This window comes from Anoplopoma fimbria, chromosome 20, assembly GCF_027596085.1.
Source record: "Anoplopoma fimbria isolate UVic2021 breed Golden Eagle Sablefish chromosome 20, Afim_UVic_2022, whole genome shotgun sequence".
Taxonomy (NCBI): domain Eukaryota; kingdom Metazoa; phylum Chordata; class Actinopteri; order Perciformes; family Anoplopomatidae; genus Anoplopoma; species Anoplopoma fimbria.
Genome location: NC_072468.1, coordinates 10,913,560 through 10,985,648, shown reverse-complemented (window position 1 = coordinate 10,985,648; position 72,089 = coordinate 10,913,560). Strand labels below are relative to the sequence as shown.

The 72,089-nt window shown below is 42.6% G+C and overlaps 2 protein-coding genes across 3 annotated transcripts; one reads left to right on the top strand and one right to left on the bottom strand.

Moving 5' to 3' along the window:
• The first annotated feature begins 11,895 nt into the window (after positions 1–11,895).
• On the top strand, positions 11,896–47,673 carry ldlrad4b (low density lipoprotein receptor class A domain containing 4b). The gene is given in 6 exon segments (XM_054621289.1): positions 11,896–12,272; positions 41,628–41,782; positions 42,939–42,989; positions 45,338–45,670; positions 45,673–45,745; positions 45,748–47,673. Coding segments are annotated over 6 exon segments (900 nt in total). The 5' UTR covers positions 11,896–12,178; the 3' UTR covers positions 45,942–47,673.
• A 16,324-nt stretch (positions 47,674–63,997) lies between these two features.
• Positions 63,998–67,948, bottom strand: LOC129109772 (uncharacterized protein C18orf19 homolog A-like). 2 transcript variants are annotated; one of them, XM_054621903.1, is made up of 5 exons: positions 67,797–67,948; positions 67,079–67,113; positions 65,711–66,183; positions 65,435–65,546; positions 63,998–65,159 (listed from the first exon to the last, which is right to left on the bottom strand). In XM_054621903.1, the coding sequence occupies exons 3-5, from the start codon at positions 66,124–66,126 to the stop codon at positions 64,878–64,880; spliced, it is 810 nt and encodes a 269-aa protein (XP_054477878.1). In that variant the 5' UTR covers positions 66,127–66,183; positions 67,079–67,113; positions 67,797–67,948; the 3' UTR covers positions 63,998–64,877. The 2 variants fall into 2 exon arrangements, with proteins under 2 accessions (XP_054477878.1, XP_054477879.1); XM_054621904.1 differs by lacking the exon at positions 67,079–67,113.
• Between the last annotated feature and the right edge of the window lie 4,141 nt (positions 67,949–72,089).

Sequence of the window (72,089 nt, the reverse complement as noted above, 5' to 3'; positions counted from 1 at the left end):
CAATCTTAATATTTAGTGTAACTGTTAAAGTTGGGTAATGCGAAGTTTATATCTTTAAATATCTTTGCTGACCTTATGAGTTTGCTAGCTAACCTTAGCTAGTTACGCTAACATCATTAGCACAACAACAGCGGGAAAAAATGCTAAAAGCTTAATGTAATCATTTCAGCTAACATTAGCAAACTCTTAAGGTTAGTACAAGTTTTTTGCTGCTCGACGTTGGGTTACCCAACTTTATAAGTTACAGTTCTATGGAAATATCAAGGTTGTATTGGTTCCCTTGGTGTTATTTGTGTAGCTTATTTAAACGAATTAACGCATGCCTCTGTACGCGGATGATCGTATCTGGCGGACACAACTTTAGTGGTCACTTCCTTCTCCAAGCTCAAATATTTAGGTGTTTATTTTCTCTCTTTCTCACCACTCAAGGGTTTAGCCATAAAAATAAAATATGGTTAAACCCACCAACATTCAGGATATGTGCATTAGGATATATTTTTTGCTGTAAATCAGATGGTACAGAGTCTTTAGGTTATGTCCCATTGCATGGCAGCATCTGTCAGTGTTTCTCACATATGGAGATACGGATCAAAATAATCAGCTTCTGCTTCTAATTCCACCCCGTCAGACGTTTTTATCCACCACGAATGAGACACCGCTGCTGACTGGATGCAGCGTTCATGTTATCGTGCAGCCTTGCCTTTGGTTTTAGCACCTCAGCGGTGAACACTGCAGTTACAAGCTGTTGTGGGGCGATCTGTTGACTCCCCTATAGTCCTGCCTACTACTGCTGTAAAAAGGAAGTTGGGGTGTGGGGGGACCTAGCAGTGCAAGCTGTGAGCAGGGACGCTGGCTGGCCTTGTGCAAGCTGTTAACTCCCCAGTCCCACTACAGAGCTATAGCACTGCACCGAGGCAGACTGTGGGGAACGCTGGCTGGGCTGGTGCAAGCTGTTTTATGGGCCGCAATGTTTACGAGCAGCATGGCGGGAGTGAGTCAACCCTGGGGGGCTAACAAAGCTATGTGGTGGTACAATAACATAACATATATGCATTCAAAATCCAACAGGTTCAGGCAGGGGTCCAGCGGGAAGCAGCTGTGTTAGTGTAGGCAGCGTTAGCTCGCCCGGTCGCGCTAACCTGCGTGTCGCTGAGTTCTGCCAGGGTGGTAGCAGGTCTGGGGCGCTGCAACATGTTCCCGCCGCCGTTCCATCTGTCGGCGCTAGCTCCGAAGCACAGCATCTCTCACCTGATGTAATGTTTTCATTACATCTCCCTCAATATAGGACCTATAGCATTTTGTGTGTGACATGGCCAGGCGGGCAGAGAGAAGGAGTGTTTGGATTGCTTAAACTTGTTCAAAGGAGGCGTCCATCTGTTATGAACCGGCTGCCCTCATGGTCGGTAACTTATGCTGCCACATTCTCAGATGTTGAAAGAGATATGTTAGACTGACTACACCTCAGCTAAGATGGCTGCTCGAGATCTCAACCTAAACTTCCAGTGCTTAGATTAAAAGTAGCAATTATTTGACAAATTCCAAATTAACTTGACTGTTGTGGAGGAATTTGGCTTCAATCCATTCCACCTAACAGAAAGAAAAAGCAAAAAACAGAAATGTGACCAATGATCCTAATTAGTCCCTGCAATCAAAGTTAAATTAGTCATTATAAAACATCCAAATAACTTTGGATCAGGCAGTGTTTCAACAGATTTAAATGCATGAAATCTAATAGCAGAACACATCTAATTATTTCGCTTTTCGGGGTGTCATCGAAGCGTTTGGTACGCTGGAAAAACAAACGCCAACGTATCGCCCACGAAGCAATTGTGTTAAAAAGAGAAGCTGAAAATAATGATCCCTTTTTAATTAGCGAAAGGTGATAAGTAAGTGAAATTGGACAGCATAACTCTACACTGTATGTGTATAGGTAATGGGAGAATAAGAGGCACAGGGTAGAGGGGAAGAGGATGACAGACATTGACTGATAAACATGTGAGTTATGTTAAACATGACAGACAACAGATTATTAATGTGACTATTGATTGTGAAAGCAGAAAACAGTGGGCCAGTCAGATGACATGGTTGTTGGGTAACAATGTACGGTTCAGTTTCGTTATTTTAACTGATCACTGTCTGTGTTTGAAGCCGTTATAAGGTGCAGTGGGTGAGATCTAGGGACATCCAGTGGTGGGGTTTCAGATTGCAACCAACTGTTAACAGTACGTACATGAAAAAACAGACCGTTTTGTGGCTGAAGTTTCAGGTGACCACCTAAGAAAATACACTTATTGAGAAGTAGCTTTACCTTCAGCCAAAATACACCCAATGCTTCCTTTATCAGATCACAAATGAGACAATAATTAGATATCTTAGTCCCAGCGGCCAGCCCACTGTTCGGATAATTTTCTGTTAACAGTGTAGCATGAATTCATGGTGGAATTAGCAAGTTGACGTTAGTTAGTTGGCTAGCCAGCTGCTAAATGAGTCAAAAATGTCACAACTTCTGCTGCCAATCTAGCAATAACGCTGTATTTAGAAATCACCGGACAATGGGTAGGCGGAGCCCTCGGATTGTCAGAGCAGTGTGAGGCTGATGGGAGTGTTGTTAGCTTTGCAGGATATTTCATAAACCAGTCAAGTATTGGACAGCGAAAGTCATACTTTTTTACGGCTGATCGTGCTAAATTTAAAGTTTTGGGGATTGCTACAAATCATCCTCAGGGGAAGATGAGTGTCTGACCTAAACGTGATATCAATCCAATCAATTAGGTGTCAAAGTATGAAACTCAAAACCACAAATTCCAACCTCAGGGTGGCGCTGAAAGCACAGAAAGCTCAGGGGATTACCAAAAATGACATTACCATCTCTAGAGCCGCACCGCCAGCAGGGTTAAAAATACAAGATTTTTTTATGTATGTATTGAAATCAGTAAAATATTAAGGTGTATCTATTTAAGCTGGCCCTACTTTTAATATATTCCATCATTACTATATGTGACTGCAGGCCCTTAACGCTGACTTTAAAACAGCACCAAAAGGGGATGCAGATTTCCCTTTCCTTCCACCGTGTTCTCCTTGCATCTTTGTTTCAGATGCAGATTGAATTCAACACGGTTGTGTTGTGAGGCCACGGTTTACATAACGTGTGGAGATCACTGTCTGAACAGTAAACCTGGGGATAGCAGAGCGGCGTATCGAGGCTGCTGTGAAATGCCCGCAGTGAGGATACCCATCACGTTGAGTAAACGCAAACGCATGTACTGTAATAATAACAATCATTTGCATTTTGAAGAAAAGTGCTGAATATTCTGAGCAGGTTGACCGTCTGTACGTTCACATATTAACATGTATATATTTTGATATCACATTAGCATACTGCACAAACGTAATTGTTTATTACTACATTCATACTATTCATACATTTTCATGGCTGTAAGGTGTGTTTGGAGATCAGGAGAGAGGGAATGAATGCATATATGCATATGTTTTCTGGTAACATATGTATACATCTTTTTATTTCATGTTTGAGGAATAGGTTTGTCTCAGTGTGTGTGTGTGTGTGTGTGTGTGTTTGTGTGTGCGTTTCAGTGTGCGTGTTTGTGCGTTTCAGCGTGCGTGTTTTGTGACTCTTAACAGCGGGAGGCTATAACCTGCACCATCCACCCTCTGTAATCACTGCTGTTTATGGCTGCATAAAACAACACACACACACTCGCTCTCCCTCATTTTATCTCTTCTTCGCTCACTTTTACACAAACATACACACACATACACACACACACACACACACACACACATATACATTATAGCTGTGTGTCTGACTGGCTGTGTGATTATTGCCGTCTGGTCCAGGACTCTTATCAATTTTGTGACGGAAGTGGCTGACACACACACACACACACACACACACACACCCCCCTGACACACCTTTCGCCCCTCCTCCCCCGTCTCTCTCTCTCTCTCTCTCTCTCTCTCTCTCGTCCTCTCTCAGCCGCAGCCGCGTCCTTCCTCTTTTTCTTGCGGCGGCGGAGCGGCAGCGTCGCGTCTGTCGCCGTGTGCCAGTTCTGGGGAGATTGGCATTAAAGCCAGACATGAGCTCATCGGCCCAGCTGGGCAGACAGCCCATTACAATGCTCAGCAGGGCCCTACCGCAGGGGTGAAAAGAGCTCAATACCTGCTGATTATCTGCTCTTTCTCTCTGTCTGCGTCTCTGGGTCCCTCTCTCCCTCTCTCACTGACTCACTGGCTTTTTGCTTTCACTCCTTTCTCCTTCTTCTCCTCTCTCCTTTTTCTCTCCTCTTTTCTTGTCCTCCTGTCTCCTCTTCATTAATTCATTCACTCCGTCAAGTATCCTCCACCTCGGGCTCCGTCTATCTCTTTCTTGATCTGTCTCATTCGATCTATCTCCCTCTCGTTTAAACCCAAACTTGGACACACACACCCACAAACTTGCTGTCTGTCTGTCGTCTCCCTTTCTCTTTCTCCCCCTCTTGTCTCTCACAACTTTTCCAGCAAGCACCGTGGTGTCATTGCAGTGGTGCCTGCGGCAGTAAGAGAGGTAGGGAGGGATGGTTTTATATATTTTTTTAAATGACAGGGGGTTGGAAGCGACCTGTGTGTGTGTGTGTGTGTGTGTGTGTGTGTGTGTGTGTGTGTGTGTGTGTGTGTGTGTGTGTGTGTGTGTGTGTGTGTGTGTGTGTGTGTGTGTGTGTGTGTGTGTGTGTGCGTGTGTGTCTAGAAATGACAGGGGTGGGAAACCAGACAGCTGGTGCACCTGTGCGGACAGGATATGACACGGCGCCGCAGCCAGACAAGGGCAGGAAGCAGCAAATATGATGTGGCGTGCCAGACGTTTTTTTTTTTTGTTTTTATTGAATGCAACTCTCCCTACTCTGCAATCTGACTGTCTGGAGTGGCCTTTCTGTTACTTAGTGCTCCTCTGAAGACGCCCGAGCTACAGTCGATGCATAGGCAAACACTCCCCCCAAACCACCCTCCACACCTTCTCTCTCTCCCTCTCCAAGCTCTGTCAGCTGGCAAGATGCATTGCGGTTAATTCACGAATCCCATTCAGCCTCGGTATTAAGGCTGAGTCATATCCATCATTTGTTCTGACATTTGGAATGGCATTCAGTAATACCGAGTCCGCACAGAAGTCACAGGGTGTTTTTTTCTTTTTTCGAGTTATTAGTCTGACTGAAAATGTTATGTCAGAGTCAAAATGGATCACAGTCATGCTCGAGTTCTTTCATCGCAAAAGTCCCATGATAGAGGCTGCTGCCTGCGGGAGGATTTTTATTTCTTTTTGGATAAACAGGCATTAGGAGATGCAGGATAGAAACTGTTTTACTGCAGTTTTTACACTATAGCTTTGAGTGTGTTGTTTGGATTTTAAATCAGTGCAGGTTAACTCTTGTTGTGCTTGGTGTTTTATGAAACATCTGGATGAAGGGATTTGCTCAAGTTCAATGGGTTATCTCAATGGCTGCCATGAACATTGAAGGTCCACCATCAGCACTGATGCACAGCAAATTATTTGTAGAGCACTAGTGATTGATCCATACAGAAAAGGAACAGAACTCTCTCTTTCCCACTATGAACCGAAGTCAACTTTTCAGAAAATGTGGTTGAACTAGTAACCAAGCACACTGGTAGAAGTAGGCAGACAAACTGCAATACAGATTTGAACGGCGATGAATGGATTAAAACTTTTGTGATGATGCATTGCACGTACATGTGACGTGCGTTTAACTACGCCCTTTTTCTAATTTGCCCCCATTCAGTTACTAGAGTGTCAGGGAGGGGTAACACTGAGGAGGGGTGACAAGGCCCCGGCTGGTAGTTGGTGTTCCGCTTCATCCCAGAGAATGTGCAGGGTGGGGTTGAGTTGGTGGAGGGTGGGGTTGAACTGAAGTTCAGTTCATTCGGTTCATCCAGACCAAACAGTAGGAAAATAAACATTGTTGCCTTTATTTTTTGGTCTAGTTCAGGTTCACACCCGGACTTCATACAGACGAACAAGGACGTGTAAACATGAAACTATACGGACTGACAGCTAACATTCATTGGAACTTGCATCCTCGTCATACTCATCATCATATAAACCCATGTAAAGATGTTCCAATGTGTCCTTCATGATTCTGATAGCTGAACTTACATATCTTACTAAGTACAGCTCTGATACCAGTTTGTTAAAAATTTTAAAAAGTTAAACAGGTCATAATCCACTCTCTCATATCTCTTTTATGTTGCTGTGAAAATATCTCCTTGAAACAACAGTTTTTATAACATTTTAAAAAATGACATTTTACATGATCACATTTGAACACATCATAACGTTAGAATTTACCTTATCCCAATACTCTTTTTTTCTGTGCAGAGATAGAATGCATCATAGTGTATTCAATCTCCCTTAAGTTTAGATGTTAGCTCCGTTATTTAGCCAAGCAGGTCTGTGCCGACCAACGGCTGCTCACAGCTAACACTAAGTAGCCCTCCCATTGATTTCAACATGGCTTTGTTGTTCACAATGTAGAATTTTCAGGGAGAAAAAAGGGTGTACAAGAGTGTTAAACTCAAGCAGCATGCTCCGGTTCTGCAGAGTGAAGACCAATTCGTAAGTGTCTTAAACATGCATTCTCTCGAATGGCCATCAGGAGGCAACTTCTCTGGTTGCAAAAAGAAGTCAGATTGTATGGAAGTCTATGAAAAAATGACCAACTCTCACGAATGGGTGACGTCGCGATGAATTTATCCACTTCTTATATACAGTCTATGGTTTACCCACAAGTATTTGCACATGCACAGTAACAATAGAGGATAGGTGATAGAGGATCCTATCGGTGGATAGACCGGTGTACTCGTCAATACCCGGTCCAGTATTTAAGGCTGCATCTGAGACATTTTCGATACACGTATTGATAGAGAAACAACTCTAGACCCACCTGGGAATAGCAAAGTCCTGTGACTGACAGCAGGTCATGCAGCACATCACACATAACACAGTGGTTAGTCTGCTTTGCTTTCATGCCACAGACCGAACTGCATCAGAGTCCGATCGGACCTGGACCGAGACCCTCCCTTTTCAGGTTGACTCAGTCTGGTTGTTCCGATGGCACCGGAGCTCTAGCTTTCACACCAGCCCAAACGATAGCACTAAATGGGCAAACGCATCAGTGCTCATTTGAACCACACCAAAAAGTTTGGCTGTAAAAGCACCCTCCATGGACTGCACTTTCTGCATGTTAAAGGGGCCGTGATATCATGACTTTTATTTAGTTAAGTCAACATTTCCCATAATGCAACCTTAACCCCTTCTAAATGCTACAGTATGTAATGTAGGGTTTCTGTTGAAATTCTATAGTCTCAAACCCATCCCGATGACATCATCAGGGCTAATTTTTCACATTTAGGAAAGCCCCTTCAATAACAAGAAATCATACAACTGTTTTCCCAATCTGACTTGGGCTCCTTTTGACAAGTATTCTGAACTCCATGTCTAAAATCAGTGGAGTGGCCCTTTAAACTGTTGCTTCAAAGTCAGAGGCACACTATTAGGTAAACTAGTGTTTCGCAATCTTTTTTCTGGGGTACCACCAATAAAAAAAAAGACAAACTATTGCGACCCAATTCACAATAAGTCTTATCTTTAAATCATGAGTAGAGCACATTTGTGCGTAAATGAACATTCCTGACCATTTTTTAACTTCCATTTCCACATCAACATTATCTTGACTAGGTGAACCAGCCATTTAGAGGAGATATACGTTTGATAAAGCACAACTTTATTTTATGCGTGTGCTATTGAAAACATTAGTAAATACATTATTAATGAGACCAAATAAAAGCATTAAGTGGAGTTAACAGACTCTTATTTTTTCCTCTCATCAGTTAAACAAACAGAACGTAAACCATCCTTTTATATAAGATTCAATGTTATAAGTAGGCTGCAATTATCAGAACAATACGAACATTCACGCTCCCTCGTGTGGCTCAAAAGTGTACTGCACATATATGTTAAATAAAAGACTTCGGAAGAAATTCTGCTAATTTATTTGGCGACCTGAATAAAATCTATAGTGACCCTGATGTGGGTCCCGACCCAGTGTTTGGGAACGACTGGCCTAAAATATAATTTAATGCTGTTTTATCAAAATTTCCGGGACAAAAGAATGCAAAAGTTTGAGGACAGAGTCCACAAAAGTATGAGGACAGAGTCCTCAGAAGTATGAGGACAGAGTCCACAGAAGTATGAGGACATAGTCCACATACTTTTGGTCATTTAATATGTGTACTCTCCATGCAAAAAAACTGCTCTATATAGCATTCTTGTTTTCCTTTCCACACTATGATTCACATGGACTTTGTGCCCAGCATGAATGCAGAGTGCTCTCTCAGCCGTGTGGTCTCTGGGCAAGAACAAGAGCACATCTCTATACCAGCTGCAGGATGTGACTCTCTCTTTTTCCCAGACTTAGTGTTCCCTCGTGGTTTTTCTGATGAAGACAAGTCGTAATTGATTCGAAGCTTCAACCTGTGCCCGGGGAGACGGCTTTGGTTTCAGAAGTAATAGAGTGACTGAGACACCAGAGAAGTGGAGCAGTTTTTTTCAGCCCACGTTTTTGGGGACAATGCACCGAACCGAGCTCTTCCGAGTTGAGCCACGAGATGGCGCTGTGACGTAGCGTCCCTCTTAGCAGCACCACAGTTCAGAGGGGAGAAGTTGCTTGGGAGATGAGGGGAGGGATGGGTCCATCTAACCCCTGAGGCCTTCTACTGTGCTGCTTGTTTTTTTACAGTATCAGCCTGATCAGGTCCCTCATGCGTTCATGGTCTCATCACAAACAACTACATTTTCAAGCATCTGCTTGTCAGTCATCTGTCTACTGTATATGTTGAAAATTCAGGCAGGAGACTTCTTCTTAAATGTTATCTTCAAATATCCGGTACATCTGATTGGTGCACATCTCATGGCTTGGAATGTGGAGTAGTGATGTCATCAGCAGTGTACTGACACATGGTGGCGTTTCTTTTCTTGCTTGCATATATATATATATATATATATATAAGTATATTTTTAGATCTTTTGGCTAACATGAAGATGTCATGCACTCACAAAACAACAGGAAACCCATGTGTAAGCAGGTAAGCCCAATGTTCCTAATATAGACTCATGCACACGTGTCGGCCATGATTAACCTGTCAACCTAAAGTTAGTATTCCTCAAATACAGGATGAGATAGACGTTTCCCGAGAGAGACACAGAGAGGCTATGAGTGCTAGTGTGTGTGTGAGTGTATGTGTGCAGACTGCAGTCAGGGGGAGGGGGATGGTAGGGAGAGCTGGTAGACAAGAGTGCATTTGGTATTCAGCCGTGCCGAGTATTTATCTGTCTGCTGGCTGTCTAGTCTGGTCTGGCCTGTTAGCAGTGTCACCCTGCGTTCTCCCCCGGGGGACTAAATTGACGCTCCAGACAGACGTGTGTGTGTGTGTGTGTATGTGTGTATGTGTGTGTCTGAGTGCTGTGTTGGCGGCCCGGTGGGCTGTTTTTTTTGTGAGTGGATCGAGGTGGGCTGCAGGAGGCGAAAATCGATGTGGGCTTTCCTGTGTGTGCGAGAGCTTGTCTGGAGGTGCCTGTCTCGAGTGTGTCTCGTACGTGTGTGTGTGTGTGTGTGTGTGTGTGTGTGTGTGTGTGTGTGTGTGTGTGTGTGTGTGTGTGTGTGTGTGTGTGTGTGTGTGTGTGTTTTTGTGTGTGAGAGGACATGAGAATGACCTCACATCAAGGCGGGAAAAAAAACTCTCCTCATGGCCCCCACCAAGGATTGATATCGTCGCTTTGGTGGCACCTCGATTTGTTGCTTCAATAAAAAACGATGACAGCTGCCGTGCGTGTTTGTAAATCGCTGTAAGGGTCCCGTGCCTATTTTTTTCCCCTCCACCTTTCCAAAAGCGTCGCTCGTGGAGGAGAGCGTGGAAGCCGTCAAGAAAAAAATATCTTTGCTTGATTGGAACTTGGCTTGTGATGCGGCACCTAACGCGCAACATCTGTTGGAGGTCTTTGCTTTTCTCAACGACTTATTTTAATTTCGCAGAGGTGCATTTTATGGCATTTGGTTACTGGTGTTTTCAGCATACAGATGGTAACCCCCCAAAAAGCAGGCATCCTGTACATTACGAGATCGTCTCCCATGGATCGGGAACATTTCTCTTACTTTCATGATTTGCTGCAGAAGTGGACCGCGGTGAGAGAGCAGGCCTCTGATCTGAAGAGTCCTCCTTGCGTTATTGTCTCCTCACCCTGTGCACAGATAAAGCAATAATCAAATTGTACCTGCTTTTATGGAGGGAACACCTGAAGGCCCCCTTCAATGACTTCTTCGACTTCTTAGTTTGGGAACCGGCTGGTCAAGAGTGTCATTCAGAGGCTCTCTCTGATTCCAACCGCCTAGTTTATTTATAGACTGCCGACAGTCCTGGACTATAGAGTGTGTCTGTGTGTGTGCATTGGACTCTGTTGGTTAGATTCAGAGGGGATGTGTTGGGCTGGTGGGGTGGGGGTAATGGGATGCTTCTCCTGCTGCACATGTGCCCCTGAACCACAAGACTGGCGCGGGGGGTCACCTCAAGGTTAGCCCCCTTCAAAGAGCCGTCTCCATTGGCTGCGGCCCGCCGTAACAAGGGAGTGAAACTCGAAACGCTCTCTCCCCAACCCTCCCCCGAATAACACACCAGACCGACCAGTCCTGCCCCTCATCTCTCTCCCTCCCTCTGCTCTGCTCTCCCACAGCCATTGTCAACAACGACCCGGCCGTCTGCTAGCTTTCTGAGTCAGGTCAGCCGGTGAGGTTGTGGGGGGGGGTTAGCCCCCCACCCACCCCTACAACCCAGACACACACAGACACAGACATATAACCCCTGCCCCATCCCTACTCTGTTGCTGCCTTCAAGTGCTCTTGGTACAGCTCTATATCCTTGCTGTGTGTATGTGTGTCAATGCACACACAGGTCCCTATAGTGAGAAATAACTTTGCAATAACAGTAGTTTTATTCTGGTGAACTAATACACTTTAGAAATCAAACGCCATAAGTTATTTTGCAGGGCTAGTCAGTATTTCATTTTCAGTACTTTTTGGTGCTTAAAGCAAAGACTTCGAACCAACTAAAAAGAGAGTAGTCTGCCAAACAGGTGCAGCACTCTCAGCCGTATCAATTGTAATATTTATGAATAGTCGGGCAGCACGATAGCCAATTAATGCATTCTGCAGCTAATGTATGCAACGGCCTTCATGAATATTAACCAGGCCCCTCTGACACCAGACAGCACCACACAGAGCATGACTGCAACAGTGGCCCCTTCGTAAACAAAAATAGTATTTTCTAATTGAAAGACAGTAACTTCCCGAGATCCGAAATATGTAAAAAAGAAAAGTAAAATAAATAATATTCACGGATATAAGGACATGATTGGTCTAATCTATTCCTGTTTTTGGTACAAACAAAAAAAGGTTTTTGAAATGTTGGATGTCTACTTTGGATCATACAACCAGTCTTTTAATAATATCAACACAAAATGTGGTTGAGTCAGATAATCATAGAGCTTAAACATGCCCAGACACATATGTGTAAACGTGAGTCCAGACTTTCCCTGCTTGTATTTTACATGTAAGTGTAAGTGTATGTTGCATGTTATTATATTTTGGGCTGGTTGAAGTTAGAGTCGTGGTATTTCTGTCCGCTCCTGAAGGCAGCACGTCTCTTTCCCCTTGTCTGGCCCGCCTCTGGAGCCCTCCGATTGGCCAGAGCGGCAGTCAGTCAGTTTGTGGGCGAGGCGTGAGCCCGCTGTGTGTGCGCTCTGCTCCAGTAGAGGAAGGACAGCTGCTCTCAGCGGCGGAGGAAGGAACGGAAAAAACTATACAATGCGTTAGCCACGGGCAATGGCTCGTCCCCAAAACCTCCTTCCAGTTCACTCTGCGAGCCGCTCCTAGACAAACATGGCGTGAGAAAAAAAAACCGTGGGGAAAATAAGTGCGAAACTGTCGGGAGTTACTCGTCGCGGCGGACTCTGCTGCCGCTGCCTGGAAGTTTTCTGTTGTTTTCCAGTCGTGGGGCCCCGACGGTGGCGGCGGCGGCGTCGGCGGCTCTCACCCCGGAGCGGTGTCCCGGTCCGCCCAGCCCCATGCAAAACCTAACGGCCCCTGGCGGCCCCGGCAACTCCAATGTCACCTGCTCCTGCAACTGCACCGCTTCCCAACCACAGGGAATGGAGATATGTAAGTAAAATAAATAAATACAAATGTGGCTTTGCTTTTGACCGTTACAAAAACCTGCCCGGGAGACTTTAGCGCTTAATCCGTGTTATGTGCACTCCCCGGTGTAGCGGCAGGAGGGACCGCAGATCAGACCGTGGCAGTCATGCAAGACGGTCGACCAGGTCCGCTGCTAACTCGCTGTCGGCCGGATAGTCTCTAGTCTATAGGGACGTACAGTATCTTTACAGTCTGTTATCAACGCACGGGGATTTAAAACTACTTACTGGTGTCTTTAATCTCTTTTCTTGTCCTTTCTTGCACTCAGAGTGTGTCTGTTCCACACAATAATAAGTTTACAGTGGTTATCAAACTTTAAGGTATGCTATAGTATCCGTTCACGTGACGTAGTCGTGCTGTAGTACTCAACAGTTAGCTTGCAGTGAAAAATCATATTCATGTAGCATTAGCATCCTACAAACTTACAGTTAGGCTATCTATGGAAACGTGATGCAGCTTTTCTCTAGTTCCTGTTAACGAGAACTCTTCTACTGTGAGTGGTTTTTTTTCTTTGTCTGTTTCTTCTTGCTTTACTTTTTCTAGACGCTTTTGCTTTTTCTTTAAATATTAATTCTCGGAGCCGAATAGGCCTGCCGGGGCTGTGCATATGCTCCGAGGGATCACCACAGAGGGTTAAATAGTTTGCCTGTCAGCACAGACAGGAAACGCTCGAATGGTATGTTATGTCTGTCTGCCTCCTGAGCAAAGCCCGGAGAGAAACTATCATTATCAGCTCGGCCCCCTCAACACTGCTGCCTTGCCAGATCCACTGCAGATGTTCCTCTTTATGGCTGAAGACACAGAGACATACGCACAGGGGGAGCAGCAGCAGACACATGCAGACAGACAAGTAGAAATGCAGAGGACAGACAGACAGACAGACAGACAGACAGTGTGTCTGTGTGTGCACATCCAGTCTGACAGATCTGCAGACAGACGGAAGACAAATAAACAAGAGACACATAGCAGACACGCAGACAGGCGGGTATAGACCAGGACAAAAGCCAGACAAGTACGACAGAGATATAAACAGAGGACAGACACATCTGAAAGCCAGACGTATTGACGGACGGACACGCAGACGAGCTTGCAGACAGACGGACAGAGTTACAGTGATGTGTAGTTTCCATTGGGGGCCGAGGGCCAGGTCCGGGCAGAGTGAGGTTGAACGCAGGATATTAGATGTAGATTTGGCAGCCGAGCATGGTTTCTGCTGACGCCACATTGTAACCAAGAAGTGTGTGTGTGTCTGTGTCTGTGTGTCTGGCAGGCAGGCAGGCAGGCAGACGAAACCAGTGTTCTACCATTTTTTTGTGTGTTTTCTGTGGCATCATCGTATTTCCAGCAAGGAAAAAAACACATAGTCAGGCATGAACGGGTGCATCCACAGCCACACTGGTACAGCAGAGAGAGAGCCTAATTAAATAATCCAGCAGAGAGCTGCATGAGACTTCAGACAAGCAGAGCTGCAGGGAAAAAAAACAAAGTCAAATGATTCTGTATTTAAGTGCATAATAAACGGCGTGCTGTATTTAAGATCATGCATGCGTCTGTTTGGTGCAAAATAACAATGCTGGCCCTGTATTTTCAACATATTTCTCTCGTCATCCGAACGCCTCACCAGTTGGAGGGAGCTCAATTCACAAGTGGTTCGAAATAGCCGCGTCCCACTGTAGCGGCCGTCTGGTTTTTGAAAAGGGCTCTTGTTTGTCGGCTGTGTTGTCATGCAGACTCGGCAAAGGCTGAATAATGTAGCTCATGCTTTGATGATTTCTGTGGCTGAAGAAAAGAGCTACAGTCTGCCTTTTTTTCCTTCCTCTTTTTAAGCAGAGCGGGCGGTCTCACTGGTGTGTTTCCTCTTCATTCAGACGAGGAGGGGAAATTGAAAGGGGGCACAAAAAACACAGAGGGAATCACAGTGCAGACAGTGTGTCACGGCCGGGAATCAAACCTCTGCGCCCACACGCACACACGTGTAGAATTTTAAATGCGGAGATACATGTAACAAGTGTTGATTTCTCACCGTGGCCGCGCTTGGATTCATTGTGGTTATCTGGTATCGTAGGTGTGGTGTTATAAAGTCCTGAGATATTGTGAAGTCCTGAGGTGAAACAGCGCCTTTTCATGAAGACATGCTGTATTTCTACATATTATTTAGCTTAAACCTCCAGGTAGCCATCACAGAAAGTCATTTTTTTCCTCTATTGACATTTTTAACCCAAAGTGATGTTTTGTTGCTCATATATTATTATAGGAAGTGTAGGGGTATAAAGGAAGTATAGGGGTTTATGCATGGAGGCATAGTCCCTGCAGGGTGACACCATAGGCAGGTCCTCTGCAAACACCCTTCACTCTTAAGTCATTTAATCTTGTATTGACTCTTCCTCCTATCAGTCCCGTCTTTTCTTAAACAAATGGGGAAATACCAAGCCAACTGCTTGAGATCACTTGTTCCTAATGCAAACACCCTTTCTTTTTCATTTCAATCAAGAGACGTTATCTTGGTAGCAGTGGTCTGATTCGTATTATGGACAGCAGAAGATTATGAAACAAAGTGAAAGAGCAGTCCTGTTTACTAATGTTTAAGCAGATAGTTGATTTACATTATACATTTGACTTTTTTGGGGTGGTGGGGGATGGTAAAGTTTGCATGTGATTGCTTGTTTTTAGAAATGTAATGTTTTAGAACATTGGCATTTTGGACCAAAAAAAAAGTTCCTGTATCAAATGGGGTAGTCGAAATTCCAGAAATATAGTAGTCGATGCCAAAACCAGTAAAATTCATCGATTTCCCTTACTAAATTCAGTACTACAGTAAGAAACGAAAACGAAACAATAAATTCCATGTACGTCAAGGCACCACTTCCACCATTATTAACGTTTACAGACTTTTTTTTGCCACATTATTTTTAATCACGATGTTCTGCGTTTCTCACCAAAAACAAAATTTTACTTTATCACATTTACTTTTGCCAAATACAAATTTTTACTGAACGGAGCTTGAATGCATCAAGTGTACCTTGATGCAAACTCCCTACGTTAGCTGTTATCTCTGTTATTCAGCCGAGAAGGACTGTGCTGCCCACCGGCTGCTAACAGCTAACGGTGGCTAGCTCTGCTTATGCCTATTTAGCATTGTAGGCCACAATGTACCATTATCAGGGATATTTTTACGCCTTTTGACGCCTTGAGTGTCGCCTTGAGTGTGAACTTGGTAGCAAAGTTTGGTTTCTTGTCACATCCCCATTGAGTATTGACACATTTATATTTCTCTTAGTAAGGCGTCAGAAAATTGTCTTGGTATCAGGACCAAAACTCAGATATCACATTGGCAAGAGTATCAACCCATTTATTGTGAAGGAAAGGTTTTCAAATGTGTCTCCCGAGAAAACACAAGAAAACCCCGTTCTATGGAATAATCTTACAATGTCTTGTTATCATCCTCCTGCTTCTTTTGATGCACACATAGCGGTATGCATGCCCTCGCCTCTTGGGATAGGCCTGGGTGCATGTGTCAGAGACTTGAGCGGCTGTCTGCGTCTCTGTGTATGTAACAGTTAGCCTGCAGCAGGGGCCAGCCAGCGACAGCCAGCCAGCCAGACGGATGTAAACGGCCTGATCTGTAATCCTGTGTGTGAGCGGTGTTAGTGTGTAGGTGGCGGCTGGGGTCATCTGTCAACTTCCCTCAGGCCAAACACGCACACCGGCTAGTTGTTGACTCTCCCTTCGAAAAAAAAAAAAAAAAGCACGCACAAGAAAAATATACGCATGTACACATAGGCGCACGCGTTTACACCCAGATACATGCAGACAGACACACGCAGACAGCCTCTCGCCGGCTCAGCCAATATTTACCCTGCAGTCTCCCGCCAGACAGCCAATCCAATCTCTCACTAAGCTCTTTGTTGTTTGTTTGGGGTTTGTTTTTTGCCTCTTTCTCCATGTTTGGCTTGTTTTAAGTGGTGTTGTTCAGTTTGAAATTAGTTTTTATTTCGTTTTATTATTAATGAATTTCAATAATTAGCCCTGGTATTAAAAAAAAAAAAAAAAAAAGACCTTTGGGCAGGGAGTGGCAAAAACAACCAAACGCCATTTAAAATGAAAAAAAATCTTATTTTTTCCCCCTCCCTGACAGATTTTTCGCGATCACTGCTCCTGTAATTAATTTCATGGGGAATTTTCTACACTTGGTTAGTGTCTCTCAGTGGAGCCTTATTTAGTCTGCCACCTCTCCTGAGCTGAGGGGGTTACAGCAGTGAACAGCGGCGCTCCACTTGCGTAGGGTTAAGAAAGAGCTCCTTGTTTAATGTAAGTCAGAGGGCAGAGGCTGTTTTTTTACACCATGGGGGTTGACCGGCAGACGCACTCTGCTGGCTCAGGTAACTTTAGCACATATTCTGGTAGAGAGCACACTGCAAACATATCCATATTGTAAAGTTATCTGGAGAGGGTATTGGTTTTTCTCAATTACAACAACACAGCAGACTAATACAACTCAGGGTGGCGCAATATTGCTCGCCATTAAGTACGTCATTATTTTTTAACCCTTTTAAATCCAATACTCCCCTTGTAATTTATCTTAAGCGTATCTGCTTATTCCAGATCTTTTTTGAAGCAATATGAAGTCTACAATGAGCGAAATAGGACTGCTAATGAACGTGTTTTCGGTTGAAAATGTCAGCAAATATCAAATATCTTCTAGTGTTTTTAAAATGTGGGATCAACGGTCCAAACCCCAAAGATAATCAGTTTTGTATTAGACAAGAACAACAACAACAAAAGCGTGGTACACTGGCCAGCCCTTCGGTTCCCCTTCGTGATGACACTGTTTGCTCTGTCAGCACCGTTTACTTACTTTGCTCTGTTAGCGCTTTTGGCACCGTTAGCTTCTAGCCGCCGGCCCAGCTGTCAATAATTGGAAAGCCGTATGTAGTCTGTGAGTATGTTTTTGAATTTCAAATTATGGGCCTTCAATGAATTATCAAATTGTTTGCCAGATAATTTTCCATTGATTTACTAGATTATAATCAATCATAATCAACTACAGTCCCAGCTGTGTTAGTTTGCGGCGGTCATCACTTTGTGTTCTGTTAGCATTTGCCACGTTTGTTTGGCTTGTAGGTTACTCACAGTGCACTTTTTGTAGGAGCAACGCAGAATGTAAACATAAAATTTGTTTGTTTGTTGGCTTGAAAACTGGCTTTTGTTGTTGCAGAAAGGCAGTGTGGTTGATGTGTGACTTCCCGTGTTTGTTTGGGCTCTTTGTCCCTGTGTTACTGAGCCCTCACACCAGTTGTCCAGGATGTTTAGCTATATATCATGTCATGTTAGCACAGCAGGGAAAGGATTTTTCATGGCTTCTTTTGGTAACTTTTTTTTTTTTGCATTAAATCAGCTTGACCACCGTTCAAATTCTCATCTTGTGGCCCCTGCAAACCCCCTGTTTCTGGAATCAAACTGACAACCTCTCGAAGCCACAAGCATTGTGGGAAAACATAGCCCTGGAGCAGCTCAGCTCATTCCAGCTGAGCCGGGTCAAGTTCAGGCGGCCACTTCCGAAGTCCAAAGCAACGAGAAAAAAGGGTCAAATTCCCCCCCCACCCACATCCCAGCAGCACCTTCGCTGCTCCAGCAGCATTCAAGAACTCGTCACTGGCTGCCAGGGCTCCCTTTGTGTCTAGATTCTGCACCCCCACACACACACACACACACACACACACACACACACACACACACACACACACACACACACACACACACCCTCCCCTGGTTCCCAAAATGCCCTTGGGACCAGGGCAGATTTGTAGTCCTAGTGTGTCTGGAGACAGGCCATCCGTCAAGTGTGTGTGTGTTAGTATGTGTGTGTGTGATGGCGAAGGTGGGGGGTGGTTAGTAGTCTGCTGTCTCGGTCAACATCTATTTACACACAGTCTGACTGCTCGAGATGCTAAAGAGTCCCGGTGAATGAATCAGCCCCCGCTGTCTGCTGTGCGTCTCATGACTCCAGGTCCGCGGACATGGACGGAGGACATATTACAGTCAATCAAGGCACTGTGCTCCAGACAGTACACAAGCACACTTGTCTTTTTTTTTTCTTGCCATGTCGCAGATTTGTTTTCCCCAGCATTGAGGACAAATCAAACCGCTTGGCATGTTTATTACCCTTTTGTGAGCCAGAGTCTCTCTCAGTGAGCGCCTCGTCTCTCTCTCCTCACATGAAACAAAGCAGCGATTATCGCTTTGAAATTACAAACGCAGGAAGAAAAAAAAGAGGAAAAGAAGAATCAAGCAGAAATGCCGTGCCGCCCGCTGTTTGTCATATTTTGGGGTAATCCGTTTGTTTATGTGTGCAGGAACACCCAGACTGTGGAATAATGACATGTCTCTTCAAGTGGTTTGCAGGATTTTCTTTGGATTTTGAAGAGGCTTACTAGTGAAGTTTCCAAAGGGGCGTCACAAGTGTGGTGTGTGCGTGTGTGTGTGTGTGTGTGTGTGTGGGGGGGGGGGGGTTCTGTACTTCTTAGGACTGCATTTAAAAGCTGCACTGCAAGAAAATGACATGTGGTCATAACCATTTTCATACCGTGTACAAGGGAAATCGTTTGCATGACTTTCAAATTGTCTCCTGCACAAGCAGAAGCTTCAATTTGCAGTTTGCAAGAGTATAGTTGTGTACTTATTGCTGAGAAAAAAATTAGCTGAGAGCAGCAGGCGTTGGTCTTATTTCTCTCTTTTTATTTAAGTTGTAAATGCATTATTTGTTTTATACACTTGAAGGAAATGATGCAGATACCAGCAGTTTATTCTTAGGAATGAATACATCACAGAGGGCTTCTATGTATCAACAGCAACTTGGACTTTTTTGACATGGGATTAGTTTACCTTGTTAGGGCATGAAAGTAAGTGTTAGATAGATGTTTGTTATTTTTCAAACCATAATGCATAGGCACGTGCTACTATTTAAAAGGGGAACTGGGGGAGTACTACTGTGAAGAAAAGGTGCATTAAAGCTAATGTGGCTCCAGAGGGAGCTGTGTGAAGCCTGATAAATAGGCTCCAGTCATCACTGAATCAGCAGCGGGTGGGGCTGAAGACTACGAGCTTAAGAAAAGAAAAATCCGAGTGTGGAGTTGGAAAGAAGTGAGCTTACTAGACCTCTGCAGTTCTGCTTGTGAGTCGGAGCTCGAGGCTACATTAGCCGCCACTAGCTTAACACACCCAAATCTCCCATCGGGACTTGCATTGTGGGTAGGACAAGGGAGAAGAATGGGTGGAATGGAAAATCATTATGTCTGGTTCTGCTCTGTTATAAAAAAATTAAAAAAAACTCAATAGAGAGTTTGCTAAGTCAGTGGAGTACCCTTTTAAAGATGTAATATGGATTTTGAGCCCTTTCTGACCCTCTAGTAATAAGTGCAAATGCATCCAAAAAAGCAACAACATTCTCAGATTCAGTGTCAATATTTTTCTTGGTCCAAAATTGGCACCCGCCTTTTGCCAAATGCAAAAAAAACGTCTACGTTGGTGAATAAAACAAACATGGTGCTTCGCCATTGGCGGGTTGCCTTAATAAGTCTACTTCACTACAAACTCTCATCACTATGAGTTGATTGTTATCTAACTAGTTGGAAACAGCTGCCGTCAGAAGCAGTCAGAGTCAGCATGTGATTTTAAGTTTGAAGTTGTTCTGACAGTTAACAGTAGAGAAAAGATATAATCATGATAGTTTTCTTTAAAGCAGCAGATCAGCCTCAACTGAATTCCCCTAGTTATTGTTCTTCTCACACATCCATACGTTGTGCTCTCCCGCTGCAAGAAGACACCGATCATGTGTGAACGAGCTGCTCTCGTTATGACAAGTGGTTCTTGTTGCTGTTTTTAATTTGCCTGAATATAACCGTAGTGATTGACAAGCGCTTGCGTGTTGCCTAGCACCATGTCGAAGCCTCTCTCTGCAAATAATACAAAAATAAAACACCTCAGTTTGACTGGAATCTGAGCTACAAAAAGAAGGAAAGCATTGCGGTGTGCCTCAACTCATTAATAATCTGTGGGTTTAATTCTTAATCCCATTTTGATGCATTTTTCGTGTGTGTGTGTGTGTGTGTGTGTATGTGTATATATATATATATATATATATATATATATACATTTTTTAATGGTCCTTAATTTTAAATGACTACTCCCACGAATATACCCTCCACAGTTTTTTGCACACCACTCTCCCTCCTGTCCTGTACCGTGTCAGCTTCACTGTAAGAACCGGACCCCCTCGTCAGCCCGACGCTCTCCTGTCAAAGGGGGGTAGATCCACAGTCCCCGCCAGCTGGGCCGCTGGCTGAGCCCTAACTAGGCCTTGCTCTGGGTCTGACCTTATCGCAGGAAATTACAAGGATTACACCAGAGGCTGAGAAGGAGAGAGAGATGTGTTTTGTGTTTTAAATTTAAAAAACAATAAGACAGAACAGATGGATTTTGCTCTGTAGTCGCATAATATGCAGTTGGATGAAATGTGGCTTCCCATCAGTTGTGTATATATATTGGGGCTAGGTAATAGAGTTCTGCAGGAATGACATATTTTTGTTAGCATCGCACTGGTTCCCTCGACAAAGAACGATTAGATTTATCGATTTGGTAATATTGCAGAAAATAAGCTATCTGGCAAACAAAAGTTTATGATACTTGCACGTTTTGTTCAGCAAGATAATCTTCACAAATGAACACAACTTTTATGATTTTGAAGCATTAATGCAATTGACAGAAGTAAAAAGTTAACGTTAGGCTATAAACGAATACAAGAACACCACAGGACTGATATACTGATGACCATAGGCTGTATGTGGAAAGTGGACGTAGTCGCCGTGACTTCACCCATTGGTTTGTGGACTTTCCGTTATGAAAACCCTTGCGTTTGGCATTTTTGCCATCGCCAGTGAACAGAAGTGCACTTTTTTTAAATGCAGAGGAGTGATATAGGGATGCCGTAAAGGCTCTATTGGCGACCTGTCAATCACAGTAAGCCCGCCATAAAGCATACCCTGCTTTATGGTCTATTTGACTCTAAATGGACCATCATTTACTAAATGAACATCATGCTGTATTGAAGAAGTAGAGAAGTAGAGTCATTTTCTCATAGACTTCTATACAACGAGAATAATCGTCCTCTGATGGCCATTAGAAAGAATGCAGGTTCAAGCCAAATCAGAACCAGAGGTAGCCGCCTGGTGATGACATCTTGTAGTTTCATTTAACCACTTGTTAGCATTTGCCTTTTTACAGAGACTTAAAAGAGACATTTTAAATCGACCTTTAAAGCTTCAAAATTCACAAGAGGAGTGCTTATTGACGTATTTGTATGTAACCAGGAATCTACCCAAAAACCCGATCAAAACAGCCATTGACTTCAAGACCAAGGAACAGGAAGTGCAAAAATGTTGACTCACTTCTGGAGTTTAGGACTCATTCCTGCAGCACTCTATGGAACAATACATGATTCTTTTTTACATTTTAACCCAGTTTAACCTCCCAGCCTGGAGTCAAGTGGTAAAGGATGTGTGTGGGCGTCAGAGAGAGAAGCCTCTGGTCGCCCAGATCCTTCTCCTCCTCGTCCTCCTACCTCCCGCACTGCTGCTCGGCCTTCATTGCCGATTCAGAGGGCTGTCTGATTTTTTCACACACACACACACACACACACACACACATAAACACACACAGACACACACTTCGCTCCCCTCCCCCTCATCCTCCTCCTCCTCACCCCTCGGCAGCCACCAGCTGACCCCAATCAGGCACAGGGCCGGCTGTATTGTCTGGCTGGGGAGAGGACACACACACACACACGCTCATAGACTCAGACAGGGGGTCAGAGGGAGATATAGGCTGTCTAGTCTGGTCTGGGCTGGCTCTTTGACTCCCAACCCCCCAACCATAACACAGCACCTCTCCTCTCCTCTCCTCCTCGTCTCCCTCTCCTCTCCTCCTCGTCTCCCTCTCCTCTCCTCTTCTCCTTCCCTGGCTTCATTCAGACCCGTTGGAAGTCCCAGATGTATCTGACGCTTTTTATGCAAAGTGTTTTGAAATGGCTTTGTCTTACTAACTAAGTTATCAAGCGTCAATATCTAGATACTTTTGCGTTCTTGTCTGCCTGGTCAACTTGGGGACACATGGGACACAGCTTTGTTTTTGTCAAGGAAAGAGCATATTCCAACTTTTGTTAAGTTGTATACCCATAAAACTGCAAGGGCTCCACCATATGTTTTTTTTTTAGGGTTCATACTGAAACACTTATTAGTAATAAAGGAGACCTTATATTTGGAAGTTGTATTTAAGACAATTTTAGACAAACTTAAGACAAACTTCTGGTAACATAATTATTTCAGCGCATTTTTAATTAAATGCTGAAAGAAATAACTTTTCAACCTTATCTTTACAAAAAATAGCCATAGCTCTTCCCATGCTGACACCTTCTTTGCACGTATTGCTGACCATAATACTCCCATACTGCACTTTTTCTCTAGTTCGGGAGAGACAATATTTCCGTCTCACTCCCTCTTCCTCTTCTTGCAGTTCTTGTGCTCCTGGAACTGAAGTTAACAGCAACTTCAGCAATATTTGGTGTTTGCAATCTCGCTTGAGGAAGCAGCTCCATTCCTGTGCAAATGTTTTCTTCGTCTTTGCCCATCAGAGGCACACCCTCCTTCAGTGTCGACAGTCTGTAATAATGTGTAACCATTCAGATGCTGTGGGTGGGACATTAAGCGCGACTAAAAACTTCCAACCAGGCGGCAAACCTCTGGTTCTGACCCGTGAAGCCAATGCAAAAGTTTCTTCAAACTTGCATTCTATCCAATGGCCAGCAGGGGGCGACTCCTCTGGTTGAAAAAAAAAAATGTATGATTGTATAGAAGTCTATGCGTCTATACAATCTCTATGCGAAAATGACTCTACTTCTCTCTTGATTTATTCCCTCAGTAAACATTGTAAACATGAGTTTATGGTCTCAATCTCTAGTTTCAAGTCTTCTTCAATACAGCATGATGTTCATTTCATAAATGATGTCCCATTAAGAGTCAAATAGACCATAAAGAAGGGTATGCTTTAAGGCGGGATTACTGTGATTGATAGGTTGCTGCAACTACCAGAGCTGTATATGGCGTCTCTACGTCACTCCTCCGAATTCCAAATATGATAACTTCTGTTCATTGGTTGCAAAAAGCAAAGATGATGCCGGCCAAATCGCCAAACTCAAGGTTACAAATGCAGTCCACAAAGCAATGGGTGACGTCAAGGTAACTAAGTCCGCTTCTTATATACCGACTATGCTTCCAACAGAGAGGCGGCTGCATCGTAGCCAAAGTAGCGCATTTCTTCAAATGAAATAGTTTTATTGTTAATCGCAAACGAGATTAACAAACCGTTACTGAGCCTTTTTCATTGACACTATACATTCAACCCACAGCATTAACAGATTTATATAAACTAACTATGAACGGAAATATATTGGTTCTGTTCAGAGTCTGGTTGTCATGGAAATAATAGATTAATAGGGTAAGAGAAAGCTGAAGAGACCAATGTATCATGTAGGCTAACTGAAAGCATTTGACCCTGAGTTGAAGTGGCCATTTGTGTTCAAATTCACCACTTTTTGGAGTTCACACACTGATCCACACACTCAGCCTTTCTCACTAAACGAAAGAGGTATTTTTAGTTTTGAATTAGACGCATGGAGAATGGAGAGGAAGACGAGGATGGCATTACTCTCTGCCTATCTCCCGTCCCTGATCTTCACGCCTGGCTTTTCCACTGGAAGCTGGGCAGCTCCCGGTTAGCGTTGCTAACGGCGATCAGGGCTCCTTGCTGCGCAGACATCCAGCATGTGAATTATTAATATAGGTCACAGTCGCATCCGGCTCGGCCCGGGCCTGAGTGCTGTCCCGACGCCATCGCAACACGCGCCCCCCCCTCCTCGCTCACCCAGGGCCCTTCCCCATCTGTCGGCCGGATTAGCCCGAGCGGATCACCCTTCACCGAGGTCTGCGACAGGTGAGGCTTCCTAGCGAAGTGGGCCTCCACGCCAAGAAATTGTCCTGTGAGCGATGACTTTTATCTGTGAATTCCAAATTCTTAAAATGTAAGTAGCGCCCTCTGATGTCATGAATTTGCCAACAAAATTCTGTTCGTCTGCGATGATAATAATGATTCTTTCCATAAACACTTAGTCCCCCGCCAGTTATGCGGCACCCTGGGCTGCTCATTTACAGCAATTATATTTTCATGAGACAGGAATCTTAATGGGAATAGTTTATGGATCTTCATAAGAAACTGGCTTCCCATGATGAATTGCATCCTTATATATGTCTGTGTGTGTTCGTGAGTAGGCGGGCGGGACCGGTCGGGAGTCCCATTTCAAAAGCCAAATTGCTTTCCCTCGGTTAATATGTGACTGTTGCTGCATTGAATGTCTACCATCCTGGCTCAATGTCTAGGAGCCGGAGCACAGAGCCTGTGTGTGTGAGTGTGTGTGTGTCACAGCCCTAAACAGAGACAGACATGCCCTCTCAGCTGTTTTTTGTCTGCAGAAACACACACACACACACACACACACACACACACACACACACACACACACACACACACACACACACACACACACACACACACACACACACACACACACACACACAGAGAGAGAGACTGCAGCTCCATGCAGCATTGAATGGCTGTGAATCGGCCTCAACCGAATATGATCTACTTCAACTTTTAAAATAAAATCAAAAAAGATCCCAATCCCAGAGTTATTATATCATATTTTAAAAACACCTCCCTTTAAAAACGCTAAAATTGAACCTCGCCACGATCTTGGCCTGACTCCTAAAGGTTAAGCTGCCACCACCAGAGCAATACGCACTGTAACGACCACTAAAGAGATAGAAAGTGTGCGTGTGTGTCCGTGCGTGGGTGTCGCTAAGTCGTAGATGCCTCCGGTTACGCTCGGCCTTTACGTCGCCCCAAAAACAGTTCTCCCTCGTGGAATCGGAGGCTTCTTTTTATTCCGCGATATTCGCCGCAAGCTGAACTCCCTGAGTGGCGCTTTCTACAGAGAGATGGAGAAGAGACGGAGGGAAAAAAAGGAAGGAAGGAAGAAGGCGGCGTGGGTGGATGGGTGGGGGAGTGCGAGAGAGAAGGCAACAAAGATATGACAACGGGGAAGAAGAGAAAAGACTGTTGTTCAGCTGCGACTCTAGAAAGTGAATTTAGAAGAAAGAAATCATGAAACACATAAGAGATGCGCTTCATTTGATATCATCTGCCCGAGCTCAGCTGGATCAACCCATTCTCTCATCAGCAGAGCAAAAACATAAAAACATATCCACATGCACAAGATTTTTTTGAAAGAAAAAGACAACAGAACAAATCCCAACATATGAAAAGGGTCGGTTCACCCAAAGTACAACCAGAAGTTCTATAAATTAGGCCTGGGCAAAATAATGATATTAAATCAATATGGTGATATGAGCCTATGTAGTGTCTTTACTTCTGCGTTGTGAATGTATTTTTAAGACACACTTCAAATACGTCTTTACAATTGTTTTTATTGTCTGTCCAGCAACAGCTAAACCGATAACAGGGCTTTTCAGAGTTTGTCTTCCACACTGACCTTCAGCATATACCTGCAATTGTGGAAACAAAACAATGTCTGGATGAAGTGGCTGCTTGCTCATCGCCTTCCCAAGGGAGTCCAAGGCAAAGAGGAAGCCCCTCAATGAACATATATACATTAATTATCACTAAAACTAAATAAAGTAATTAACATAAATAAGATTAAATAAAGTAAATACAATACACTTTACATAGATTAAACAATCTAACGTACGTGTTGGACATTAAGAAAATAATACAACAAGACATACATAAACTCACATACCTGCAATTGTGGAAACAAAACAATGTCTGGATGAAGTGGCTGCTTGCTCATCGCCTGTACAATATACATAGCGTTACTTAGCTTTCAGCTAACAAACACAATGTTCGCTAAGCATGCTAACAGTACCTATACGAGCAACACCGCTACGCAGCAGACACACCTCTTCATCACATGCAGGTTTACACAAATACAATATTTGGCAACACAACAAACTAACATGAAATCATTAAAACAACATTATATAACATGTACACTAACTTCTGATGTTATTTACAACTTAAAACTAATAAAAGTCAGAAGAGCGATAAAAGTGCGTACCTTCCCAAGGGAGTCCAAGGCCCCACCCATGGAAGCGCGGGTAATGTCATTGTCAAAATAAAACTCCCACTCCACTTCCGCCAGTACTCGCCGACCCCCCCTTCAAAATAAGAGTGTCTACTTTAGTAGCTGCGGGAATTTACTGTTATTCAATACATATAGCGCAACAACAAAATACTACTACTACACCTACACTGTGATTATTTCTCAAAAATGCCATTGTGTAAATATTTCATGAAAGCGCCAACGGTCAAGCCTTATAAAATAGTTGCAACATCGATATTGAGTGACAAAAAATATGGTGGTATTTGATTGTCTAAGTGTCACACTACAAATGTTTTTTTACTGAGTCATTCGGGCTTTTGCATTAATTTGCTTAGGGTTAAGATTGAATAATGTTTTACTGAATCAGAATCGGGTTTTAGATAAGTGCAAAAATATAATATGAAAAGTAATATTCCTGCAAAAAGCTAGATACATTTTAAGGCAATAACATCCTACGTTCCCTAGTTTCAGCTTCTGCAATGTGAGGATTTTTTGCTATTCTGTCTTTTTTAAAAGTAAAGTGACTGTCAAGCAATTTCAACCATTTGTCTTAAGCAAATAGTGATGGGTGATGCTTCACCATATTCTGTCATTTTATAGACCATACGATTAATCATAGAGAGGAGAAACCTGGCCCTCCAACAAACAATATTAAGCAAAAGCAAACGTTTTCACTTTCATAGTTTTTGTAATAATTTCTCAAGAATCTACTGTAGGCAACAATATAGATAACAGTCCCTGTGTGATATACATGACCTTGTAACAATACACTGCCTGTGTAATCAATGATTTGTGTCTCCAGCACAAATAGGTAGCAGTCTAGACACAGCGTGCTGATGGAACGTTTCTCAGAGGCGACAATAACAACAGTATTTCCATTCATCCATAAATGGCTCCGTTTATTCAGCGTGGATAACTCGTCCATTGCTTTTCAAGTCTCTTAGTGCAACACAGAGCAGACATTTGTATGTATGAGTTAGAGCTGAAACGATTAATCAATTAGTTAACGGGCAGAACATTAATCTGCATGTTGAGTGATCATCGTAGTCACGGCAAACATCTCCTCAAATGTGAGGATTTGATGCGTCCATCAGTTTTTGTTTTTTTATCACAGTAAACAATGTACAATACCGTACCCGAATCAGAATAGTTTGATTGAAAATCGGATCCGGCTGTTCAATACGTTCCTTTTTGCTCCCAATAGACTGACAGATCTGGCAAATCAGAAAACCCATCGCCATCGACCACGTTAAGATGCGGCCCCCTCCACAGTTTCATAATGAACTGTAAATATCTTTTACACTTGTCATCCTTCGTGGGGTTCGGCGGGCTCATATCGTCCATGGCGGTGCGCCGCGGCCGGATCTAGGTCGTTTTATAAGGGTCGAGGTGAAGGTGATTCTATCTAATGGAAGAAGTAATATATTCCCTGATATCTGAAAAAATCTCAATACGCCTAATTGTTGACCTCTTCACTAAAGGTTAGCAAGAGAGAACATCTTTTTTTTTTGTTTGGTCATTTTGACAAACCACCCCTTTAAATTCCTGACATTACTGCTTTAACGTGGGTAAAGGGGAAGCAGTTAGTTGCGGAGGAATGGAGATGCTGTATCGCTGCAGCATCCCGGGTTGGTCGTCTGCCCAGAGGACTGGATTTTTGTTCTTCTTCTTTTCCTTTTTTTGTGTAATGCACGAGTTGCTCTCCGCATTTAACTCCCCTCTGTTTGAACCCCTTCAATCTCCCTCCTCCATCCCCGCAGCCCCAGGTCTATTTATACCTCCTTCCCTCCCGGATCAAGCTTAAAACATCCTGGTCATCACCCAAACACCACCCCCCCTTTTCTTCTTCTTCTTCTTCTTCTTCTTCTTCTTCTTCTTCTGCAGATTATTTTCCTTTTTTGTAGTTTCCTCTGTATTGTCGGCAGCTGTTGCTCAGCACCGCACCGAGGTTCAGCCCGCGGTCACGGCCAAGTGTTCCAGCAAGGGGGGGAGAGAACTTTTTTGATAGGACTTTTTTTTCTCCTGTATTTCCCTTTATCTTGCATTTTCTCCTCATATATATGCTCAACTTGCTGTCTTTTTTTTAACCCCTTTTGCACTGATGTTGCTCTCGCTTCCCTTTATCACTGTCTCACTTTCACTGTCTTCTTATCCTCTCTCTTCCTTCCTCTCTTTTCTGTCTCTGTCTCTCTTTCCTGTCTAATCCTGCCTCCAAGGCATGGGGGGGGGTTGCTCTGTTGGCTGGGCACATTGAGACGGCGTGTGGAAGACATGTTTACACCCCTTCATGTGTGAGAAATTGGAGGGAGTGGGAGAGAAGGGAAACGTGGGAGGGAAGGTGGGAGACAGAGAGGAGGCTGGGAAGAGACAGAAGAGAGGAGAGACACGATGAAAGAAAAAGGAAGGATGGATTAAGGAGGAGACAGATAAACACAGAGTGAGGGAGAGTGTGACAAAAAGAGTAGGAGAGACAGACATAATGAGAGAGGAAGAGGAAAAAACGGCGGTTTAAATAGAGAGAGAGGGAGAGATGTCTCTCGGTGGGGAGACGGCGAGTTCGACAGTGAGTCATAGCAGAATAAAACGCCACGCAAGCATATGTTGCCGTTGAGGAGACATCTTTTTTCCAAAATGGAAACCAGTTATGATTTGCGGGAAGAGGTTGAAAAAAAGAAGAAGCTGAGCAGATTAAATTGAGTTATTACAAACAGACGGGGTGTAATTACAAACCAGAGGAGGAGGCCATTTGTCTTTTGAAGACACAGAGCTCTCTGTTTCCTCATTATGTGTTTTTAGATGTTTTAGTCCACTTGAAGCTTTTTTCAGTGTACTTCAGGATTTGTCTCTTGGTCAGGTGTGAAAAAGGGCTGCAATTACTGTTGCTATTACGGCCACTATTTAGTCATATTTTTACACATCTTTAATTTAGGGTTCAGCCTTTAAAATGTCAAAGAATAGTGAAAGTTGTTCAGTTCAATCAGTTCAATCCTGATCCATATGACCTACATAAGTAAACAAGACCGTCAGAGAGAGTGCTTAATTACACGGAATCATGCAAGTTTTCCAGAAAACTCCTGCGGGGCCTCTAGCAGAGACCAGTCCACCGTGGACAGACACAGATCCGGCTTCGCTGTTGCCTTCTAACCTGCAGTCAGAACTCTGAAGGGAGGAGGAGAGCTTCGCACCAGTCTCCTCTTGCTCCATCCAGGAGCAGAGCTCCGCCTTACTGCTCTACCGGTCCCCGCTGGGAGCCAACACCAACCCAACGCTGCCGGAGACCAAGGCCGTTTCACTGGGAGGCACAGGAGAACCAAAAACCAGGACTGCAAGCAGCAGACTCTCCCTGCTGTATTCAAGATGTCAGCTTTTCTGATGGGACTCTGGCACTCGGGAACACTACCGCCGCTTTTGTCCACAGGGACCGGCAAAATCACCCCGAAACAAAAGTTCCGCATTGTAACTTTAACGCTACTGCATCCAACGAGATATTAGCCAAAAGTCAGCTACAACTAACTAGTATTCTAATTATTATTATCATCATCATTCTCCGGAATGAGCCCAGTATGTCTGTGTAACCCCAGTAGACCCAGCAGCTCCAGTTGGATGCGTCCCATCATGTCCCCCTGAGCTACCAGTGCTCCCACCCACGGTATCCCCCCTGCTGTCTCTGGTTTTGGCTGATAGAGTTTTGCAGCACATACTCGGCATACGTTCTGTCTGGGAGGCGTCCGCTGCACCTCCCGATGCAAAAAAAACAAACCTGCTTTAGAGTTGCACTGGTAAAATCACCTCTCCTGTGGGGGTGAGGTGTGTGGTGATTGAGTAGGCGGGATGGGGGGGTTCTATTTAATGTGCCAGGAAGCATGCACAGACAGACAGACAGACAGACAGACAGACAGACAGACAGAGAGACAGAGAGAGAGAGACAAAAGCCCACTCGTTTCTTCTTCCTCCTCCTCTCTCATCTCTTGTTTTGTTCTTTTTTGTTCTGTCTGCCGTTCCGCTGTTTTGTTGTTCCGTCTCAGAGATGAGACACAAGACGCCGCTCTTTGTTGTTTGTTCGCCTTTTAACATCTGTCTGCCTTTACCTCGTTCTCCCCTCACCCTCTATCGCTCCCTCCGCTGACTTCTCTCCCCCCTCGACTGTTCCCTGCTCTAATCTTTGCATCCCGTCTCCTCTCTGTGTCCAATATCTCTTGTGTTTCTTCAACCTGAGCCATATTCTCTTCATCCTACAGTTGTTGTTTTTTTTATATTTGCCAAGCTGGCAGCTATGTGCTACTTCTTTCCACCCCCCTCCCCTCCTCACCCACCTTCTTCTGTTCAGCATGAATTTTTACCTTTTCCTGCCTTGAGCAGCCTGTGATGTTGCACAGAAATGAAAACTGCATAATCATTTTCATAACCCCCCAACCCCCCCCTGATAAGTTAACAGAAGCTCCATGTGTCGGGGGGTTAGATGGTTTGCGTACACGTGATTACATGTTAGAGTATCTCTTGTTCTATCTGTTCAATCTGGGAGCTTGCAGTTTTTTTTCTTAAAGTGGCCCTATTATGCTTTTCCACTTTTTCCCTCTTCTTTAGTGTTATATATGTTTTTTTTTTACATGTAAAAGGTTTGTAGAGTGTAAAACCTGAAGTCCACACCTAAAAGGAGTTACCCTCACCCTCAGAATCACTGCTCCTGAGCTGCCTGAAACGGCTTGATTAAATTCTCTCCTTCACTTCCGTAACTTTATGAGGTCACAATGTAACGGAAGTCACGTAAAACTCTCCGGCTAGTTTGGCCCTCACTCAAACATAAAGAAAAAAGTTCATGTCTACCATGGTGTAGTCGTTAAGACAACAGTCTATCACCTAGGAGACCCGGGTTCAAACCCCGGTGTGAGCTATTGTTCCTTTATCATTCTCCGGAGGAAGAGTTTTTTGAAATGTGAAACGTTTACCAATCACAACAGAGCGGGCTAGCTGACCAATCAGGGCAGACTTTGCTTTCTGGAGGGAGGAGCAAGCTCTACAATGGAGCGTTTCAGAGAGAGGGCGAGAAGAGGTGCTGCAGGACAGCCAGGATGAGAAAACAAGGCAGATTATGACCATTAACGCATGTAAACATGTATTTTATAAATAAAAAAATAATAGGGCCTGTTTAAGTTGTTTTTTAAGTTCTTCAATTTCAGGAAACCTTTAAACATCATATGTTAAATGTTTAGTTTTTTTGGTGGTGGTCTGTTGCACGATTTTTGTGAGTAGCATCAATTTATTGTTAGTTTGGTCTTTTTGTGGTAAGTTGACAATAAGACATCACCAGAGTTATCCTTAAAGGGCAGTTTGCTCTGGTCAGAACCGGGGACTACTATGTTACAATGACTCATATGGCCTCGAGTTTGGTTTTGTGTTACAACAGAAGTATTTGCAAGTGAGTTGAATTTGTGAAGCATGAGGAAAGCGCTCTCTGATTGGTCGGAAAGTTCATGTGGGAAAACTCCCAATAAGTAAAAAGGAAAAAAAAAAAGGAAAAGAAGAGCAGACTCCCGTTTTGATCAATAAACAGCATTAATCGCACCGATTTCCAATTTCACAACAGTTGGGCAAATATGCGCAGGTTGATCTCGGCCCTGGTCATCATCACTTAAAACACCGTTTGCATTTATCACATAAAAGCAAGAGATACAGTTATTAAAATGTTTTGACACGCAGCCTGTTGCCGGATCTGGTTTAATCCCCCAAAAAGGGAGCGCAATGCTACCTCCAGCTTGGTCGGTTGGAGTTTATATCACGTTCTCGCCACAAACAAAAACTGTTAAATTGTACCAGAACCTGAGGTCACCTCTTCTATGAGTGCATCCTATTGTCTAGCATCCTCCCACTACTGCTGTCACAACAGCCCACTGCCATGTGTGCTTCTCTCATGATGATGATAATGATGCGCACGTTATGCGGCGAGCCTCGTTGTTTTTCCAGTAACGGTCAACACTCTGCTCCCAGGTTAAAGCACATCGCCGCACACCCCTCATAACCTGCTCCAGGTTATTATGGTCTGTCGGACAGCGCTGTCTGGTAACACTGACCCCTGTTTTCTCCCCCTGCAGTGCCCTTTGCTGTCATCTTGTTGTTTTCCATCATCATTTATTGTTTTTTGCTTGTTTCTTCAGAAGTACTCGTAGGGCTTTGGGTCCAGGTAGCTGTTGTTTTAATGTTCAGACTGATGGCCTTTCACTCTCTGTCTTTCAATCATTTGCTGCCAGGGTGTGTAGAAATAGTGGAACAGGCTGCCCGATGTCCTTTAAAATACATAGTTGTAATTAACATGATCATCAACAAGCAACTGAATAATCAGAATTATTAGCAATGAAGGATGTGCATTCCTTTTAAGCAGAATAACACACACACACACACACACACACACACACACACACACACACACACACACACACACACACACACACACACACACACACACACACACACACACACACACAGCCATACAGGCAACCCTGTTGGAGCTTTAAGCAACATGCTACTGCAAACTGAGCTCATACAGAATGTACCATAACCCCCACACTCCTACACACCTATTCACACTGACCCTGGCTGACCCCGGTCAACACCACACACACACTCACTTTAACCCTGACATCACTGACCCTCCAGTCTGGTTCAATCACTCAGAGAGAGTGTATTCAGTCTGGGCTTTATGGCGCAGAGGGGTGGGGGTTAGTGGGGGGGGGGTCAGGGGTGTCTAGACGCTATCCTGTCTGTCTGGCTCTGATAATGTACACACACACACACACACACACACACACACACACACACACACACACACACACACACACACACACACACACCTGAGAGACTGCAGGCCAGCTCTGACTGCAGAGCAGTGTGTCCGTATGTGTGTGTCAAGTGACATGTTGAACCAGCATGCCCGTCCACCATCTCAACCACCAGATGAATCCTTTAAACGCTGCTCCCTCTCTCTCCCTGCTTTTCATGAATATTACATCATTGGAATATTGATAATATTAGACTACATTGTAATATTTATGATGTGTTATCACAGAGCGCGGCGTTATCCGTGTCTTTGTTCATGTTATATTCATGCGGATGGAGATGATACGGCCACATTAGTCCTTTTTTTTTTCAGGAGCAGTAGTTGGGATTTATCTGCCGAGCTCAGCAATCAGGTTTCATCATCACGGCCTACCTCGGCAATAATCAACCTTAATCTACGACGAGGGAAAATGACGGGGAAAAAACATTTAGCTGTAAATACATATGCATGTCATGTCATAAGTGAGAATGTATAATGCACAGGATGGACACCACAAAGAGTATATCGGCGACAAGCGTGACTACTACCTCACCCAAGTTTCTGTTTTTAGTTCATCGTCTTAACATTTGAATCCCAATGCTGTCAACACTTAACACCGTTTTTGGTGCCAGTGCCAGTGTGTAGAATTCAGGGGGATCTATTAGCAGAAATCACCTAAAAACTAAGTATGGTTGTGTTTTTGTTAGCTCAGAATGAGCCCTTCATATCTACAAAGGGAACTGGTTCTCTTCATGTCTGCCATGTTTCAAACCAAACACTGGCTTCTAGAGAAGGCCTCTCAGGTATTTTAAGTTACCCGAAGGCCACCGTAAATCTCTGACCTGCTTGTGAAGTCGCGGTAGCGTGAAACGCAGAGTAAATAAATGTAACCTTTTAAATTCTCTAGGAAGATGAGGGCAATGTTCAGCAATTTTACACATCATCTCTCTCAGTGGTCATTCAAAGTCTGGTTTCTCAAATTCTGTTGATGTATTTCGGTACGAATTTGTTACGATTGTTCTCAGTAAGGTCACTCCGGAATTCTGGGAATGTGATAACGCATCACAATAACAAATACAAAAAAGTAAGCTGTCAAATACCATAATTATCTATTCATGCTCTAACATCAAACGTGTTTGTGTGCAGTTTTTGCTGCTTTTTGCGACTCCTGATATAAAAACGAATACAAGGGAAATAGTGGCGCCACGTCTCCCGTCCCGATGCATGAGCTAGAAGTAGCCATCATGTACGATTCCTGCTTTAAAAAATCCCATTTAGCCTTTGTGGTGAAGCAGAGACCGGCTGCCTCATCCCCGCCTATGCTGTGTGAGCAAGAGAAAAGGGGGATGGATGGATGGATGGATGAGAGAGAGAGAGAGCTGTAATTGTTTGTTCTCTTGTTGCCCATGAGTCCCCCATAGCATGTCTGGCACCTTTCTCTCTCTGTCTCTGTGCGTCTCCCTCCTCACTGTCTCCATGTCTCTGCTGACCCCGAGATACCTGTCTAATGGGCTGAGTATCCACACACACACACACACACACACACACACACACACACACACACACACACACACACACACACACACACACACAGGCCCCCTCTCCTCTCAGGGTTAAGCAGCACTAAACTAGTTCATTTATTTCCATGGAGAGACTGAATGACTGTAGTAGAGGAGGGGAGGCTGTAACTAGGCTGATATCTACTACATGCTGTGTCACACACACACGCTGCGGTTGAGAGAGACTGTTGCTGCCAGGCTGATACCAGCCGTCTAGACGTTACAGTGCAAGTCTCCCGGGGGAGGTAGAGGGGTGTGTGTATGTGTGTGCCTCATTTTCTCTCTCCCCTCCCATGTCTCCTCACTCTTTCTGTCCCTTCATTACTGAACTCACTCTCTCCTTCCCTCGAAGTGTGCCAGTCTTTTTTTAAGCATTCTTCCTTTCCCTCCTCATTTCCTTCCATCTTTCTTTCTCTGTGCCACCGTGCATGTTTTTTTGTGCGCGCGTGTGCCAGCCAGGTCGCTGCAACGGCGCCCTCGGCAGCTACCGGGTCCTTGTTGATCGCGGCGCTGTGCCCAAGGGTTACCATAGCAACGGCAGTGGCAGCAGACAGAGCTGTGTGTGGGCCCAGTGTGGTGGGCAGCAGGCTGTGAACTCAGCAGGCCTCTAGCTGGGCTGGAGCTCTCTGGGCAGCAGGAGTAGGACGAGTCAGTCGGAGCGAAGAAAGCCTCTTTATATTATATCTCTATTATTATTTTTTTTACTTCTATTGTCATACGGGGTTTACAGATACACACAATATAAGTAAACCAATGGATTGAGTGCCCAGGACTTTGGGATTACTACGCAGCACTTCCTCTATCAGTGCGGGGAGGAAGTGCTGCATTTCTCAGTAAAGTGCAGTTTTGATTGCCAGCTGCGGGAATGGTAATATTTATGTTTTCATGAATGAGGGCAGCGGGAAACAGGAAATGACTGCAGAGGAAAAAAAGTCATTTGGAGGGTTTGTTGAGCTCAGCTTGGCTAGGTAAAATAAAAATGAAATAAAATAAAAACACCTCACTCGCTGCCTCATCATTTTGCCAGACATTTAGTGTTTTAGGGGAACAAATCCCAGTCATTTCGCCGTCATCAGCAGTGGCAAGTTCAGGCTACTTTCTCACCGACTGGCGTCCGTTACAGCAATTCCATAATAAGCTGCTGCGTGCTGCTCGGCTACAACAATATGGATTCATAAAAGCCAGAGCTCAGTCTCTCTCTAGTCTGAGAGAGAAAAGGCATTTCCTCTGCTGGTGGGAGTAGATCTTCCACTCTGAATTAGCAAGCAGCTAGCAAGCCCCCCCCCCCCGCACGCTCAGGCTCTGCTGTCAGCACACATCCACTTCCAAACCGTGGAGTACATTCTCGTGGCTTTCGAACAAAAAAAAGGCTGCTCCTTTGTGCAAACTAAAACCAGCCAGGTTTTGTTTTTTTTCTCACGGAACCGTCCAAGGTCATCGGAGCTCAGACATTAAGTTTATCGAGCGATAACAATGTCGGAGGCCCCAGCTGAGTGTAAGCAGTCTCTATAGATAGCCATTAGCCTGATTTTCATTTCAGGGCCAAACAGGGTAAGCCTCTACGCCCTCATTAGTCACAGAAGTGAGTTTCTCTCTAGCTTAAAGTTAGCAGAGTTAGATATCTCATAACCTGAAGAAATAACCTATTGTTACTATTATTGCTGTTAATATTATTGCTCTGTTAGCGGCTGCTGTGTCCAACAGCTTCTATTCACTGGCAGGTCTGCTGAACTGTGTGACCTTACATTGGCCTCTCTCTCATACAAACACACACAAACACACACAAACACAAAGTTCAAAGGGCCGTCATTGGGTCACTGTCTGTGTGTGCACACACTCTCTCCATGCTGTTATCTCGCTCTTTACTTTGTTTGGCTTTTGGCTCTGGTTTGGGTCTGGTTAGGCCGGTATGATCTCAATATTTTTCACTACTGACCAAAATGTGTCGTGTAGCACAGAGTAACAAAGTTATCTCATGGTAATAATAAAACTTTTCTTTTATTAAAAAAGGGGGTTTGTAGACGAAAGAAAAATACATGTTACTCAAAGTAAGGTATCAAAAAAAGTTAGATTTTGGTTTGGAAACTAAGGTGTTATATCAACACAAATTTTAAATTATACCCAGCCTGAGTCTCTAACAAAAACTATTATTTTATTATAATTTTTTTTTATAATTTTATAGTTATAAAAAAAAAAATTGCGATTCATTCGCATGTCAATATATTTTTTCCCAACTGTTGTTTAAGCACTTTACCACAGAATGCAAATGTTACATGGTGAAAAAGAGACGTCATTTTGATTTCTCTGAGCTTTTGCAGCACAACAAAAGGTCCAATTGTGTTGTGCGGAACAGACATTTTCAAAATGTACAATATAGTGTAGTTGTAGTTCTTGGCGCACAACACCATGGAAGCACCATATCCAAACGAAAACAACAAACTATTACTCCTTTCAACCTTGACAAAGGCAGCACAGGCCTGATCCACTACTTCCGTTCCCACCTTTCACAATAAAAGCCCCAGAGATTTAGACATTTACACTGCGTAACTGTTTACCAGAGGGAACTCATATTCACTCGCAGCATTTCCCTTAAAAGCTAACTCAATAAAATAGCTTACAGTAGCTCGGGCTATACAACAATTGACCTCAGGTAGTTGGTCCTCTGCCTGCATGAATCTATTAAAACCTTCTTTTTTTTTTAAAATCACTTTCAGTGCAGATATTTGATCCAAACGGTCACTATCTCGTGGTTAAAATAAACCCAACGGCCCCTGTCTCTCCTCACCACAGCAGGAAAAAAAACGATGGGGGCGGCTGGCTCGCAACGCAAAATGATTCAGCCTGCTGAAGGAATAAGGGCGCTGCAGACGCCGGGCTGATATTGTTTTGACAAGTGGATTACTGTTGTAATAACATCAGAGCGGCGCTGGTAATGCAGACTGCCAGCACACACACTCGGATCTGTGGCCTGTGCTGGATTCGGTGCTGTACACTGTGTTCTGGATCCTCTGAACTGGGTGGATACTAGAGTTCTGTCAGGATAGGCCTCCCCTCTCTCCTCCTCTACCCACATCCTTCCTCCCTTCTCAACTCCTCCTCTCTGGCTTCCTTCCTCCCCGATGTTCCGAGGAGAGCCGATTAGCAGCAGACGTTTCTCCTTTAATTTTTTGCTTGAGCGGCAAAAAAACGTCTCCACCTGTACTTCAGAAGACAGCTTTGAGTCTGGTTTGTGTGGCTTTTTTGTGTGTATGTTATATTTATCCGGTAGGCTTATAGAAGGGCCTAGTTGACTCTAGTTTCCCCAGAAGACTGTTCTCTGAATGAAATCCTCCCTCAGTCCCCCTCCCTGTGGCTGAGTGCAGTGAACACAGACAGGCCTGGGCTGGTAGGGGCTCAAGCTCCCAAATGAGACAGTCAGCCCAGCAACGTGACATCTATCCTACGCATTTTTCTGTTTTCATAGAGGGCAGTGGCTCCGGAAGCAAGAGGCTCCCTAAACAGCTGTAAGTCCGATTGTGATTTTCCCATATTTAACTATATTCGCCGCACTAGAAGTACAGCTCTTCGGATGCCATGTAACTCTATCCGTCTGTCAAGTTCGAGTGCTGATGTTAGCATTTATCTCAACGTACCACTGACCCAAAGTACAACCTTACAGAGGCGTTGACAGGGTCGTTGACTCCCCCCCCCCCCCCAACCATCCGATCCGGAACCTTGGTCGGTATCATCATGTGGGAATGTGTGTTGCTCCCTCTGGCACGATAATAATAATGTCATGTAGTTTGCAATCCGCCATTATCTTTTGGAATCTAGTCATCTGTGTATGTTTGCTTGACAGAGAAGAACAGTTGTGAAGTTTCTCAACCCTGATGTCAAAATTGGGAAGCAGTGATGTAGGGGTTCACCTGACCTGAAGAAACCAGTTGTAAAGGGGTCATGTTGGTTATTCGGAGCGCCGGGTCCTGGAATGTAACTTTATTTTAACTTATCCCTGACCGGCATGTTTGGCTAATCGGGCTCTACGAGCTCGGAGCAGGTTTTTTTCTAGAACACTTCTTTCCTCTTCTGTGTGGTTGATGACATTGCCAGAAGGGGCGTTAAGTACCGTTTTTTTGGTTCTTCATATTCAATTTCAGCACCTTGTTCCCTCAGTCCTGCCTGTTTCACATTAGGTGACTCATATTGTGACGAACAGCTTTTAAAAAAATCTCAGTTTCAGAGGTCTGTTGAGAGGCATTTTTTATGGTAGCTTCATTAATGAGGTAGGTTCCAGTCCTATATATTTTTTTTTTTAACACAACACCACCTCACTCGTCGTCTCATCACCCAAAATAAAAAGTTGTCGAGCTTGTCCGCCGTTGTCGTTTGGCACTAAGCACCTCATTCCCCCGCTCTTTGGTGGTTGATGTCGGTTGGTTTTTACTGGCTTGGGTTTCGTTCTTCACGGCATTCTCCCCCCTCTCCCCCCCAACTCCTTCTATGTGGTTTGTGCTAGTTGGCCGTCTTCCTCTCAGTCTTACCCCACCCCTCCCCTGTGGCTGCTGTGGTGTGGGCAGAGGCAGGTTTGGGTGGGTTTACGTTTCAGCCCAGGCTCGACACTAACCCACCCTAATGCTGATGAATAAGCCGGGGAGGATTACAGAGGCTGGGAAGACTGGGAAAGGCTGGGTTTTACTGGACTGGGCTGGTCCCTGCTTTGATTTTCTTTTTTTGTGTGTGCGTTTCCTGTTTCTTTTCTTTGTTTTAAAGGTTTTTTTTGTTTCAAATTCCTTCTTTTTGAGTGGTGTTTTTAGCTTACAATATTCATTGTCTGTACCTGATGCGTTCCAAAAACTACACAGAGATTTGTGGAATCCAGGCATCGTAGCTCAAATAGCTGAGTTTACATTGTGTCACTGTTCTCAGGGAGCTTGCTCGAACACATAAGGAAACAGACCGCATAAACACACACGCAAACACATCCAAGCAGTGAGTAAGATGTGAGTCAGAGGTCAGACTGGGTGCCAAGACCAGACAAGGTCAAGACTTCTGCTCAGAATGTACCCGACGACTCCACGACAAAAGAGTCTCAGACTGAAGGGAGGGAGAGAGAGAGGAAGGAGGGACGGAGTAAGAGAGAAAGTGAAAGTGGGAGACAATGGTGAAATAGAAAAAACACAGAGAGAGAATTATGGTGGGTGGGGGAGGAATGCAAGAAAGGAAAGATTGATAAAGGCGGGAAGAGTTGAGAGAGTAAAAAAAAAAAGACTTGTGGGAGACAAAGAAGAGGGAGGAGGGTTTGGGTTGGAGGAAAAGATGGAAAGAGAGATGGAGGGGGCAAGTGGAGAGGCAGGATGGGTTCAAAGAGACCAAAAAAAAAGAGAGAGGAAACAATGAACAAGAGAGGAGAGGCAGACGTGATGGTTGTCTCCCAGCGGTGCCCCGATCTGGGAGGTCATCAGCTCTGATGCTGGTGTGTGTTGAGGACAGAAACACCGGCGTTATTCAGCGTCTCCACAAAGAGACCACTGTACACTGGGACAGACACCACAGTCTCAACGCTCATCTTTCTCTCTGTGATTTGAAGCTTCTTCTCAGTAGAACTCCTCAGGCACAGGCTCACACACACACACACACACAGAGTTTGACCTGTGCCGCCCTCTGCTGGTGGACACGCTGTATAACAGCCAGTTAGCATAATGCTCAGTCAGTGGAATCTGTGGCTCCTTTAAAAGTAAAACAAAGTCTTAGAACATCAACATCTTCAGCCTGTATATGAAACAATCCGTGCTCAACAATTAGCAGGCTTAGTTGATACAAAAATGTATTGATTCCATTCCCATCAAAATATCAAATAGCAACACTAGTATATTATGACTCGAATATTTGTTTCTGGTTTGATAACACCAGGTTTTATTACTTAAAACTGTTGTCTCTATCACCCTTTATCTCTTTTTATCTCTTTATAGCAACTGTCTCACTCTCAACATGATCATTTAATGCATGAGTATACATATGATGGACATGATACATGAACGTGTGATGCGGGACAATAAAGAATATCTTATAATTTTAAAGTTAAATTCTTTAAAACATATCGTCTCCCAGTTGAGAAAAAAACCTCACCATAAAAGTCCATTTAGTAGCTGTTCCGGAGCTTTTGATTAGTTCACCTCATTTGAATTAGCTAATGGGAGTTTACCCTGTTTTTCTTTATCACAGCAGACATACTTGTATATTTATATCTACTGCCTTTAGTAGTTTGAAGTTGTCTTAAAGACAGCAGTTAGCAGCTTTTTGACGATAAAGAAATCCTACTACGAGGTCCATTGAGTAGCTGTTCTGGAGCTTTTTGATCCAATCTCTGGATCTCCCTCAGCTCGGACCATTTGTTTATTTGTAGATGTTCGCTTTTTTCAATTGCACTGCAAGCAGCGAATTCAGATGGAGACAGGAAAGACAAATGACAGAATAAGATACAATACTTGAATTGAGATCCTTACTTTTTGTTCAATCTTTATCCTGTACTCAAATGTTACAGCCTCAAATTAAGCTCTCTGTAATTGTGCTGGTGTTTTAGCGTAAAAGGTCCTTTTTTAAATGTACTTTTTTTGTGAGCCCACATCTCTTCTGCTAAATGTCCATCGCTAACCCCTTTCCCTTTTTTTTGTGTGTTTGTGCAGCTGAACTGGAGTTTGTTCAGATCGTCATCATCATCGTGGTGATGACAGTGATGGTGGTGGTGATCATCTGCCTGCTCAACCACTACAAGCTCTCCACCTGGTCCTTCATAACACGGCAGAGCCAGGCCCGCAGGCACGACCATGCCCTGCAGCAGGTCAGTAACGCGCTCCGTGTGTGTGGAGGAGTGAATGACAGAACATACTGTTTGTTTTTGGGTTGTATTTAGTTGTTCTGCTGCTGCTCGTTCTCTCGCGGCAACGGCTCCCCGCTGCAGTCTGCTACTGAATTGGTTTCTTCAGAGCCAGACTCTGTCGGGCCTTGATGTTTAATTCACTGCAGTGCCGTCTAGACAGCAGCGTCTCTGCCCCCCCCCCCCATTTGACATGCTGACACTCTGGGACCAACACACACAAACGCGTACAAACCTGCACGTGCGCACATTGCAAGATCGCGCCCCCGAAACAGGCTCAGGTACAGAATGCAATCCGTAATGTAAAGTCATTGGTCCACTGACACATTCAGCTTCTAGACCAGAATCTGTAAAGCAGAATGGAAGCTTTATCTCCCGTTACAGATTATCTGTATCCCACTAACAACCCCTCATCTCCTCTTTTTTCATCTCATTCCGTGCTATGATGAAAACAAAGACTAACAGAAGCAGACACAAAGATACAAAAAAAATGCAACATCAGAAAGCAACAAAGGCCCGTAGCAGAGAGAGCGCAGTTTAACCCCTTGACAGATACTAAGCTACCACGACTCATGCATGTTGGTCCTCCTTTTCATGTTTCATTTTTTCCCCCTCGCTTAATATCGTCGACTGTGCCCCCTTTTAGAAAAGATCCTCAAGTCAAACGCAGACGAAGGGAAACCGCAATTATTTGATAGCTGTGTGTCTTCCCCTGTCGCTTTCATCCTGCCTTTTTTTTCTTTCTTAAGACGGGAGCCGTCCGCCGCCTTTTGTTGTCCTCGCTCCCAAACGGGGGAGAGATTTTACGTTTGAAGCCATCAGGCGTTTCTCAGCATTCATTTTTCATCTTTTGTGTCCTCCTCAAGTTGTTACTCTTGTCCCCTTTTCAACCTTCTTTTTTTAAAGAAGAAAGTTTGTATCGTCAGCTTAATGGTGTCGCATGAAAAAAAGGTCCCAGACATAACAAACAACAAAGAAAGCAGTAATGCGTGTTGATTTGTAGAGCTCCATCAGTGAAAGGAATCTAACATGAGCGTAACACCCTGTCAGATACTAGTACATCTCATATTTGTTAGTAACATGAATCTCTTGTCTTTGTCCCGTCTGTCTCGATGTGTAGGACGGGTGTCTGTGGCCTTCAGACAGCAGCTCTCGACAAGGTGCCTCGGAGGTAAGACCATCACCACACTGACCTCCTGTTAAACCAAAGCCAGCCGAGCCTAGTTTGAGCAGAGCTATAGCCACACTCATGCAATATATATAGACAGTGTGAGACAATCAGAGGCAGCGTGGACTGAAAGTATAGACTATAAAGACGGCTGAGCGCTCACCCATGTATAATTGTTTTGTGGTTACAGGAATACTATCACGGGACAAAGATCCTGACATTTGCATATTTGGTTGCATGTAAATATTTGATCATCCAGGAATTGAGGCTTGTAAGTCGCACCAGGTACGGCTGGCACCGCGCTCAGAACTGAATCAGATTTGGCGTGTCTTCAAACACTCACGCTTGCAGAACGGCAAACAGTCGCTATGACCGGTGAACTGTTTTTCTCAACGGCATCCAGTCGGGGTGGGATGAAAGTGCAGTGGGAAAACTAGAAACATGGAGAGCCCTCAGAGAACTCTCAAAAAACACAATCGATCGCACAATAAAACGTTGATAACATGCAGACAAAAGCGCCTTGCTGTGAGTTCAGCCGGCCGGTATGCGTGGGCATTAAGGGCAGGTTTGCACCTAAACAACGCCAAATTTGCTTTTATTTGGAGCACGCTGCCAGCTAAAAGCCTTATCTGTAAGCAACAAAGAAAGAGATGAAGAGAGAGAGAGAAAGAGACGGCGGGTGAAGGAAGGCAGAAGCGGTGTCACCGTTAAAGCACCCAGAGAAAGGAAAAAGGCCACAGAGAGACAAACACAGAGGGACACGCAGCCAATGAGTGTGGGTGGCTGATAGATGCAGGGAAGAGGGCTGAGCGTGTGTGCGTGCGTGCGTGCGTGCGTGCGTGCGTGCGTGCGTGCGTGCGTGCGTGCGTGTGTGTGTGTCTGTGTGGCAGTGGGGGGTTGGATGGTTTTTGGTGCGTCATTAATCAGCAACACCTCCCCTGACACTGTCTAGACAGCCGTCTGAGAGCTGCCCTGCTCCGCTGCCTCTGCTCCCTCTATCAGCGATACACCTTTCTCTCCCCCTCCCTCCCTCTGTCTGCTTGTCTATCTGTCTGGCTTCATACTTTTTCTCTCTGTCTTTATCTTTCCAGCTCTCTTTCCCCCTCTTTATCGTCACACGGCCCTTTCTTCTCCTCTCCTTTCTGCTCTCTCTCTTTCTCCCTCCTTATCTCGGTAGCTTTTCTTTTTAATCCTTTCAGTTCCACTTTCTCTCTCTCTCTCTCTGTCTCTCCATTTCAATTGCCTTGATCCCCTATCCTCCCTCCTCCCCCCAGGGTTTTTTTTTCTCCCTCCAGTCTGTTGTTCTCTTCATCCATGCTGCCTTGTCAGTGGGGGCTGACTATTAGAGCCGCAGTCACTAATTGAAATGGGTTCCCTCTGATAATGACTTGCACAACAGTGGAGATGTGTTGAATTGGACAGAAATTAAGAAATGGATCCTGCACAGTCACAGACTGTGGAGCTAATTGAGGTGAAGATCGCTGACAAAAGCTGGAGGATGAACCAATACGTTGGAGGTTGTCTGGTCTTAGAAGGCTCTTTGGATCTTTCCTCCCTTTCACTGTAATTACACAGTTATGTCTTTAATAATGAATCGGGGATATATCGTTGAGTTCTGTTGATGCAACAGGATATACACACACACACATATATGAATATATACATGTATGTATAAATATGTGTGTGTGTGTGTGTGTGTGTATATTTATATATATGTATATGTATATATATGTATATATGTATGTATATATATATATGTATATATATATATATATATGTATATATATATATATGTATATATATATATATATATATATATATATATATATATGTATATATATATGTATATATATATATGTATGTATATATATATGTATATATATATATATATATATATATATATATATATATATATATATATATATATATATATATATATATATATATATATATATATATATATATATATATATATATATATATGTGTATAGACATATATATATATATGTATATATATATATATATATATATGTATGTATATATATATATGTATATATATATATATATATATATATATATATGTATATATATATATGTATATATATATATATATATATATATATATATATATATATATATATATATATATATATATATATATATATATATGTATATATATATATATATATATATATATATATATATATATATGCTATATTACAGTTTTTTCATTTTACAGAATTCTTTGGTCAAAACTACCCCAGAAGTTTTTTTATGAAATATATAATGACACTATTCACTGCATTACATCTTCCTCCTCTTCCCCCTCACTCTCTGTTGTCCTCTCTCAGGTGTTATACGCTCCCCAGGCCAGGGATCGATTCACGGCTCCCTCCTTCATGCAGCGCGACCGCTTCAGTCGCTTCCAGCCCACCTACCCCTACCTGCAGCACCAGATCGACCTGCCGCCCACCATCTCGCTGTCGGACGGCGAGGAGCCGCCGCCCTACCAGGGGCCCTGCACCCTGCAGCTCCGCGACCCCGAGCAGCAGATGGAGCTCAACCGCGAGTCGGTGAGGGCGCCGCCCAACCGGACCATCTACGACAGTGACTTGATCGACATGGGCTGCGGCGGCGGCGGCTGCGGCGGTCTGGCAGGGGTTGGGGAGGAGGGGGAGTAATGGGAGGAGGCGGTGGCCCAAGGCCGCCGAGCAGTAACTCGGGCATCAGCGCCGCCAACTCCAGCAGCCATGGGCGCATGGAGGGCCCCCGCCGGCCTACAGCGAGGTGATGGGCCACTACCCCGGCTCGGCGTTCTTTCTACACCAGCACAGCAATAACCAGAGGGTGGGGGTGGGGGGGCCAGGGAGCAGGACGATCCAGCAGCAGAGCCAATCAGAAAGCACAATAGTACCTGCCAAGGCCAAGGACGGCCAACCGGAGGACCTGGTGTGAAGAGAAGGGATCGGGGGGAGGGGGGCAGGTGGGGGCCGCCCACCCCCAGACTGAAAGCTGCCTCTCCTCTTCACCCCTGATCCCCTGTAAGCAGTGTCTCTCTATCGCGCTCTCCCTCCGTCTCTCTCATGTCCTCTCTCCACACTCCCATGCACAATTAAATATCAACCATAGCTACAACGAAACAAGAAAAAGGAACCAAGAGTTGATTTCCTTTCAGTGTTTTTTTTCCAATGTAAGTCATTCAAACAGCTGGCACTGCTGGGGAAGGATGTATGCACTGGGAGGAGAGTGATTTTTTTTCTCCTCTACATGAGAAACAAACTGCTAGCACAGATTGGAACAATTTGCGCTTTTTTTTTTTTTGTTTTCGTCCCCTCGGCGACGGCTCTGTCCCCGGGGATCTGAGGATGATGTTTTGTTATTTTTTCTTCTTTTTTTCGGACCGGGATCTGTGCACAAAGCGAGAACTGAGAATCAAGGACTTACAGAGAACACAACAAAACAAGAGACTCACAAACCCAAATCTTAGTGCCAAGGTTCATGAGGAAGCAAAGTAAAGTGTGCGTGGGGGGGATGACTCCTAACATTCAAAACACACAAAAAAAAGAAAAGTTATCTAAAAGTTGCACTATCTTTTTGTTGTAAAAGAGAAGAGGGAATTTATGCTATGTGATGATAATGATGTGTTTGTTTTTCTCCTCTTTTTTTTTTTCTTTCGTCCTTTTCATGAATGGACTGACTGAACTGAACTTTGCCTCCAATGTCAATTTAACAGTTGGGAGCAAAAAAAAAACAACAAAAAAAAACACAACAAGTATTATAAGCTTATGTCCTTCCGTTTTATGAAAAACAGCAAGAAATACTCGTACCCAGCCTACAACATCTCTGTCTGCTTACACCACAGGCACAGTGAGACTTAGTAAAGAGAACAACCTTCTGCTGCTCACGTCCGAGAAGGAAATCTGCCGACTGACCAGCTGCTGGGTGGACAGAACATTTCCTACTTCCTCTGGTGGTTTGTTACAAGATTGGGAGATGGGGTTTTCCAAACCACAGTAGTTAGAAAGAATCTTAGAAAGAAAGAATTAGAGCTGCTTGGCGAGATCCAACAAGCTCCGTACTAACAAGTCAAGTTAACCAAGAATAACATAACTCCATAACAATAACAATAAAAACATATCTAAGTGTCCATCCAGCAGCGTGCTCACCGCAGATTCTTCACTTCTTCAACTCTGTCCCCCGACCTCTGAGCACCCTGACACTTCCTCTTTCCCGTTTACTGCGTCCCCACACCCCCTACCTCCCCCTCTCACCGCTCATCTTGACATGCACAGTTCATTCTGCCAACAGCCACACTGAACACGAACCCCTGCCGCCATGACAACGAACACACAAAACAACAACAAAAAACAAAAAAAAGAAGGCTCGGCTTTCCGTCTACGCGTTTCTAAAGCCACACACGAAAAATAAATATAATACAACCCAGGACGACACAAAGTGAAGATTCCTGTCTGCACCCGCCAGCACAGCGATCAGGTTTTAAAAAACGAGAAACTGTCTGTGGTCGAAGTCAAAGGGCTATGGGATGGGTCCTTTTTTTGTAAAAGAAAAAAACCTTTTTGAAAAATTGAGCCTTTTTTCTCTGCTCATCGTTGCCTTCTCCTCTGCTCTTGCGCTTCTCTCTGTCTCCCCCTTATCTTGTTTGCATTCGACACCAGTGCCCCCCTCCCTCCCCCTCCTCCCACCCCATCCCCAGCTTGTTAACAGTGTCTCTGCTAAACACTGTTCGTCATTCCCTCCCTCCCATCCGCGTGCAGAAAAAGTTGTGTTCAAATGAAGCAGAGTCCGCCAAGCCCTTTAAAGTGGAGACCGGAGTGGAGCCCTTGTTTGGCAGTGTGCTAGTGCAGTCCTTTCCCGTGTGTGTGTTGTGTGTGTGTGTGTGTGTGTGTGTGTGTGTGTGTGTGTGTGTGTGTGTGTGTGTGTGTGTGTGTGTGTGTGTGTGTGTGTGTGTGTGTGTGTGTGTGTGTGTGTGTGTGTGTGTGTGTGTGTGTGTGTGTGTGTGTGTGTGTGTGTGTGTGTGTGGACCTTTTTAACAACACAGAAAGGCACTTACTGTTCCTGCTAGAGCATTGTGTGTGTTCGCTTTGTCTGAGTTTAGTGATTCAAGGACATATTTGTTATTTGGCACCGCCCATATTACCACATCATTAATTAAGCTCTCATTCAAGCCAGAGATGTATGATGGTCCACTCCACAACACCGTGAAAACTCCACCTTTCTGAATGGGGATACAGTAGATTCACACACATTAACAAAAGGCTTGTTGTGGGTGGAGCGTAGATGGATGCTATTTGTCCATCAATGCAACCAAACAAAGACAACAGAGGAGCTGCTAATTGCTGAAGAATATTAAAACAAATATGGTGTTGAGAAAATAAAATGTTAAGAACAAAATCTTTGGCATTACCTTTCTCCTCAATGAGGTTAGAAGATAAATCTGGTAGTATTCCACGTCTTATTGTCGACAAACTACATTTTTCAACAAACTTAATTTATTTATTTTTTAAATTGTAATATCATAAAACAGCTGATCACTGTAGTTTTTAAGAAACGTTAGTCAAACAGGAGCCCATGATGCATTTGTTAGGGACTATTTTCAGCGGTGGATTAATCCACATTTGGTGCTCTGCTGAGCATTTGTTGCAGCTGAACGGTGTGTGTGGGATTGAGTCAAATAAACTAGTGTGTGTGTTCATTAATGAAGGAACATGTCAGCCTGAACAACAATGTGGCTCACTGATGTGTTGTTAATAGTTTGTGGACATCTATGAAGCTCTATGGTTCAACAGAAGAAGATATATCAGGCTTGGATACACATAATACTTGTTAGTAGGATCCGTCATTGTTGGTTTGAGTCTTTTGGGGGGATTTGATGGCACTAACAAGAATATAAAATAACAACAGACTTATATTTTAATTGGCAGTGGCATACCAAAGTCTATCTGTTAGTACACACTTACATTTTAAGCTCTAATGAAATAACTTCATCCATGATTTTGTGGCCCTAACCCTGATCTTAAGGGACCTTCACACTTTGAAACATTCAGTTGAACTTCTCTAGTGTGAAGTTGCCTAATGCAGCATTAATGAGCACTTGAAGGTATCGTGCAATGCTAATGCTGCCACGAGTCCTAAAGCTGAGCTGAGACAGAACTAAGGGAGCAGCCATCGCGCACTTAAGAGCTCATATCTGACTTCACACCGTTCAGATGTCGTGACGGTGGAGAGAGAAATAAATAGCAAAAGTTTTGGGTCAGTTTGAGAGAAAGTCTTGTGATTCCGTTAGCATCAGTGTGTTTGAATGTCCTGCACGTGTCCCAGTTGTGTGTTTCCGGTCAGTGTGCAACCCGCTCTAGTTTGTGTGTGTGTGTGTGTGTGTGTGTGTGTGTGTGTGTGTGTGTGTGTGTGTGTGTGTGTGTGTGACTGTGTGTGTGTGTGTGTGTGTGTGTGTGTGTGACTACATCGCTGCTGCTATTGCTGTTGCTGCTACTGCTAATATTGTTGCTACTGCTGCTTCTCATGCCCCTCCCTCCCTCCCCCGCTCCGTGTCCCTCTGTCCATCGCGTCCCCGCGATTTATCCAAAACCAGAAATCTAGAGAAATCTGACCCTCTGCAGTCAAAAGCACAAGTACTGAGACAAACGGTGGTCTCGTTTCCTCATATTAAAACATATTTGTTACACACAAAACACAGGCGAGTCGGTTGCGTAAAGATTTGTCCCAACACTTCGGCCTTTGACTGCACAGACCTGCTTTGGAACCCCGCGTTTCTTTCCTCTTCTTCTTCCTCCTTTTCCTCTCTGTTGTTTTTTTTTTCCCTCCCCTCGCCTCGTTCTGTCCGCGCAGTCATAGCTTGTAAATTGAGGATATAAAGATGAATTTTATGTTTTCTACAAGGAGGTTTTGCATGTTACTTATTATGTGAGTAAATAAGGTGCCTAATGTTCATGTTTGAGCAGACCACACCTCGGTCAAACTGCTGCTTGGAATCCTCCGGCCGTCCACTTGTCTGGCAGAACGGAACGGACATGAAAACATTATTTTTCCCAGACAATGGTTTCCGTCGTTCTGTGAAGTCGTGGACGGACGTCACAGCGGTGACTTTTCAGGAGCCCGGTCTGGGTTTCTCACTAGGCTTTTGAGCTCCTGCTTGATTACAAAAAAAACACATTTAATTACAGCACCACATGAAACTATAAATATTGGTGCCTGTTTCCATGTCAACAAAGCTCTTACCTTGACTGTTTTGTAGCCTCCGTTGTGCCGGACATGAGGGCTTATGACCGCGGCGGCCGAAGCCATTCCCACCAGCAGTTTGCCCAGCGTGTGGAGCAGACATAGGAACCCACACTTGCACTCAAAAAAGCTCCCACCTTCGTTGTGCCTCACTTCCAACGGTGCTTTTTTCAGTAGTCTGTCTTTCTTTGTTTGTTTGTAAGGTGCTGTATATAACTTGAATATATTATGCACATATCCTACCCAATGGGTAGAAACCACACACAAAAAAATGTTGTGAATAATGTAATATAATGTATAGACAATATAAGAATTTTAAGGAAGGCAGCATCAAATTTGTAAATGCCTACAGTTAAAAAAAAAAACGTGCTTTGTCTTTTTTTTTTTTTATGAGAAAACCTGGTTTGCAAAGTATGCTTAGAATATGGTTGCGACACAAATACAAATTACTACTTATGATATTTTGCTATAAATAATAGTCTGTTATGATAAGGATGAGATAATCTCTGTATTAAGGGAGTTGTTGAGAAAGGATATTATTCACTTGTTTATGGGAATTCCTCATCTTAAGAACAAGCTTTTCGCAGCGCTTGCCATCGTTTGGTTACCGGCTGGTGGTATTTCCTTTTTCACCGCAACCGACTAACAAATGTATAGTTCTACTCCACAGATCTTTTAAAGAAAAGCGGAAAAACCAAGCACTCGTCAGTCGCTGTTTTAATGCCACGACTTCAGCCGGGCTCCGGTTTGAATTTCTACTCGCTTTGTAAATCGTCGGAGCGAAAAAAGCTGCAGCTTTTCGAGGGGGGGGGAGCGCGTCTGTACTCATAGATCTTAACTACATTTTTTTAGTTACTATTCAGCTGTAATTTTGTATATCTGCCAAAGTATAAGTCTGCGGAGCACAGTCAGCGCTGCTTATAGGACGTCCAGTTAAAGCATTTCAGCCAACGTGGAGTCGAAAAAGAGTGAAACGTTCAAGGAAAACTGGTCATTCCGTTTTTCGGTAAAGATTGGAAAGTTTCACCAGTGTGAAAAAAAAATTGCCGTTCAAACTGTCATTTAACTTTTCTCTCTTATTATTATTATTATTATTTTTGATTTTCTACATTACAGATGTTATATGTGGCACAGTATATTGAAACAAACGTCACGTTTAATCTGCAGTCATTTATTTACAGTATGTACTGAGAATAACTCCACTGTACGATAACCGCAGAGCATGTTCATTCTTATCTGTAGACGGTGTACATAGCAACGCGCCATTTTCTCTTCAAAAGCACCAAATAAGTGGCAGTTGTGTAGTTTTGGTTTGGTAAAAAAGTCTCTATCGTAACTGGCTGGAGCGCCGCTCAGCTCTACCTTCTTCTTAAAAGACCTTTTTATTTTTATTTGTTTCCTGCACTAGCTTGAAGAAACTATCTGGGGTTCAGACTGATTTCTATTTGATCCCCCCCGCCGCGCGCTCCCTCCTCCACTTCTCAGAAGTCTGTACTCAACTGCTGACAACAAGTAGCCGTTTTTATCGTTCCAGATTTTAATAATAATAACGATAATAATAACGATGATAACGTCTCAACAGTTTTGAAATCTCTGTCTCGACAGTTACCATAGGACTGCTTCCATCATGGGTTTTGTATCATCAGTTTGCTTTATTTACAAAAATGATTCCTTCTCGTTTCCCTCCTCCCCACTCTGTGTGAAATCTTATATATATATATATATATATATATATATATATGACTGTATTCAGAAACCATACAGCGTGTGTATATATATATATATATATATATATATATATCCAAAACACAGAGGTAAAATTGTTGTGTATTTTTTGCCTCTTTTTATTTAAGCAATTGTGATGTAATAGGTTTTAGGCCTAAGGTCTGTTATTGCAATACTTTTACAGAAAAGACGAGAAAAAAAAAATCAAAAAATGTTGCTCTAAGTGCTGTTGTAGTCAAAGATTTTATGCTTGTACTTATGCTGTAGTCAAACTGCAGCGTAATGAATAAAACTTTAAAAGTGATTACTCAGGTGTTTTCCCGGTATGTGTTTTTTCCCCCTCCCTTACACTTACATAGATAATGAGGTTTGGTAATGTGATGACCGGAGTCGGTGTGAGCGGAGCTGCCACTCTGCTCTCTTTATCCATCCTCCCACTGATGCAGCCGAATAACGACACAAGCGGGAAATTCAAGGACAGATCGGCAACTTCTCAGACTCGTCAGCCCGGTTTCCGTGTTGCCTGGGAGATGCAGGTTGAGGCCCGGTGCACCGACATGCAATACACTGTCTGAGCTGGTCAAGACAAGGAAATATTTATCATGCACACTTAAGTAAAACTAATTTGCTTTACAACTGAGTTGTACTCAATCCTAAATACATTCTAGCCATGGTCTAGCCACCATGTAGTGCTTTGCATCTGTTTTGTTGCTGCAGCAATGTGTTGCCCATTTTATTTTCTAAAAACAACTCCTAACACTTGGCTGGGTTTTATGATATGCCTGAAAATGACCATTTTTACTAATCGGAGCTTAAACCAAAGTATTGGATCAATTGGTGTTGGGACCTGATGATGGAGGTGGATGAAAAGTCAGGAATCACCAAAGTGATTCTTAGCAGTTATGCTATGGGATGGTTGTGGGTAGACACACGCGTTCTCACTCCCAACTCGTCAAATTATGGAAGCAACGCTTGAAACTATGGCGCTATAAGTACATCTCTAGCGTCAGTTTTGCACGTGTCAAGTTACGCTCGTTACACGCACTCACTGTCTTGTCAAAATAAACTTCTGTGTTCACAGAAAACAAGCTGGTTGGATTTAGTAAAAAGATTGTATGTAGGCAATGTCACGTTCTCAATGTAAGTCACATAACATTGATTTAATTTCACATGGAACATGAACAACAGTCCTGCATTTACCCATCCATCCACCCCAACTTTCCCATGTGTGGACGTTGGTGCTCTCTTAACTACATCATCTGACCTCCAGCTTTACAGCCCCCATAGATATGACCACATACAGCGTCATAGTTTGACGAGTAAGGCCACTGACCAAGCTGCCATATTTAACGGCTTGGGGCTGAGACTTGAACGCATCATTAGTCCCACATATGAATCAAGCTACAAAAACACTGGATTCTCATTTCCCATGATGCAACTCAATAGCATATTTTTGTCAGGTAAATACCCATAGCTTTCAAACTCTGTGCATCCAGTTTATAACAAAAGGGCCCTCTGTTAAACAATATCAGAATTTCCCCTTCTTTCATGCGTTGGAGGAGGTTGATGAGCTTCAGCTGAGGTGTTAAAGCAGCATTGTACAATAAAGGTCAGATCCAGGTCACTTTGAAATCTTCCTCTCTCTGTTTTTTTTCTGAAAAAGTCTATTGCAAAGATCCTCCTGAGCCAGGAGCAAATTACTTGCTCAGCCCAGTAAAGTAATGAAATGTATAAAACATAAAAGTTTCTGTATATTTCAGCAGAAAGACCGGGTTTATTTATAGACAGACCCCCATCTGGCAACGTGTCATAACATTCACGGGAGTGAAACAAAGCTAATGTTCAAAGCACTTAGCTTCACTTACGAGTGCAGAAAGGGAGGGTGCCCCCCCGCCTCCTGTCCTTTCTGTGAACCTCCTGCTGCAAAACTCTGCAAGGAGCACAACCGCCCTGAAACTGTTCGTATTTCCCCCTGACTTTCTTCAGACCAAACACACACGCACACACACACACACACACACACACACATCAGCTGCTGTCGGTTCAGAGATGAGACACGATGCAGATTCAGAGTCTGAATCTCTGGCAGGCTTTTAGCAGCAGACAAGGAAATAAAGAGAAGGAGGAGGAAATTGCTTTCTAGTATTTCACTTCCAGAATAAATCAAGAAGCGACGCCCATACGGTCCATCTTGTTTGGAAAATAAGGAAATACCAACACTTTGAAATCAGACGTATTTAAACGTATTTAAAATGCTATAACGTGAGTTAGTGAGCTACGCTAGGTGAAACACTGAGATAAGCATACCCATACGTACTTTTTACAAGAAGATCAGCTTACTTCTCATAAATAATGCTACTCAAGCAGGAGTCGAAATGCAGGGAGCTTCTCCGAGACAGACAGAAACTACAAAGCAAAGAATATCTGACTGTTGTCTGTGTGTCCTTCAAGTATCTCCAGAGCTGTTCGTTCGATCTACTTCACACTTGGTGGGTGTTTAGCTGGGGACCCTAAGACGCGCAGTGTCAAGAATGGTGCAATTTTGACTTGATCAATATTAATAAACTTTGAAAAAACAAGCAAATGGTGCTCTTTGCAGATCAGGGGTATAAGTCTGCACTCGTCCACAGCGGGCCTTTACAGGCCGCAGCTCATTGACTGCAGTCCACGTTTGCTGCCGGATGCTGGATATAGGCTAATAACGTTAAGAACTCTTCATCACTTCGTTGGAGTCATCGAGTGATGAGCGGTTCTCGATGAGTCGCAAGTAGCACTTCTTGAGTAGTCATCGTGACATCACCCATTGGTTTGTTGACTGCTGTTATGAAAAGTTGTGGGATTTCGCCATTGCCATCTTGGCATGAGGCAGTCACAATGTTGTCAACCAGTGAACGGAAGTAACCATATTTGGAATGCTGAGGAGAGATGCCGTATACGTCTCTGGTAGCGGTAGCAGCCGGTCAATCACAGTAATCCTGTCTTAAAGCATACCCCGCTTTATGGTCTATTTGAACTCTAAATTAACCATAATTTACTAGATGAACATCATGCTGTATTGAAGAAGACTTGAAACTAGAGATTGAGACCATAAACTCATGTTTACAATGTTTACTGAGGGAATAAATCAAGAGGGAAGTAGAGTCATTTTCTCATAGACTTCTATCAGCCAGATGAGACAGTAGAGAGAATGCAAGTTTTAAGACACTTCCGCATTGGCTTCACTCGGCAGAACTGGAGTTTGCTGACTGTAAAACAGAGCCTGGAGAGTTGTGACAGTTAACTTGTTCCTCTCAAAGACTATAAACCAAGCTCCATGGCCAAAGTATTCCAACAAGTGTCACCTTGACAGCTTTCTAATGTGCACACAGTCTGTTGGCTGCATCAAAGATGATTCCACTGACCTTTTGTAAGAAAAGATGTAAAGTAGAGAAAATCACTGACTTTTGACAGTTTAGACAGTTTTTTTTTCTCCTGACCTGTGCTTCACCTCAGGCTCCCCAGAAGCATCTTGACACTTGAGTCATGTTCAGCCACTGACTCACACCTGAGGAACACAGATTGTCTTTGCACTGAAATTATTTTGGGGAATGGCAGTGCCGCTCTGTCCTCCATGTCTTACTCCCTGTGGGAGGACAGACAGGTGTTTGTGTGAGGTTCTTGTGGACTGCATAAACAGTTGTTCATTAGTTTGGACAGCAGAGGTCATTGTAACTCACACACACAATGTCCCGCCGAGCAATACTATCATATTTACATATAGATAAGATTCATAATGAGGGAGGCAGGCCAGAGCACATCTATGGTCTGGCAGCATGATGTTTTGATCTGTTTAGCATTTCTGGACACTGACAGCTAAAAAAACTAAATACTAAGAAGCTTGACCTTGATCCACTGAGTCTGGGGAAAAAACATCCAGCACTGTGACTGAAAAGCATGGAACGCAGGATTTTTAAAACTACAACTGCTTGTAAAACATTCATGACATGAAAGTAGAAGTGGGAAGTACAGTACATTTCTGTACATAGCAGTACTGTAATTGTGTTTCTATGTCTTCTACTTCATGTTTCTATTCCATTCCATAAATATTTTTCTGCACTGAAATACCAAATAAATATAAAATATAAATATATGATGATATATTTTTGTAAAATAAAAATAAAAGAAATCTTTTAAACGAACTTCCAAGATGGCGGACCAGAGCGACTTCCGGTTCAAGCGAGGAGCGAGTATATTTGTTGCCCTCAGTACGTTACGTCTAACGGCGACAGCAAGCTCATTTAAACGTGGATATATGGATAAATAGTTGAAATGAATCATTTTATTAAATCTCTACATACTGGATTACAAAACTCCTGAAAGGGACACGAGCACACCGGAGCCCTGATTGGAAAGCTACGACGGTGACTGAGCGAGGCAATTTAAAATGAGATGCAACATGCCAGATGTATTCTATATACAGTTATTACTGTATTTTGATTGCCTTTTATTTTTCTCATTGTAATTCACTCACTGTTACACTTCCCAACATTACATCCCTGGGTATCACACAAGACGAACAAACACTTGCTCTCAGCTCCTTTGTTAGCTAACAGCTAGTTCATGTAGTTGGAACATTGCCTGTTTTGTGCAAATAAAAAAAAAGAGCCAGAGGTCAAATTCACCCACTCATAACGCGAGGTGAAAAGTAGAGATTATTGCGAGAAGGAACATGACGTTTTATATTCTTGTTTTTATACTTTTCCATCTGTCACAGAAATCACAGCCACAGGTGGATGAGCTCTGAGCGAAAGCGAGAAGCTACAGTCTCATAAACAGCACAACATCAGGAGGAAAAGAGAACGTAAGTGAAGGATTGCTGAGTTTAAGGGGAGACACCCCAGGGAAATGTATCTAAAAAAAACAATAAATACCAGCATGAAACTTTCCCAAAACACCTGCTCTCCTTTTCCCACAATTCTTTTTTTGGATTACAAGTTTTCTGAAATTGTGATTGTATTATGCAAATGAGGCAATCACTTATTAAATATATGCTAATTTGCATATATCTCCAGAACAAAAATCTAGGTTTGTTTCAATATTGGTGGAGACACATAGGTCTTCCCTCAGAAAATGAGCGTAAAAATTCTTCATTTCCTGCATTCTGGTATATTTTTTTGCATCACTTTATAATGGAAATGTCTTAACTTGTGTAAAGAAATCCTTCCATTCAGACCAGCTGTTACGATAAAAAAAAAGGAATATATTAAATTAATCATTTCTTTCCCTCCTCTTATTTCATTTACCTCTTTGAATGTGCATGTGGCACCTAGTCACTTCAATGATACATGAATACATTTCTATTAATTTATGAACTCCTGGAATTTAACAGCTCATATGTGTTTAAGCAAACATTCCCAAAATGTCTGAAAAGTCATAATAGCTTGAAATAAAAGTTGTAATATTACAAGATTAAAGTTGCAATTTAATTAGAATAAATCATAACATTTCAAGCAAAATGTCTACCTCTCCAATAAAACAGTAACTTACATAAAGCACTTCTGATCAGGGATAAATCTCCCTGTTGTCTGGCTTATTGTACAATTAAATAATAACTTCACAACCTCTGATAAATCCCCCGATGAATCGGGGTTATATCTGGACTGTCATCGTGCCACCTGCTGTGGCCTTGCTGACACCCACTGCTACTACCACTATTATTATCAGTCACATTACTATTGTTATTCCCTGTACCATTACGCATATTGGCTTTGCTTCCACCTTGAAGCCCTTTTTGCTTTCTCGCCTCGCAGGTTTCCACGAAACGTTGTGGTACCTGGACCGTGGTCGTGCCTCCTGCTGTGACCTGGCTGACACCCACTGCTACTTCGATTATTATCAGTCACATTACTAATACTATCCCCTATATCATTATTTTAATTCTACTATAGACATTGCTGCTTTTATAAGTAGTCTTAATTTTTTCCTTCGTTACTCTGCTTACTACTCTTATTATATGAATAATTTATGTCATATACATTGAATGTGTTGTAACTCTGTTATGTTGTTCATTCTGTACACATGACATCTATTGCATTCTGTCCATCCTGGGAGAAGGATCCCTCCTCTGTCGCTCTCCCATAGGTTTCTTCCTATGGGTTTTTTAGGGGAGCTTTTCCTGTGCCGATGTGAGGGTTCCGTCGCATGTGTACAGATTGTAAAGCCCTCTGAGGCAAATTTGTAATTTGTGATTTTGGGCTTTACAAAATAAACTGAATTGAATTGAATTGATAAAGTGCACGCTATATCCACTTTATCATAAACATTATTACCAGCATTTCTCTGCGCCGGGCAACAACAACAATAACAACTCTTCTCCTTTGCTAGCGTGTGTGCGTGTTAACTATTAAGTATGATGCAAAAGAGTTTGCTTAAATATTGGTTGGGACAATTCTGTTCTCCCAAAATATTGGTAGGAACATGTCCCTACTGTCCGTATGTAAACCTATACCCTTGTGTTGGATAACGCAGGTTTAAGATTATTTTTAATTTTGTCGACTTACTACAGTCAAAGCTTTTAGCACAGGGACTTTAAGATATCTCTCTCTATCAATCCATAAATCAGAAAACACTGTCAACAGCCATAAAAAAATCTATTTTCTCCATGTTTTATGAATAAAATGTTCTATAAATCAGTTTATGAGTTATACCCCTCTGTAAAAACCTTCAGAATATAGATAGGAATGAAGCTGGAAAGTCTGGTGTATGTATGTGCTACTGAAGTGGAGAGTTCTAAAAGGTTACAAGGTTCATTTAATGTCATTGAACAACAGCGTTTGTGACAAAATGCAATTTGTAATCCCATTTTGCTATTTAAGATTTTTAGAATAACTATAGTGTGCTGAATAGTGGAGTGTAGAAGCTGCTCTGGAGCTTGGTGGTATGGCAGCTAATAGTTCTGTATATCTTGAAGGCTGTGGATGGGTGGGCATTGTCTTTTAATGTCCTTTTAGCTCTTTGCAGGCACTTATTGTCACCAATATCACTGATGCTCACTGGTGGTACCAATGATGTTCTGGGCAGTTTTAATCACCTGATGTAGAGCCCTCCTGTCCTGTGCCGTAGCACAATGATTACAGTTTGTAATGTTTCCAGTCAGGATTCATTGCGCCTCTGTAAAGGTTAACAAGAATTTAGCACAGGAATTTTTCCTTCTTAAGTTTCCTTAAGAAATACAGCCAGTTATGAGCATTTTTCACTAGGATAGATGATGTAGATTTATGATGATAATGTCAGGTTGTTTGTGATGCTGCTTCCTAGGGACTTATAGATATAAATATTTTCTCAATACTTAAAATTTCTTTTTTTTTGGTTTTAAACAATATTTTTCTTTAATTTTAGCCTTTTTAATTAGTTGGGATAGAATGGAACCAGGGAAATTACATAGTTTATGCCAAAACCACTTGACTACCTGGACATTAGTGGTGCAACAGATCACAGAACTTATGGTTTCGATCACGGATCCCACGCCGATACTTATTGTTTTGATTTAATAACTTAATATTTTCATAAAAACACACAATTCAAATGATAAGGAAATAAAATCTTGTATTGTTATTCATTAAAACAAATCTTGTCATTAGTAGTTTTAATGATGTATTTTAAGCTGAGAGGTATTGTAAATAGGTCATAATTCATTTCTTTTATCTATTTATATTTTTGTGAAAACATCTCCATTAAACAACTGGATTTATTCAAGTTTCTCACCAACTCTACATTTTACAGACAGTGGTCCATTACACAACTACTGGACATGCATGTATTATTTGATTTTTGATTTTTATTCAATTTTATATTTGTTACCTTTGTTACCAAATGAATGTATTGACAGACAGTGAAAGTCTCCATTCAATATCATGAGTCATTCTGTGACATCATTACACGATCATATTATCCCTGTATGACCCAATATACCTCCCCTATCTGTTTTGTGTTGTTCAAGGTTTTGATTTATCTTCCATGAAACCTGATTTGAGAGGCTGTTTAAAAAGTAATGAACCAGGGTCTTTTATTGGGTCATAGAGTTATATGTTTTGTAAATGTCAATGCAAATATCTCTGCTTACTGTACAGACTTCTACATGAACAAAGGGACTTGGAGGGCCTGCAGAGTAGTAGTACTAAATGAAGAACATGGAACAAACATTTGGTAAATATCAAATCAACTAGAAGTTGTAGTTGTCCAAGTCCAAGTATAAGTAATTGTTGTTGTAGCAGCAGCAGTAGTAGTACTAGTTTTTGTTGTATTAGCTGTTATAGCAACCTAAGTAGTAGTTGGAGTAGTTATAAAACAAAATACTATAGTTTGTCATAAAAAATGCCACAAAAATAAATCATAATCTATCATACCATGAAAAAGTCACAGTGTGGTTTGTTTTTAAATGTCTTTTTTCGGCATACTATACTATGACTTATTTCGACATACTATACAATGACTTTGTAATGACTTTTTTTCAACATAGAATACTATGACTCTTTCAAGACTTTTTTATGACTTTTTTCCTTCAAAATATACTATGACTTCTTCATGACATACTATGCTATAGCTTTTTTCGACATTGTATACTATTTGTTTTGACATACTATGCTATTAACTTTTTTTGACATAGTATACTGTGACTTTTTCAAGACTTTTTTCGTTATACATACTATGACTTTTTTCAACATGGTATGCCATGACTTTCTATAAATTTTTTCGACAAACTATTCTATGACATATTTCGACATACTATACTATGATTTTTTCATGACTTTTGTTGACATACTATGCTATTATTTTTTTAAATACCATACTACGACTCATTTTGACTTAAGATACTATGACTTTAATATTACTTTTTTATTTTTCGGAATACTATACGATGACTTTTTCATGATATTTTTCGACATACTATACTATGACTTATTCTCAACATACCATGCTATTACTTTTTTGACATACAATACTATGACTTGTGCAAGATTTTTTTTCCTTTAACGTAATTGTTCTGACATGGTTTGCTGTCGTAGACCGAGTCAACCCACTCCAGTGGCCTTGATGAGCAGCGCTAACTGTTAGCTAACGTTAGGTAACGTTAGCTAGAGAGTTGGAATGCTGAGTTTTACGTCAATAAAGTCACAACGCACTAATTGAAAATCCTTTAGTACCAATTTTCAACTGAATAGAGTACAGAGACAATGTTGAGCTAATGCTCAGACTGATAAACTTAATTTGCGTTTTACACAGCAACTTTTTTGGAATTGAGGTTGTAATATTAGTATAGGTTAAAGGTAAAGGTTAATTTTCAGTCTGAAGAGTTATCAGCGGTTGTATTAAGGGAGAGAGTTTTTTTTTTCTACAGTTTTCAGAAATGATATCACACATTTAACTGATGTTTTTTTTTTCTTCTATCATTGTAGGTGTTAAATCTGATGACCCATTGTCTTCTGACTGGGTTCCCTCTGTCTCCTCACACACACATGAGCCACCAAGAAGAGGAAAAGAGAGAAAGACATCGGCATTTTTCACCATTTCTGACATGTTAAATCCAAACAAGTCATCCACTAATCGAGAAAACAATTGACAATGATGTCAGTTAGATTTGATTCAGTTGGAGCCTTAGAATATTAAATCATCCATCTTTGCTCAGTACATCTGAGCCACAAGCTACAGGTTAACTTGTTTTTTAAAAACAAGAATGTCAAATGATCGTTTACCTTATCAGTATTGGCCATTAGAAGCAGGTAATTATCAGCCATCATATCTGCAGTTACGGATAATGGATGGGTGGATAACATATGTGGACAATGGCTGTAGCCGATGAATGGCCTCAAGAAGAAAGACACACACACACCGTTTGTTTCCAACTATGTTCCTCCCAGATACAGTGGTGGAATAATTCAATAAATTAGCCATTAATCTATAAATAATCCGTCAAGAAATCCCATAAATGGTAGAAAATCTTATTGGAGAGAAATAGGTATGACTTTGTTTGGATAGTTTAAGTTTGATTAGTCCTGGGCACTGGCAAACACTCCCAGTTGGAGAGTGGGGGTACCTTCACTTATTATTTATATATACCAACATGGCAATCTTGTTGTGTAAAATGGTCCGGAATTATTCACAAATAATCACGATGCTATAATTAAATGGGTAATAGACTAAACATGAGGTTAATTAGCCATTGTAGAAACTATCAATATCCATCAATGCATCTTTAAATCACTAAACTAAACTGGCATGCCATTTCTAGTGGATTCCTATCATTAGATAATTCTGCTCAGCAAGAGCAATTTTATGGTATTTAAGCTGTTGAAAATGTGAAGAAATGACAGAAATAGGAGCATCATGTGCTAGAGATTAAAACTGTCATAAATAATAGAACTTCTGCTGAACGTGCAACACTCAAAGAGATTAATTAATGTTACCTTAACAAATAGAATCATGCATGAAGTCTGTAAAGTACATTACCACACAGCAAGGTAAACGCGACAACCTTTAGCCACACACATAACCATTTAACTGCAAGCAGATTCGTTATTTAAATAAATTGTTTTTTTGAACTTCTTACACTAATTGAGAGTATTGTGTTTATTGTCCGCTGTTCCTTCCCTCCTGCCCATTGACCACTATAATTTTTCGAAAAAATGTTCAAAAGCCATTTAAAACGCCATGTTCCTTCTCACAATGATCTTCTAGTGTCGCCTTGCATCATTCAGTTGAATTTGACCTCTCGATCGTTTGTTTATTTGCCCCAAACAGGAAATGTACCAACTATACAGACATGAGCTAGCAATGATGCAACGAGCATGTGCTTGTTGTTTGCTTGTTTCTGTGTTATACAGGGACATAGCATTAGAAAGTGGAGAGGTGAGCAAATTAGAAAGAAGCAGTAATGTACTGCTGTGGTACAGATGGGTGACTAATATGGTCGCAAAGGTCCTGTATGACATCAAAGTATCTTATTTACTATTTTTTAAATATCTCTGGAATGCTGGAGTATAGAAACTCACTCTAAATTGCCTCTGCTCCACCATCGTTGTAGCTTTTCAGTGCCAGTGTTCCTTTCAGAAGCTGGAACAATCCAGCATGGAACAAAGTGTGTTTTTTAGAGACTTTATAAAACTAGTAATCCAACAATGAATGTATTCTTGGATCAATTATCGTTATATCCGTGCGAAAAGCATGCTTGCCCTATTGATTACGGGCAAGATGGCGCCCATGATGCACAGTCTGTAACCGTTACGTTGCTGCCACCTTGTGGAACTCGTCTGTTACTGCACCATCCTAGATCCTTTTTACCAGACCAGCTGAAGACATTTTATTCCTTTTCCTTTACAAACATAAGGTGTGGGCAGAAAGAGAAGTGAGGTTAACCGAAATGTGGAAAACAAAACATTCGAATGCTTATTGAAATTTATGTTAACCCCATTTTCATTTACTTCTCTCTCTGCCCCACACCTCATAACATAAAACTACAGTATATACTGTTCTGTTTCTAGCTGCTGGGACTGCTCGTTTAACCCAGATAGTTGTGTACAACTATTATTCTGGTCCTCTTGACCGGTTTCCTCCTCTGGTTGTTGTACTGCCCACTCTGTTTTGTGCCCCCAGTACTGTCACAAAAATAATATATCTTTACCTTCAGATTTAGATTATTTTAATGTCGCCCCTATGTCCCACTTTCTAACAGATTTTAGGGCGCTATTAGTACCAATTTGAACTAAATCCAAGCAGTATGTGAAAATTATTAGATTAAGTAGGTAACTTTTGCTTAGCAGTACCAGTGACTTACCTAAAGTCTACTACTTCATAATTGCCTGTGTATGGAGTTGAGAGTTGAACGAGACTGAATTTGGATTATGAATTAAACTTTTTTTTTTTTTTAAGTGGAACACTCTGTTACTCCCTCTTTCAAAAAAACCAAGTCCTACTTAAAGCTCAAACAAGTCTTCATTTTGCTAGTCGCAGTACTCCATGTCTTTTAAATGCAGCATGCAAACTAGGGATGATTAGCATTTCACTTTATTCAGTTGTGATTTTAACCAGACATCGGTTTGATTTACTGACAAAAACTTTTGTGTATTTAGTACACAAGTACCCAAGACATTTCATCAGGCCCACTGTGATACATGGGCATTGTACTTGCTCCACATTTACATGTATGACAGACAGTTACATTAACTAACATGTATTGTGACTTCTTCTGCTCAAAGAGCAAACAATAATTTGACTTTGTAACTTCCAGTCAATACAGTAAGTGGTACAGACACACAAATAATGAAATATATTAGCTTGGGATTTAGGATAAAAATACATTATAAAAACTTAAATTCTTTCTCATTAGATTAGTAAAGACACGCAGTGATACCCAGCCTTTCAGAAAGGCTTTGATGGACTAGTACACACAGGTAACCATGAGCTTCAAGTTTTATTTTCCTTATAACTAAAGGGAATAGTACTGCTCTCTCCCATAAAGTTTACCTTTTTTTTCCTCAACTCTTTGAAGCCCAGACCTCTTATTTTTCTCATGCGTTTATGTTAAGAAAAATAAGAACCCAGCTTCTCTTAACAGCCCAGATGACTTGAGCCTGTGCAAATCCTGAGATGACTGAGCCAGAATGTGGCATTGCCAGGAGTCTGCTAAGCTGCTGTCTAGTCTACACTTAGAGTGCACTATGTTTGGAAAATTAGGGACTGAATTTGACACTTAAAATAGACAACAGTTGACAACAGAGATGTGTGAGGTGAAATTTTTGGACAAGGGTAGTACAAAGTCTCTCTCTTTTTTTCTGAAAAGTCTTACAAGTGCCATCTGTTACTTGCCACAAACCCACTGATTACTCGTTGCGATACATAAGATCATTTATTCAGAGGCCCCACCAGCATACGGCATCGCTAATCATTCTTTTTCCTAAAAAACGCTTTCCCTTCCGAGACTCTGTCTTTGGTTTCCTGCAGTTTCTCAGAGAACTTGTCCTTAGTCACTTCCATTTTCTCAGAGAAGAGTCCTTTAGTTTCCTCCATTCTCTCTGAAAATCTCTCCTTAGTCTCCTCCATTCTGTCCTGGATGTATTCTTTGACCGGCGGCGGCGTGGACATGTAGCCATGCTTGCGTAGATACTGAACGGATAGCGACGTGCCGCCCAGGGTCACTGTATATCTAGCAGGGGTTGCAATCTGCAGGGGAAAAAAAGAAAAAAAACACACTTGCTGGTCAGCAGAGCAAAATGTCTGCCGGAATCCATCACTCATAAATAACTTGTTAGATACACTTTATCTGCTTTTTACATGTACACTGATTGAGGAAATGAGACACATGCTAATCTAAGTTGTCAGGAAATTTGATAGTTTAAATGTTCTATTAAAACAATGTTTTTGATGCTGATCAATGAGTCAAAATGTTTGATGTTCACTTCAATAACATAAACCCAGAGGATCCTGCATTAAATTACCTTGTACATGGCGTAAGCCGTCAAAGCGTAGCCACTTGAAGAGTTTCTCAAAACGCTGACTATTGAATCTGGTAGACCAATCATATCCAGGAAGGGCACTACATTCACACCTCTGAGAGGAAGCGAAACATAGAGGTAGTTAGTAAACCAGAGTTCAGCTTGTGCAGCAGATAAAATACAGTTTGTTGTTCCTCCTAAAAGACAATTAAATCTATTTCAGGTACAAATGTTAATGTTGATCTATATTGGAAAGCCATGAACTACAACAAGACTCACTTCATAGCAGCATAATAGAAGGTTCCAAACCAGACTGAGGACGTCACTAGATGTACAGGGATCATCACCTTCCCGTACTGTTTGAAGGTCCTCTTGAACCTTTGGACCAAACCGATGGACTTGTCCTGCAGGGGGTCCACCTCCACTGCATCAGACCAAGCTTCCTCTTTCTGGACCTCCTGTGCTTGAGGTGCAGAGCCGGTCTGTGGCTCCTCCTTCGGCGCCTGGTGTTTTGGCTGATGTGCTTCCTTGCTGGAGGCGGTGGTTGACAGCCAGCACCGGCCTGTGGACTGTGGCGACAGGCGGAGGACACAGCAACATAACGCTGCTGGTGATTCGGGTAAGGTGACGCCCACCAGTAATGGGCGCGCTGCTGCCAAACGCCGCAGGGTCCCGTGATTTAGGATGCGCTGCATTGTCACTCCTCTACTCCTCCCCACCTCCTCTCTGCAGCTGGGACGTTTAACCACAGACTGTGGGATGAGACGGGTAAGACATTGTATAAACTCAAAAGATTTAAGTCTGTAATATCTAAGAAAATATAAAACATCGATCCAAGTTCCTGACTCCAAGGGAACATCTTTGAACTGTTTGCTTTGGCCCACTGAGATTTGTTCTAAAGCCTTAAAATACCGTTTATAGGTTATTAACAAGGAAGACTAAGAAAACGTGCAAATATTGATTTTAGATGCCTGATATTTATTCCAATCGATTAATCGACCAACCCTTTCAGCTCTACGATATTCCTTAATTCACACTGACTGGTATTTTTATTCATTGAGTTTTTCAGTTTTCATGTCACGGACACCAAATTTTATATAAAAGTTTCCCTGAGGAACCGAAATATACTATTGAAACGTTTTGTCAATTCCTGCTGTTAGCTTCATACATATTAGTATTATAAAGTAAAGCCAGCCCCTTCTGTATATCTGATAAAGTGGGGGGCGGCTGTGGCGTAGTGGAGAGCAAGGTAGTTCTCCAATCAGAGGGTCGGTGGTTCGATACCCGGCTTCGGCAGTCCTTGGGCAAGACACTTTAACCCCAAGTTGCTCCCGTAGGCTTGCCATCGGTGTGGACTGGATGTTGTATGAATGTTAGTTAGAGTCTGATGGTGGCACCTTGCATGGTAGCCTGTCATCAGTGTGTGAATGGGTGAATGATATGTAATATACTACTGGATGGAAAAGAAATGACTAAATGACTGTAATGTAAAGTACTGAAAACCATCAAGCCAACTCTTATCTTTTTATAATTCACTTAGCTAACCAACCATGACCTAAATGCCTTCCTGCGCTAGTTATAAAGTTATCTCCTTTACGTTCATTGATAACACAGGTTATAAAGCAGATCAAAGGTTCCTGAACATACCTTGAGTTACTCTTGCACAATCATGAATGCAGCACCTGAAGCAAAACAAACGATAGGGTGGGTTTCATAAAAGAATGCTCGTCTCGAAAACGTGTCGCTAACTCAGATTACGTTTCAAGAAAGGTCACGTTAGCGTGGATAAACCATTACTGGACAAGAGGGGAAGGTTTCCTGTTGCGTTACAAAACTTCTGGTAAACCTACTAGCGGCTAACGTTAGCCAAAATACTGCTAGAGCAGTGCAAATGCGCCACAATAGGACCGGAAGTCGTTAAAGATATCTTCACAATAAAAGTACACCAATAGACAATAGGGGAAAAGCGGTAAGATTTTAGCTTGGCTTATTTTCAAATGTTCGACCGGAAGTCCAAGGCTAAACGTATGCTAGCTTTACACGTGCATCTATTTTAGGCTAGTTGACATTGGCCAGTTTTTTTGGAGGACAAGTAGAGGCAGCGTTTAGTTCCTAGTTTGCTAGGGGACTCGGGAGAGGGCGATGAAATAAAGCGGCTTCTTTTCTTAGTGAAACAGACAGCGTTACTACTTTAGACACTGGTTGGCAGGAACTGCTGCCAACTTTGGCTTCTGACGCCCGACGCTAGCTAGTTAACAGTAGCTGTAAGCTAGCAGCACCGCTAACCCTCACAGGCAGACACATAAGTTGCAACTGTATAAGTATAACACACCAAAGCAAAGGATAGAAACTGGACCACACTTACGTTGAAGGTTATGTGTAGGGTTCAAGTCAAATCCGCATCACTTTATCCCGAGAGCCAAGCGAATATGCCCGGGTTATGTGTCGTTCAAGGACCACATTTATCGCTGCCGCAGCACAGACTGCGTGGAGAGCAGCATGGAGCCCGGTCCGCGCAGAGGGCCATGGGAAATGTAGTTCGCACCGGTCCGACTGTTAAATGCAGCTCAGACTGCAATGAATTCATTTCCCAAGCTGCCTAGCGGAAAGTCGACTACTTTGGGGTTGTTTTGGTGATTCTGTGTTTCGCTAACGACCTTCAACATTTGATATATAGTATAACTATTTAGACACACAAATTGAATATGTTCGGTTTTAACTGTTAATTACAATTGTCAGTTTCACCCAACGACCCAAAAGAAAGCCAAGCTATAATGCCGGTAGCCTGGCTCCCATGTTTACTATGAATAAATTAGTTGTTTGAAGATAATTTAACCCCACACTTTTCTGCACAAGATGTAGTACTAAATGCAGTACAAGGGTTTCCACCGGCAGAGGGCGGTCTGGTTACATTCTTCCAACTAGACTAAATACATTATCTGGCAATGCACAGTTAACATCCTGCTTTTATACAGTCTATGGTTGAAATAGATAAAGAATAGTCAGGTATTTTGAAACTCGCTCAATGCAAAAGTATGTATTTAAAAGATATGACTGAGAATACATTTTCCAGCACGGTTGATGTCATGGTTCAGTCTAAACTAAAAATCCATCTTTAATTACAGTTTTGATAAATCTCGTTTTTTTTTGTAAATGACCACCTAAGCTAAAAATCATACCTGTAACACAGATCACCCCTGAAGCTGATTAGGATTCCGGATCACATTCATTGGATACTCGGCAGATGCCTTCTGACAGAGGGTGTCATCTTTGTTTATGTGCACACAATTGCACAAGCAGGAATCTGTCATTTAGCTCCAAGCCCACCTGGTACTCAACACAAATCATCCCCGCTTCAAGAGTCCCCGATGCTGCTCACCGCTGATCTACTGACAGGCAGAACCAACCTGAGGACAGATCAGATCAATCTAGTCTTACACATCAGAATTCCATCTATAAATGCATTACATACACATTGGCAACCTGTTATTTTGTATAACTCATCTGATATTTGATGTTTACATGGAACATGAGCAACCTGATTATTTTTATCCCTGCTTACATGATTCTAACAGTATCCAGGATACCGCTTTCTCTGACATATTTAAAGCTGCTCAAATTCACCGCCTGGACTACTGCAACTCACTACTTGCCGGAGCCCCGGCATCGGCCATCAGACCTCTGGAGCTTGTCCAGAAAGCTGCAGCACGTCTGGTGTTCAATCGCCCCAAGTTCTCCCACACAACTTCCCTTCTCCGTTCTCTACACTGGCTCCCTGTAAGAGCTCGCATCCAGTTTAAGACTCTGGTGCTAGCCTACAGGGCAGTGAAAGGAACAGCTCCTTCCTATCTCCAGGCCTTGGTCAAGCCCTACACCCCCGCCCGACCACTTCGCTCTGCTGCCTCGGGGCGACTGGTTGCCCCGTCGCTCAGAGGTCCCTGCGGCCGATCCACCCGGTCACAGCTTTTTTCTGTCCTGGCCCCTCAGTGGTGGAATGAACTCCCCACTGACGTCAGGACAGCAGAGTCGCTGCCCATCTTTCGGCGCAGGCTGAAAACTCACCTCTTCATGAAGTACTACCCTGAGCCTTCCTCGTAGCACTTATTGCATTCGTATTAGTTTGTTGCACTTATTGTATTCGTATTCGTTTATTGCACTTATCCTATTAGCACTTATTGTATTCGTATTAGTTTATTGCACTTATCCTATTCGTATTAGTTTGTAGCACTTATTGTATTCGTATTAGTCTGTTGCAATTATTGTATTCGTATTAGTTTGTTGCACTTATTGTATTCGTATTAGTCTGTTGCAATTATTGTTTTCGTAGTAATTTGCTTCTGCACTATACTTTTGCTCTGGTTTATGCTCTTAGATGCTTGTTTAAGAAAGGAGATGCACTTATGACTTCTGGTGACTAGTAGTTCTCTTGAATACCTATGTTGAATACACTTATTGTAAGTCGCTTTGGATAAAAGCGTCTGCTAAATGACTGTAATGTAATGTAAATGTAATGTAATGTAATTGTTGTATTAACAGCGTACAAACTGACTTTGTGAAATGTAAAAGGTGTTGCTTGCAGTGATAAATCCACAGTATCATCGTTGTTGTTCACGGCCGCAGCAAAAAAAACAATGAATGCAGGTTGAAATATAAGCTAATTTCTACTAAGCAGGCCAGTAACATAACAATTATTGAAGAGGCTTAAGGGAATATGTTATATGGAACAAGTAGAGCATTTAGTACAGGAAGTACTCTAGCGTTAATTGCAGAAGCAGAAGGCAGGAGCTGCTCTGTCATGTATGTCATAATACAAGTATTGCATTGTGCATTGGCAAGCAGAGAGCATTACTCAATTACACAATGGGGCTAACTGTAAAGACTAGCTTGTCAGGCGGTTGGGGATGCGAGGCAGCAGGGAACAAACCCGAATGCACAAGAACAAGAATATGTTAAGTAATTAGTTGAAGAAGTGAATATACATGATCTAAGAGTAAAGCAGGGTTTAGGCTCTGATGGCTGATGAAGGAAGGTGGAGACAGGTGGAAGTGTGATAAAACTGACTGGGATGGATGGATGGGACCAAGGGGGAGGCTGAGTAATAAAAATGCAACAACGCAGACATTGTGACAAAAGTGAAGAAGCTCAGAGTCTTGCTACTGCCATGTACATCCCCAGGGAGACCTTAAAAGCCACAAAGTCCGTTTTATTTTCTAAGGAAATAGAAAATCTGTGGCAAACACAAACTAGCCCAGATATGGCCTCTATAAAAACAACTGTGATATTAGAATGATTGTTTTTATGGTTTTTAGGTTTAACGCACAACCATAGGGAATTTTATGTATATTAACTTCTAGTACCATTTTTAAATGGACTTGGTTGTTTTCTGATATGATAGCGAGGAGAAAAAAACATCCAGTGATGTGCTCTTGTGCTAAATCCCAGTCACACAGAAAGAATAATATGGGCTAATGGTTGAAAAGGGAAACTCGTGACTGGAAGGTTTCCAGGGAGAGCAAGTGGGGTGGAGGTGATATATGGGACGTGGATGGGTTGAGGTACAGTGCTGGCAGTAAGTAATCAGAAATATGTAATTGTCCTGCTTGTCAGATGCCAACTGCTAATGTACAGTGTTGTGTAGTTTGCAGAAAGCTTACTTAAATGTTTCAAGCTTTTCAGAGATGTTTGTTGACGCTACATGGAAGACCTTGGTAATCATTCTTTAAAAGCTTCGTACTGGCAGGGATCATATTTGACACAGACAATACACCAAATGCAGGGTATTACGGGGTCACTGAAGGTTTTGATGAGTATGAAACCAATGTGAATCTTACGCTTTATCAAGGGCCTTCACATTCAGCAAGTGTTCAACCACCATTATTTACCTTAAATTAAAAAATATAATTTGGAAGAATTTTGTTGTTCATCCTTCCAGTAGAGTTCTTAGGTAGCTGTACCGATCACAATAAGTGAGTTGATGAGAGAGCTGGCGGCAACGATCTGATGATAAAATACAAAATATTGGCTGTAGCCTTTATGGCCCTCAATAGCGCTACAAAAACATTACTCAGCAGGACCACTTGGGACAGCTCAACAAACTACAAACTCAACATTGATATATATTATAAAGTCGTATAACTAACATGTTAGCAAACTATACCTTTTCACACATGCTGCAAACACAGAGCAACATTAGGATTAATTCAGAGACAGGAATCCAATATTCACTCTTCTTTCAGCTCTGTTTGGTTTCCACCTACTCTGAAGGGAAAGATCTAGCTCTTAAGCTGCTAAATACCAACGTTTGGTCGGTGGCCTGATGCCTTAAACTTTTTTGCTGTGTCTGGGAAGGCGTGTCAGTTTTTTCTTGTTACATGCATAGTGTTTTTTCCAAATAAACTTCTTACGTAGGTTTACTTCATTTTTAGGTTTACTTACTTACGCAACAAAACTGCTTAGTTAGGTTTAGGCAACAAATGTTCTTGGTTAGTCGTTAAGTTGTGTATGCTGTGTAAGAAAAGTAAGGTAAGATATGTCAAAGTTTACTAGGATTCTTATGTGAAACAGGCAGCGGTCTGCTTGGTTAAAGTCCTGTGTTTGTTTGTCCCTCGGAAAATATGAGCAGGCAAAACATATATTACTTTCATCCCATATTCTAAGC

What these genes read in the sequence shown, in the direction of transcription:
- LOC129109772 (XM_054621903.1), bottom strand. Translation starts at nt 66,126, where the DNA reads ATGCAGCGCATCCTAAATCACGGGACCCTGCGGCGTTTGGCAGCAGCG. An exon ending in TTCTATTATGCTGCTATGAA is followed by an intron (nt 65,547 to 65,710) that starts GTGAGTCTTGTT and finishes GCTTCCTCTCAG; the next exon opens with AGGTGTGAATGTAGTGCCCT. An exon ending in CGGCTTACGCCATGTACAAG is followed by an intron (nt 65,160 to 65,434) that starts GTAATTTAATGC and finishes TTTCCCCTGCAG; the next exon opens with ATTGCAACCCCTGCTAGATA.